Raw genomic sequence first — 71,108 nt, 5'->3', positions numbered from 1 at the left:
ACGGATGGAGGTGTCTCCATCTGGGTCACTGTAAGGGCTGCCTCTGTGCGGTGAACACAGGTGCAATGTGCTGTCCCGAGGGTCCCCAAGGCTTCTTCAGACCAGCATCGTCAGGCTGTTGAGTTGCAGATGACCGCAGAAAGGCTTCTCTGCTCCTTCTGATATTGCATAGGTGCAAGTTTCCTGCCCCTGGACAGGCTGGACATCCCAAGGCGGAGCCCTGGGCATGGGAGAGCACTTGCCCTCCCACATCCTGCCTGCTGGAGCTCTTCCCCTCTTTGGGCCTCAGCTCCTCCATCTGTAAAATGGAGCTATAAATACCGACTTCCAGACAGGATGTGTGTGAGGATTAAGGGGGACAATATGTCATAGTGTAAGAGGCATATGGGTCTTTGACGACTCCTCACGCCCACCCTCATTTAGGACAACAGCAGGGTGCATGGAGCATGATAGGGCTGAAGGGTCCCCCCTACCCCGCAACCTGACCAGGATTGCTAGGCATCTCCCACACAAATCACACACTCAGATTTCCCTGTCCTATCTTCCCTTTGTTACCATGGAGATAGGCGACCAAGAGGAACTTGAGACTTAGAGGGTCCTCGAAGGATGCTGGGCCTTGTGCAGGGAGGCCTTGGAGAAGCCCCCTCCCCTGCAAGTTCTCCCCTACAGGGGGCACTGGAGACCCCTCATTCTTTGTTTGGAAGATGCAAGTGTTTTCAGGACATGGCCATTAGCATTTCTCATCTCTCTAGGAGAACAATTGCTCAGAGGAAACTAACAGCAAATCCCCAGCTGTAACCTCGGAGCAGAGTTTAACATGACCCTTTGCATCTGCCTGTCCCTCCTATGAGCTCCTGGCTGGGCAGCTGGGGCTGCTCCTCGACCCCCACACCCCCACCTCCCATCCAGGCTCTCCCTGCCTCTGGGCCACCTCCACCTGCTCCTGCTTCATCCTCTGGACCACATCAGCCCCTGCACAGAAGCCTCTGTGGCTCCCCATTGCCACGTGAGTTAAGTCCTCAGCTCTGCTTTCAAGTGCTTTTCCAATCAAATCTTCCAGCATCTTTCTCTGGGTACCCCACCTCTGACTGGGGTGGGTCTTCCATGTGCCTGGGGCTCTCCCAGCCCTGGGCCTTTGCCCAAGCTGCCCCTCTCGCCTGGGAAATCTTCACACATCTCTTCCCACCCCCTCAAAGCTCACCCCAAATGCCATCACCTTCAGGAGGTACCACCCCTCATTCCACCCCCAACACGATCTCTCCTGCCACTCGTTCTTGGCACTGACTCCGCCGGTCTTGTCTGCATCCTCTGGAAACCATCAGCGGAGGCCAGAGCCGGGTCGCACCAGCTCAGGTTCGGTAAAGTAACGTGGACAGTTTGAAATCCACCATGGGGGGAGGATTCACGCCAGGAAAAATCAGCAAACACAACAAATCTGTCCAGCAGTATTTACTCACTTTCCACATTTTAGATGCTGTGCTGGAGGTTTTACTTGCTTTATCCCAGTCAACCTTCACATCACCTCTGCAGGACAAGTTATCAAGGAGGCAGCTGAGACTAGAAAGGTTGAGAAAATAGCCTAAGGTCACACCAGTAGTGGCTGAGCCCTCTCAGCAAGTGGAGGGGGGTGCCCTGTGCTTTAGAGCAGACACCCAGCTTTCTTTTGGCACCAGGGACCAGCTTTGCGGAAGACAGTTTCCCACGCACTGGGCAGGAGGTGTGGTTTGGGGATGATTCAAGCATGTTACATTTACTGTGCACTTCATTTCTACTTTGATGTCACCACCGATCTGACAGGAGGTATCGGTCTGTGGCCTGGAGTCTGGGGACCCCTGCTTTAGAAGGTTCTGCTCTCTCCTTGGGGTAAGGAGGCTGGGTGCTGGGGGACACGCCTACCTAGAGCCTGTGAGACCATCTGGACCGAGCCCGATATACCTGATTCCCTGGATCTCCTGCCCCGATGGCTGGAGGCTTCCTCCCAGGGCCTGTGTGGGTCTCCTCCCTGACCTTAAACCCAACCCCAAAGGAAACCCTCGTAGCTCAGTTGGTAAAGTAGCTCACTCTTTCTGCAGTGCAGGAGAGCCAGGTTCAATCCCTGGGTCAGGAAGATCCCCCTGGAGAAGGAAATGGCAACCCGCTCCAGTATCCTTGCCTGGAAAATCCCATGGACAGAGGAGCCTGGAGGGCTGCAGTCCATGCGGTTGCAAAGAGTTGGGCACAACTGAGCGACTAACACTCTCTTTCAAAGGAAACCCAGGACTGGAGTGGGTGGAGGAGAAGCCAAGAGGCAGCTTTTTGTGAAAGCTCTTTAGTCGCAGGGCTGGGAAGTCGTGTGTGTATGTATAGGAGGCTTTGGTGGTAACAGATGGAGTGGTTCGGGGCAGGCCAGGGGCCAGGCCTTCACCTGGTCCACACTCCCCCCGTGGCCACATCCTGGAGTGGGTCTCCATGGAGCCCTAGAATTCTCAAACCTAGCCTCCCAGGTCTTTTGAAAGAGTACAGTCAAGGTGGGGACATGGAGTATATTTTACTCATTAGCTTGATTTATCACACTTAGATATTCAGACACGTGGTATGGGCTTCTGTTTGGCCCCGTGGCTCAGGCCGGTGAGTGAAAGGAGAACACGGCTAGCACAGTTCACGTGGCTGAGCCAGGGCCGGGGCCCAGGGCTGGCTGAAGCCAGGATGGCCACACAGCATTGCTCCGCGCTAATTGCCCAGAGAAGAGTGCGGATGGGGGCGGATGTGCTAAGAGAGAAGCAGAATGGTCAGGCTTTTAGGAGTGCGGGTAATAGCCGGGAACCATCTCAACTCATTATCAGCTTGGACTAAATGCAGGTGGTGCAGAGCTGGGCAAACTGCGAGGATGCTGGATTAGGGACTCCAGTTGCTTGAGGACCATGTTGGGGGATGTTCTCTGGGGAGAAGGGGAGGAAGTCTTTTCCCTTAAGGGAAAAGGCGGGGCCCTGACCCCCTTAACCAGAGCTAACAATGAGGCTGAGATAGTGGACAGCCAGCCCTGTCCATGGGTGCAGCCCTGGCTTCCTCCAGCCAAGAGCCCCTCCCCTTGCTGCCAGCTTCAGCTTCAACTCCACACTTAGGGGGTCTGTTTGCCCCATTGCCTACTGACAAGGGGCCTGGACATCTGGGCTGGGATGCCGGTCAGAGGGACGGGCAGGGCTGCATGCTTGTTAGGAGGCCTGTATCTCTTGGCCAAAGGAAAAATTCAAGACATCTTTGGTCATGATTTAAAGAAAGAATCAAAGGAAAAGAGGAGCTCCGAACATAGGAAATTCTTACCCAAAGTCAGCGCAGGGGCTGGGGAAAGGAGGATGACGTTGGAGCCCCAGCCGGTCCCAGCCTTCTGGGGGACACGTGGCAGTGAGGCTGTCCTCTCTGTGGCCAGAGGTAGACTCCTGGAGGACATTCTGAGGGCATGAGATAAAGCATGTGGAGCCGGGTGTGGACGGGGTTACTGGAGCACCACCCCGCGAGGGTCATCCTGGGAGGAGCCTCTGTCTTTGCTATCATGGCCTCCTCCTCAGAATGTGTGTGTGTGGGGGTGCATTCCTGAGACATTTCCTTCGAATTCTTCTTGATTTTCTGGTCATTGTGACGTGAGGGCTGGGGCCCCTCCTAAGGCGGAGGGTCGGGGGCAGAGACTAGACTGGATGGGGGGAGCCAGCGGTTGGCAGCACAGAAGAATAGCTGCAGGTAATCTCCCCCTTCCCGTGTCTCAGACTGGAGAGAAGTCTTTATGGGACCTGAACCAGTGAAGGCAGGGCCAGGCGTCCAGGGAGGGGCAAGCCCTGTTTTCTGTGGAAGGGGAGCTGGGGTGTCCCTGGCAGAAGGCACTTGGCTTCCGTTCGGGTTGGGTGGGCCAACAGAGCCAGCCCTTCACCTTGCTGCCATGTGCAGGGACTCTGAGGGGTCCACCACTCCTTTTCCTTTGGGGGCTTTGGAGCCCATCCAGGGAACATGGCCTAGGAAGTCCAGCCCTGGCCTCTAGGGGGTGGGGGGGGGGTTTCTTCCAACCGGCTCTCCATAAGCTGTCAGATGCCTCGAGGAGGCCAGAATAAGTGTTTCTAATAAGAGACACCCCCTCGTCAAGTCTGGGGAGGTGGCCTAGGTCTGAGAAGCCAGACTGAGGTCAAATCTTTTTCTGTACCACTGGCCACCCTCAAAGGCACCTTCCTTATCCCTGTATTTCTCCACCAACATTTATGGAGGATGTATCAGCTTCCTGGGGCTGCTATAGCAAATTGCTAGGAAACTACAGATACACACACACACGTACACACACATAATTTTCATTGTAGTAAAAAAATACATATAGCATAAAGTTTACCATTTTCCCATCTTCTACCCATTTGTCATGGCATTTCATGGCATTTCATTTGTACGTGACATGTCATGTCAAGTATACTTGTTGTCGTGCAGCCATCCAAGAGGGACCAGGAAGGCTCATTCCCAGGCTCCCGGACCTTAGGGCATCATTCCTGGTGGAGTAGGAGGTGCCTTCCCTCACGGTCCTCCACCCTGCTTCCTTGTGGAGCTCCAAGGAGCAGGACCCCAGACAGGGCTGAGAATGGGGCCAAGCCACAGCAGTAGCACAGGCCTGGTGTATCCCAGTGACTTTGAAGCAGATGACCACCCAGCATGTCCCCATTCCCCTGCTGCACACTGTCCCCCTTCATGTCGCCATGCCAGCCACACCATCCACCCAGAGCTCCTTCTCCCTCTAGGCTGATGATTCTCAAAGTCTGGGCCCTGGACCAGCAGGACTTGGCAGAAATGCCGATCCTCGGCCTTTACCTTAGATCCAGTGGGACAGAGACAAGAGGTGAACCCGATAACGTTGGAGCAAGCCCTCTAGGTGACTCTGATCCACACTCTGATCTCATGTGTATGAAGCTGCTCTGGGTATGCAGAGGAATCCTGTTTGGAAAGAACTCACTACGTCCTCTGCAAAGCTACCATTTTTACTACCGAAAGCTCCATGAGTAAGTAAAACAAGGAAGCTGAGAGATCCGGCAAGATCCTGTGAGTCAGGCATTGCAAATGAGCTGCCTGAGGGTGCTTCTCTGCTTGGATTTGTTTGGCCTGCACGTATTTTAAAAAATTTAATTAGTTGCCGGCATTAAAGAAACAGAAAATTTCACATAGAAATTCAGATTTCAATGTTTCTTGAAAAAGAATAAAATTGGTGTGTCTGGCAGTCTGGCTACAGCATGTCCCCATGCGACAGTTGACTGGGGCAAAGCCCAGGCCACCCGGTCTCAACGAGGCCTGGGCTCCCCAGTTAGCCACGGTCCCCACTCTTCCCTAAGGTCAGGAGGAAGACCCACCTGACGGGTTCCCTCATTATTCACTGAATTGACTTTAGCAGGGGATTTGAGTTTTCAAACCTTCTGCATGAATGGAAGCCACTAATTTTAGCCCACTGTGACGGTTAATTTTTAAAAAATATGTATTTGTTTGGCTGTGCTGGGTCTTCACTGTAGCCTATGGGGTCTTTTAGCTGTGGCATGTAGGATCTAGTTCCCCAACCAGGGATTGAACTCAGGCCCCTGCATTGGGAGTGCAGAGTCTTAGCCACTGGACCACCAGGGAAGTCCGTATGATGACTAATTTATGTGTCAATTTGACTAGGCCATGGAGGCTGCAAAGCAAATGAGCAATCTTATAATATTACTAATTAATAAATAATAAAAATCGACAATGATGTTATTAACAATAACAGTATTTGCTGGCTGTTTATTATATGCCAGACACCATGCTAAGGGCTTTCTTCTAAGTAAATCTCATTCAATGTTTGGAATAGCCTTATGGGACAGGTACCACCAGCATCACTTTGACTGATGGAACAGCCCCAGTGAAAAGTACCTCATACAAGGTCACCTAGCTCAGGAGTGTCAAGAAAAAGATTCGAACCAAGATTTGGATTTCAAAGTTTATGAGCATAAGCACTGTACCATACTGCCGTGCCGGAGCATGGGCTTCAGTCTGAGTTTCCAAATGAGATTATGCAGTAGAATCTGCTGGGGTAAAGAAAACAGAGGCCCTAGATTGTGATTCTGGTAGTCCTTGAATCACAGCTTGCCATGTCCAGCTGCGCAGGTCATGCACTGTACAACTGTGCTCAATGGACCAACCCCAATGGTGCTGTAGGCAATGGAGAGGGAGATGCTGATGTCTCCCACCTCTCCTAGAGGTAGAGGGAATGGTGTTACGTTCACAGAGTGAACACTTCACAGCAATGCAAGGGAATAAATAATACCTGCCAAAATATGGTTGAATCTCAAAATCTTGATATTGTATTGACAAAAAAAAAAAAAAAAAGCCAGACACCAAAGAGTCTGTCTTTAACAATTTCATTCATAGTGGAGAAACATGGTAGACATAGGGTTAGCTGAGTGATCAGTGTTAATATCACCAATATTAAGACATACTGACATCATAAACCTTTGACATGATGATGCACGTCATTTTAATGAGAATTCTTGCCAAAAAATGCATAACCTCACTCCGGCTATGAGACAACATTGAACAAACCCAAGTTGAAGGACATTCTACAAAATAACTGACCAGTACTCTGTAGGGTCGGGGTCCTTGGAGACCAGGAAAGATCAAGGAATTTCCCCTAGACCCCAGGAGACTAAGAAGAAACAGTTAATGAATGAAATGTGGGACCAGGGATAAAATTCAGTCCCAGAAGGACAGTGCTGGAAGAAAGGTGAAATCTGACCACTGTCTGCAGCTCAGTTACTGAATGTTAACCTGAATCTACCAATGCTAATTTTCTGTCCTTTACTACCAGGCCGGGTGATGTGAGATGCTAATACGGCAGAATGAGGAGCACACAGAAACTCTCTGTATTATTTTTTGCAACTTTCCTCTAAGTCTAAAATTAGTTCAAAATTCAAAGCTGAAAACCAAGAGAGTCCAATAATCTAGGCAGTGAGCTGTCCGTACCACTGACCCAGCTCCTCCCGCAGGCCACGCAGATGGTCTGGCAGTGTCCATCGGGAATCAGACACAACAGTGTAGCTCTACAGCAAGAGGAAATGTTTGCTCCACTGAGTGCTTTTGCAGAAGCGCGGAGACGTAGCCGGTGAGGACGGTCGTATTTTTTTTAATTAATTATATATTTTATTATTTTTGGCTGCACTGGGTCTTTGTGGCTGTGACTGGGCTTTCTCTAGTTGCAGCAAGCAGGACTACTCTCTGTGGTTGCAGTGCACGGGCTTCTCATTGCGGTGGCTTCTCTGTTGTAGAGCACGGACTCTAGAGAGTTTGGGCTTCAGTAGTTGTGTGGCAGCATGTGGAGTGATCCCAGAAGCAGGGATCAAACCTATGTCCTCTGCACTGGCAGGTGGATTCTTAACCACAGGACCACCAGGGAAGTCCCCGTTGTGTTTTGTTTTATATTATTAAAAATGTTTTTTTATTAGAGTTTAGTTGATTGACAATGCTGTGCTTGTTTCAGGTGAACAGCAAAGTGAATCAGGTATATGTATACATACATCCACTCTTTTTCAGACTCTTTTCCCTTGGATGTCATGATGGAGCATTGAGTAGAGTTCCCTGTGCTATTCAGGAGGTCCTTATTAGTTATCTATTTTATACACAGAGGACAGTTTTAGGCTCTCACATCTCGGCCAGGTGACGGCTGCTCTGGAGCCATGGGTGTGCCTGGTATGTGGGCCTTTTTGCCATTGCTGTGCCATGGGCGTGCAGGAAGTGGGGGTGTTCTGACCCTGACCAGCAAGTCGGCATCACTGTGGAGAGGAGACAAGGTGAGAGAGGCCTGCTGGCCCCCCTCTGCCCAGGGCCCCGGACAGAATGTGGCCTGCTCCCTTCTCGTGACTCCACCGACCCTGGGACCACACTGTTCCATGTCAGCCCCTTCTGGTTTCCGGGTAGCACTGTGCCTGCGGGTCTCCCTTAATGTGGCTGACCAGACCTGGCTGCGTGGACTGGGTTTCTGCTGTGGATCTGGGCCCCTCAGCGGGGAGGGTGTCTAAACTGGTCCTTCAAGGCAAACACACGGGTCCCTTCTTCCTTTCCACTCCTCAGGTTGTCCAGAAGGAGGTATTTGAATCTCAGGGATCCTTTTGAGCCCTGGGGATCCCAGATGATGGGCTCCTTTGCTGACAAATGGCTCAAAACTTCTCTGTGAATTTTAAAGGATGCCTCCCCCTTTCATCTCAATAACACACTTTTCTCTTGATTCTAGAACTTTCTGGTGCTGCTCTTGAACTGTCTGGGATTTGGTCTCTGTCTTAGGTTGCCATGGTGTCCAAAGCCAAGGTCACAGTTGCGAGGCCTTGCACCAAGGCCACAGATGAGGAGTCCAGAAACAAGATCAACCTCCAGAATGGACTGAGCCCCTTGTAACCATTACCAAAAGCCCTGGATCATCATCACCAGCCCACTTCCTGGCCCATCAATCAGTTCAGTTCAGCCAGTCAGTCATGTCCAACTCTTTGCAACCCCATGGACTGCAGCATGCCAGACTTCCCTGTCTGTCACCAACTCCCAGAGCTTGCTCAAACTCATGTCCATCGAGTTGTTGATTCCATCCAACCATCTCATCCCCTGTTGTCCTCCTGGCCCATATTAGGCAAAAATACCCACCCTGGTCCTCACTCTAAAGTGCTCTAACCAATCACCTAATGCCATCCTCCCAGCAGGAATTTTCTTTGGCTTAAGACTATAAAAATTGGCTACTCACCCACGGAAAGCATCAGCTGTCCCTTGAGCTGGCCCCGTGTTCTAACCATATCCCCCACCGGCTCTCCCTGGCCAGTCAGGAGGTGGCCCACTGTGCTCGCAGCGCCTACATTATCTCTGCCCTTTGTCCTTAATCAACTACCTCCCTTCTGAAATACCCTGTGTCTGAAAATGCTTTTCCAACCTGCGTTTGGACTGCCACAACTGTTGTGTTCTCTGGGAGCAATCCTTGATCAAACGTCTTGAGGGCAGACCATTTGTTTGGGATCCCAGGACAGAGCCGGTAGAGGTGTGGGGAGGGAGAGAGAGAGGGGAGGGAGGTGACAAAGGAGGGTGCGGTTGGTCAGCTGACCACGGTGGGCAACTGATGCCCAGCTGTACTGGGGCCTCTGGGACAGATCCACGGAGTTAACCCCACCCACTCCCCTGGCCCAAGGGCTGAGGTCGTTGCACTATTTTACACTGTACAACAACATTTGTACACTTCTGACGACTGCACCCGAGTGTGAGTGAAGCGGGCCTAGCCTGCAACCTCACTCAGCACCACGGGGCTTGGCTGCAGCTCCCAGGGGGGTCAGAGCCTGCGGACACGGACAGCCACTCCACGTCCTGAGAGAGGGACAGAGCACATCTGAGGTTGGAATTAGAAGCGAAGATTCCTCAGGGCCCTGAAGAGAAGGTTGGGGAAGCAGACTTGGGTCCATCCTGCCACCCAGGGGAGCCCCAGTGCGTCTGGGTGCCGCTGAGAACCTGGGGCCCCTGGGAGGATCTGGGGTGTCCAGAGACCGCCTTGGCCCTTGAGCTGTCTGCGGCTCAGCATCCTCACTGCTTGAAGCCGTCCTTTCTCTATACTGTGAATATCACCCAGCCGTTCTGAATTCAGATTCTTTATTCTTGTTAAAAAAGAAAATAAAAGCACCACCTCTTTTTTTAATAATTAAATTTACTTATTTTTAATTGGAGGATAATTGCTTCACAGTATTGTATTGGTTTCTGCTAAACATCAACATGAACCAGACATAGGCATGTATATGTCCCTTCCCTCTTGAACCTCTCTCCCACCTCCCTCCCCATCACCCTTCTAGATTGTTACAGAGCCCTGGTTTGAGTTCCCTGAGTCACACAGCACATTCCCATTGGCTATCTGTTTTCCATATGGTAATGTACTCTCTCTGTATATCCCACCCTCTCCTTCCTCCCCACTCCCTATGACCACAAGTCTGTTCTCTGTGTCTGCATCTCCATTGCTGCCCTGCAAAGAGGTTCATACGTACCATCTTTCTAGATTCCATATATATGCATTAATATATGATATTTGTTTTTCTCTTTCTGACTTACTTCACTATAGTAGCCTCCAGGTTCATCCACCTCATTAGAACGGACTCAAATGCATTCCTTTTATGACTAATATTCCATTGCATGTATGTACCACAGCTTTTTTATCCATTCATCTGTAGATGGGCATCTATGTTGCTTCCAAATCCTAGCTATTGTAAATAGTGCAGCAATGAACATTGGGGTACATTTGTCTTTTTCAATTTTGGTTTCCTCAGGGTACGTGCCTAGGAGTGGGATTGCTGCGTCTTTTGGTGGTTTTATTCCTAGTCTTCAGAGAAGGCAATGGCACCCCACTCCAGTACTTTTGCCTAGAAAATCCCATGGACGGAGGAGCCTGGTAGGCTGCAGTCCATGGGGTCGCTAAGAGTCGGACACGACTGAGTGACTTCACTTTCACCTTTCACTTTCATCCATTGGAGAGGGAAATGGCAACCCACTCCAGTGTTCTTGCCTGGAGAATCCCAGGGACGGGAAGCCTGGTGGGCTGCCGTCTATGGGGTCGCACAGAGTCGGACACGACTGAAGCGACTTAGCAGCAGCAGCAGCAGCAGCAGCAGCATTCCTAGTCTTTAAAGGAATCTCCAGACTGTCTTCCATAGTGGCTATATAAAAGCACCATCTCTTTATTGGTCGTTTTTTTTTAAGGGCAGTCAACCAGTGAGCAAAAGCCTCTTTTGGCTTCAGGGCATGAGGCTTGCAGGGGCCACCAGACCTCATCTACCCAGGGGTGTTCTTGCTCATCCCCTAAATATGCCAGACCCAGGATGGCACCTTAGTAGATTCTTGTTTTCAAATAGAGAAGGAGTTATTGCTGAAATGAGAGGCCAAGAGGCCACCAGAGTCCATTGCTGTCTAGGCAGTCCTCTGGGGTCCCACTGAGCCTCCAGGACAGCCCTGTATGATGGAACCTTCTGGGATGGTGTCAGGGTGGTGTCTGTCCCATCCACGACAGCAGCCACGTGTGGCTACTGAGCATCTGACATGTGGTCGGTGCAACCGAGGAACTGAATTTTTAAATTTCACTTAAATCAAATTAATTTACATTTAAATGGGCCCCATGTGGTTACTAAATTGGACTGGAAAGATCTTGAGCAAAGGGAATCCTAAGCTAGTTTCCCCAGCCGGGGCTGAGTGTGGGGCCGGGGGAGAGTCAAAGGTGTGCGCTCAGGTGCAGGACTGGAACCCAGAAAGAAAGCGTCTGCTTCCCAGCTCACATCTTCTGGAAGAGCCCGTCCAAATCCAAGAAGTTATTATGTTCTGCCCTTTGCCTGGGCTACTGAACTTGACCTCCACCATCAGAGCAAATGGGAAAAACTGGCATCTCAGAGGCCACCTGGGTCAGGTGCGCTTGCGTGTGCTGTCTGCCTTGGTCACCGTGTCACCTGGTTGGGGAGCTGGGGTCATACCATGTACCCCCACTGTCCTGGAGGGGAAAGCTGAGACTCCGGGAGCCCCGCTGCTCAGCCTGAGATTCACAGTGAGCAAGTGGCCACATCAGGGTTTGAATGCTCGTGATCCCTGCACACTTGGGGTTTTCCCCGGAAGGAGGTGTTTTGTTCTGAACTGTCTCCCACACTCTTTCTCGGAGCTCATGACTGACACTCACCGGGAAGGGTCCAGCGGATGCCCCAGTGCAGGAAGCTCTCTGTTCCCTCGGTCCTCGTGGTGGTAGACTCCTGACCGCTGGCAGCATCTCTGCCCTGACCTACCCCTGCCCCTCACCCATGAGACTCCTGTTAAAAATAACAAAGAATAACAAGAAACAGAGCCCCGCAGTCATGGGGACAGCACGTGTTTTCCATTTTCTTCGTCTCTTCCCCGATTCTCTAGATGTGGATTAAATTATAACAAAGAACTTCCTCTTCTCAATACTCTGGAATGACCTAGATGGTAAAAGGATCTCAGAAAGAGCGGATGTGTGTATATGTATAACTGACTCACTTCACTCTACACCTGAAACTAACACAAGTCTATAGATCAGCTATACACCAATAAAAATGGAAAAAAAAAAAAAGAAAGAAGAACTTACTGACTGTAAGGCTGGGAGACAGCAGGAAGGGTTGTCTGGCAGAGGAATTTATCTCCAGAGAATTTTTGTAAAACCATTCCTTATTTAAAAAGAACCCAGTCCCACATGCTGAAGCTGAAGCTCCAATACTTTGGCCACCTGATGCGAAGAGCCGACTCATTTGAAAAGACCCTGATGCTGGGAAAGATTGAGGGCAGGAGGAGAAGGGGACAGCAGAGGATGAGACGGTTGGATGGCATCACCGACTCAATGGACATGAGTTTGAGCAAACTCCGGGAGATAGTGAAGGACAGGGAAGCCTGGCTTGCTGCAGTCCATGGGGTCATAAAGAGTCAGACACGATTGAGCAACTGAACACCACCACCAAGTCCCCAAAACTTTCGATTATAAAATTCACACATGTTCCTTACAGAAAATTTGGAAAACAGACAAATACAATGAAATGGTATGTATGGTCACTCTCCTCCAAAAATCTTCACTACCCGTTTGTCATATTCCTTTCCAGCTCTTTCTCTCCTGGCATGATTTGTTTTGTTTGTTGTAGCTGTGACTGCAGATTTTAGGGAGAATTAGAGATTGTGGTTGGGTAAAGATTAGGAGGATTTGGATCCCATGTGAAGTCAAAGGAATACCATAAATCACTGTTTTTCAAAACTTCTGGGATGGAGGCCCAGTTGTTAAACATTCCAACCCATCACCCACCTTCGACCACGTGTGGTCCTCCGTCTCAGGACGGAAGCAGCACAAGTCCCATGGGGCTTACCAGCGCATTCACCATCACCCCATCAGCCAAGTGGAGCCTCCACACCCGTGCCTGGATGCTGTAGCAAAACTCTCAACATCTGCTCTTGATTCCTCACAGTAGCTCTGGTCTAGAGCCGGGATCTGTGAACTAGACCCTCGGGCCAAGTCCTGTCCCCACTGCACTTGAGCTCAGGGTGATTTTGACTTTTTAAGTGGTTAGGGAAATTTTTTTTTTAATCTCATGGCATCTAAAAATTTTATGATTTCAGGGGCCATAAATAAAGTTTCACAGAAACACAGCCTGTGCCCTCCATTTCTGCATCATCTATGGCTGCTTTGGTGGGACTACCCTGCAGAACTGAGTAGTTAAGTCAGAGACCCACTGGCCTGCAGGACCTAAAATATTCACAGCCTGGCTTTTTACAGAAGAAGTTTGGTGAGCCTTGCTCTAGATCACTGATTCCTGAGTTTGCTGCCTTGCAGAATCTCCGGGGATTTTTTTTTTTTTTTTCTAAGTCCACAGCTTGCCAGGCCACCCCCTGCTCTTTGGACTCGGGATCCTCAGGGAGGGGCGGGTCCCTGAGACTCTGCTTTTCAAATATGCCCAACCCCCATCCCTGACCCCTGGGAGTTCTGATGATTCAGGGATCTAGATATCAGGCCAGGTGTCCCAGGGAGACGTGCTTGTCAAGCCCCCAGGCTGAGTAGCCAGGATGTCCCAGAGCTTGACTCAGAGTCTCTTCAGCGACAAAACCTCTCCTGTCCTGAACTGTCTGCTATGTGGGCTCTGCAACCGCACTCCTGGCAGGTCCAGCCCTTTCCAGGACACAGCTCAATTCATGGGTCCTGGCGGGGCCCTGGCCCAGAGCCCCTCCTGCCACAGTGCAGCCTCTGCTCTGAGACCCTTGGCCACCCTTAGACTGTCCCCTTGGGCTCTTGTGGCCTCGGGAGGCTAGAATTCTTAGCCTGCCTTGGGGGTGGTGGGAGAGGAGTGCCAGGGCCCAGGGTCCTGTGTGCTGTGCGCCTTCTCTGGACACCCCGCCCCCCCACCAACCCCCTGCTTTCCTCACTCTCTGGTTTATGTTTCTGGCTCCAGAACTGGAGGCCTGAGCCAACTGCACATATGGCCGGAGTCAGTTCTACAGGGCAGCTGAGAGGTGAGAGCTGGGAGGGAGATGACCATGAAACAGGTTTGTTTCCTGCTGGTCTCCTCTCTCCCTGAGGGTCCTCATCAACATCTTTATACAGTTGTTCCTTGATGTGGGAGCATCCCTCGTGGCTTAATGGTAAAGAATCTGCCTGCAATACGGGCGATGCCAGTTTGATCCCTGGGTCAGGAATATTCCCTGGAGAAGGGACTGGGAACCCACTCCAGTATTCTGGCCTGGGACAGAGGAGCCTGGCAGGCCACAGTCTAGTCTGTAGGGTTGCAAAGAGTCCGGCATGGCTTAGCAATTAACCTACTACCATCACTACCCCACTTGATATCTAAGAAAGATTGGTTATAGGACCCCCTGTAACAGATATCTAAATACATGGATGCTCGAGTGCCTTATATAAGATGGCACAGGACAGCCAGCCTCCACATCTGTGGGTTCCAGATCTGCAAACTCGGATTCCGCTGTTGGGTGAACCACAGCTGCAGAACCCGGGAATGCAGAGACCTAACTGTATTTGCAGCTCCTTTCTGGTTCCCTGATAGCTCAGTTGGTAAATAATCTGCCTGCAATGCTGGAGACCCCAGTTCAATTCCTGGGTTGGGAAGATCCCCTGGAGAAGGGATAGGCTACCCAGTCCAGTATTCTTGGGTTTCCTTTGTGGCTCAGCTGGTAAAGAATCTGCCTGCATTGCGAGAGACCTGGGTTTGATCCCTGGCTTGGGACGAATCCCTGGAGAAAGGAAAGGCTACCCACTCCAGTATTCTGGCCTGGAGAATTCCATGGACTGTATAGTTCATGGGATCACAAAGAGTAGGACACGACTGAGCAACTTTCACTTTCACTTTTCTGGTTGTAACCTCAGCTCTGCCCTCTCCCCCTCTCCTTCTCACCTCTCCCCATCTCCTTCTCACCTCTCCCCATCTCCTTCTCACCTCTCCCCTTCTCTATATGTCTTTCCCTCTTTCCCCTAACTCTGCTTTTTCTCACCCTCTGGTTCTTCCTCTCCTGCTTTAGTTTTTTGGCCAGACCCACTGCTTCCAGGCAGAGCTGAGCCACCGCCTTGGAGGGCTGGCCCCTCCTCCAGAACCAGATCATGTGGGGTGGCTCCTTTGGGGACAGTGGCTCAGGCCTTTGGGCTGGACCTGTTCACAGAGTTTACTATGGGGAAATGTATTCAGGCCCTGCCCTCAGAAAGCTCACAGTTTGGGGCAAGCGGGACAGACACAGGCAATTTTAACAGTGCCTTAAAGGGTGATCTTGGCTTCCCAAGAGGCTCAGTGGTAAAGAATCTACCTGGCAATGCAGGAGATGTGGGTTCGATCTCTGGGTTTGGAAGATCCCCTGGAGAAAGGAATGGCAACCCACTTCAGTATTCTTGCCTGGAAAATCCCACGAACAGAGGAGGCTGGCAGGCTACAGTCCATGGGATCGCAAAGAGCTGGACAAGACTTGGTGACTAAACAGCAGCAGCAGTAACAGAGATCTAAAAAATAGTGACTTAAATCCCCAAGTCCTTGTTCTTTTACTAAATAAGAACTTTAGAAGTAGACAACCCAGGGCAGAACCCAAGCTTGTTGCATATTTCTGCTCCCTTGTCTGTAGTAAGTAACTTCTGCCTTCACAGTATCCTCATGATCTAATATGGCTGCTGGAGCTCCAGCCATTGTATGAACCGCAGGATGGAAGAAGGAGAAAAGGCAAAAAAGGCATTTATCTCAGTTGACACAGATGCCTTTGAAGGAGGTTTCCTGGAAGCCCCACCAACACCCAGGCTTATGTCTCATGTAGTTATGCCTTCACACCTAGCTACAAGAGAGACAGGGAAATGTGAGTTTGGCTGGGTACATTCCTTCCTAAATACAATCATGATTTTGTTGTTTACCCAGAAAGGGAGAACAGATATTGAATGGCAACCAGCACTTTCCATCACACCCTCAAGATGGTTTTTATGTTTGTTTTTTCCAAAACAAAGAAGCAGTGCAGCATAGCAGAAAAAAGCTCTGGCTTGGACTCAAGTCCAATGCCTCTACCAATCCCAGCTGTGCCATCTGGGCCAAGTCACATGCCCTCTCTGAGCCTTTGGCTCTCTCGTCTGCAAAAGGGACTGCTGATGGTATTTCCCTTCCAGAAGGATCAGGAGGGACCCAGTGGAAATCTATGAATTATGTGCTGTGCTAGCCTGTGCTTAGTCACTCAGTCCTGTCTGACTCTTTGCCATGGACTGAAGCCCACCAGGCTCCTCTGTCCATGAGATTCTTCAGACAGAGTACTGAAGTGTTGCCTTGCACCCCTCCAGGGCATCTTCCCAGCCCAGGGATCAAACCCAGGTCTCCCACATTGTAGGAACATTCTTTACTGTCTGAGCCACCGGGGAAGCCCAAGAATACTAGAGTGGGTAGCCTATCCCTTCTCCAGGGGATCTTCCCAACCCAGGAATCAAACTGGAATCTCCTGCATTGCAGGCATATTCTTTACCAGCTGAACTGCCAGGGAAACCTCTATGAATTATAGCACACTATATAAAAATGAATAATATTTCATAGTAAAATTAAAAACAGGCTGACTCCTTCTTTGGACCAGAAGGGAACAACTGGTGGTTCACTTCTCCCTGGATGGAAGTGGTGCCCCTCTGTTCTCTTTGCTGCCCCGTGCCAGCAGGCTGTGGGAGCAGGTGAGACTCAGTGTGGACAGAGTTGGGGCCGTGCAGGTACAGACAGTGTCCTCATGCCCTGGGCACAGTGGGTATCTTAGGAGAATGTCTACCTGTGGATGACATGCTTCCCGGTGGTTCCAGCTGATCATTGCTGTATGGTGGACGACAACCCCAAACCTATTGGCTTCAAATGGCAATTCATTCCTTCTCCAGTATCTGTAGATGGACTAGGCTCAGCAGGGCATGCTCACTTTCGTGTCGTCCTTCTAGGGGTTTCAGTCAATGTCAACAGGGACTGCAGGCATCTGAAGGTTTGACTGGGCTGGTCCCCCCAAGAGAGTTGCCCTACATTTGTTGTTGTTCAGTCACTCAGTTGTGTCCGACTCTGCAACACCAAGGACTGCAGCAAGCCAGGTTTCCCTGTCCTTCACCAACTCCCGGAGCTTGCTCAAACTCATGTCCATAGAGTCAGTGATGCCATCCAACCATCTCATCCTCTGTCATCCCCTTCTCCTCCTGCCTTCCATCTTTCCCACCATTAGGGTCTTTTCCAATGAGTCATCTCTTTGCATCAGGTAGCCAAAGTATTGGAGTTTCAGCTTAAGCATCAGTCCTTCCAGTGAATATTCAGGGTTGATTTCCTTTAGGATTGACTGGTTGGATCTCCTTGCAGTCTAAGGGACTCTCAAGAGTCTTCTCCAACACCACAGTTCAAAAGCATCAATTTTTCAGCGCTCAGCCTTCTTTAAAGTCCAACTCTCACATCCATATATGACTGTTGGAGAAACCATAGCTTTGACTAGATGGACCTTTGTCAGCAAAGTAATGTCTCTGTTTTTTAATACTCTGTCTAGGTGCTCTACATGATTGGCAGCTAATGATGAGCTATCTCCTGGACCCACCCACCCCTACTCATCTGCCACATGGTTTCTCCATGTGGCTCAGGCATCTCACAGCATGGCAGCTGGTTCTGAGTGGGAACCATCCAAGAGAAAATATTTCAGGAGGAAGAAAGCAGAGACTGCCACTTCCCTGGAGGCTAGACCGGAAGTGGGATGCATTGCTCTGGCCTGGTTCAGGTGCTGGAGGAACACATTGCCTCTCCCCACGGGGCAGTCACGTGTATGTCAGGAAGGGTGGGGACTGGGGGCAGCGTCTCAGAGACCAGCCACCAAGGCAACCTGGGCTGTTGCCAAGGTGAAACTGCTCAGGTGGTAAAGCGCTGTGCCCGGAGCGCAGCCCCAGAGACTGCTGGGGCAGGGCGTCCACGGTGTGGGTATAGTGATACTGAAAAGCTCCCGAGATGATTTTAATGTGCAGTCAAGTATGAGAACCCTTGGCTTAATCCAACCCTGGAGAAAACCCGAAAGACCCAGGGAGGAAAAGACCTCAAGGCTTGATCCTGGAGGTCTGGCAGTTTCCTAATTAGACTTTAGGAGGCTCTGCTCCCTGCACTGGTTTGGTTCCCACAAGACGTTCTAAGCAAGTAGCACAATTAGCTCATATGACAGGGGATAGAGGAGCAGCAGGGAAGCCAGGGTGAAGAGAGTTGTTATTAAGTGGGGAGGGACGTGAGGTGGGCCTATAAAACGACCTGCAAGTCTCTTTGATCCAGACTTTTGATCTGAAATCAGTCGTTTGGCCAGTTTTTTCCATTGCCTTCACCAGGAATTAACTTGTGTCAGAAAGCAGTGCAACTTCTAAAGAAATTGTCCGAAATCCTGTTTTTAGAGCATTTTTGGTCCATCAGCCTACCAATACTTAATATACCTTTCCTCTAAATGGGCGGTACCTAAATGATGGTTTCCAACACCTTCATTGCAGGATGGAGGGGCAGGGAGATGGTTCATGAATATTCAAAGTTTTGCCCACTGGCCACACACATTAGAACATACTGTTTATTCCCGAGACTCATGAGCTATTAAATGTCTTCTGTGAGGGAGAAAGAGGTTTTATTTTTCTGCATAGTTTATTTTGGTGCCTGTCCAAGTTTTGGAATGGATCTTTCTTTTAAGACCCTGGGCATGTTTCAAGAGCAGAGTGGAGTTTTAAAAATGCCCTGCACACAGAGAGGCCATACGCCTATCGGTAACATTGGTGAAGTCAGGGCTGGGAGGCAAGGAGGAAGTCGGATGAGGAGCTGACTGTGAGCCCAGTCACCAGGGAGATGGCTGTCTAACAGAAGCCACATAATCAACTTCTCCCCTCAAAATGAATAAAACCATGTAGTGAAGACAGCTGTGGAAATGTGAATGTGGACAATACATAACTGGAATTCTTTTGCAATGGAGGGACCTGATAAGACATCTTGTCCAATGACCTGTGGGATGTTGGAACCCCCATTACTCTACTGCTGAAGCCACGCCAAAGTAGGGACGGGGGATTGTCCTTTCTCTCTCTCTCTCTTTGGCCAGTTCTGCTGCTACATAGACCTCCCTGACACCCACCCACCCATCCTCTCTTCTCCTTCCACCCTGCTCTGTGAATCACCTTACGCTCCACATCAAAGGGGCTGGAATTCCGCAAGTGGCATTTGCCAGGCTGTCTTGCTGGCAGGCTTCTGCTGAGGTTCCTCCAATGGGAGGCACCAGAGAGATATTGAAAACATCAGAAGAGGAAGCTCATCCTGTTCTTTCTGTTGCAGATGGAGCCTCCAGCAGAAGCAGCAATAAGTGGGAAATTCCACGGACAGAGAAGTTCCATGGGGTCGCAGAGTCAGACATGACTGAGCGACTGAGTACCTGAGCCCATACACATACATACACACACACACACACACACACACGAAAAGGCTAAAGTGGAAGGAGACTGGAGGAACTTGAATACCATCGGCTGCACTGTCCCTCCCATGCTTGTGTCCCTCCCATGCTTATGATGTCTGGAGCTACAGCAGCCATCTTATGACCATAAGGTGATAATGAACTCTCTGAGGTTGGTGGTGCAGGAATGCTGGGAAAATCTATGATCTTTCTTGATGTCGTTGGGCTGCTATACCAAAACTATCACATCCATAGTTTTCTTTTTTATTAAATAATTGTGTCTGTATTTCTTAAGCCACTATTACTTGTGTGTTCTGTTATTTACAAAAAAAAAAAAAAAATCCACTGAGACAACACCATGAAATGAATGGATTTCATTTCATTTCAGAGAGGTTTAACAGCAGAGCTGGCTGGAGCGAGTCACCAGAAACCACGCCCTTGCATTTGAATCCTTGTCTCAGGGTTTGCTTTGAGAGGACACAAAATAAACCCCTCTCCAAATAAGACCATTAAATGTTTGTTAATAAACAGATGAATGGGTGACTGAATGGACACATGAATGGGCATAACTTCAGTCTCTTCATGTTAAGCAATTGATGACTTTTCTACAGTTTTTGGCTGATATCTATTTTGGGTTTTCTTGGACTCTTTTTTTTGACCTCTGACTGCACATTAGAAAGTCACTTGACACTAATTATTGACTTCTCAGACCTTCTGCCTGCTGTTCTGCAATTGTTTAAACATACTAATAAAGTATTGGCCAATTTATTTACTAGATAGTTTTAAATAATAATCTATTATTAATATATATTCTATTATTTATTAATCTATAATAGGTAGTATAATCTATTATCTATAATAATCTATTATTAGATTATTTATTTAATAATATATTTATTAGTTTTTAATAAAAACTAGATAGTTAATAAATTTCAATTTAGCTCTATGCAATGCTGGAAATTAAAGAACATTGTTTTCCTCCGGTGCCTATTAGTAGAAAGCTGGGGCAAGGGGCTATAGGAGTCATGCAAAACAGCTTGGCTTTTGTCAGGAAAAGAAATCCTTCCCAGTGAGTCTGTGGCTAGTGAGTAAATCCATATCACCTGCCTTCACTATTCAAGGTCGTTTTAAAACCTACACGTCCTCCAAACAGCACGGACCCCAAGCAACATGTTTGCCCAAGTTGTTTTTCTTAGAAACTTGGGGTCAGCTGTGTCTAATTCTAGTTGCACCAGTTAAGAGTGGAGAGGATCACCATGCTCCAACCATGCACGCATGAGTGTCCAGTTCAGTGAACTTTTGGCATTGGAGAGCCGAAAACTCCACCCTAGGAAAGTACAAAGGCCTGCCACTTAGTCACGCCTGCTAAGAAGGAGGAAATGACAACCCACTCTAGTGTTCTTGCCAGGAGAATCCCATGGACAGAAGAGCCTGGCTGCTATAGTCGAGGGGGTTGCAAAGAGTTGGACACAACTAAAGCAACTGAGCATGCATTCCCAATAGACTATGGCCTGGGAAACCTAAAATATTTCCCATCAGATCCTTTGCAAAAATAGTTCACCCCTTCTGATTTAAATCCACCTCCTTCCTTTCAGTCTTCTAAATCATGAATGAAATTCTTCTCTGTCCCTGAGGGTCCTGTGTGGCTGAGTGATGCTCTGAGTGTCTGTGGCTTTGACATCCCTGAGTCAGAAGGAGAGAATCAGTGGGAAGATGCAGGAGGGGGGTTGGATGGACGTGGGTGGGCAATTGGGATTATTGAAAGAAGATAAAGGGCATCCAGACAAGTGAGCGCTTAGGCGCTCAGTCATGTCCAACTCTTTGCAACTCCATGGACTGTAGCCCACCAGGTCCTCTGTCCATGGGGATTCTCCAGGCAAGAATACTGGAGTGGGTTGCCACGCCCTTCTCCAGGGGATCTTCCAAACCCAGGGATCGAACCAAGGTTTCCTGCATTACAGGCAGATTCCTTACGATCTGAGCCACCAGGGAAGCCCAAGAGCCTCCCTTTTGTGCTGTCACTGAAGAGCCACCCTTGTCAGCTTGGCCAGGCATCCAAGCAGAGCCACCTTATGTGGCTCTGGGCTCTGGGAACCCTGGAGTGGCTGGCACCCACTGGCTTCCATAAGTCATCTGGCACCAGAAGTGTAACTCGGGGCTGTGTATTGTTTCCTGGAGGAAGCAACCACCTTTCCTGGTCTGCGGACACCGTGTCACCTGCCTGGACATTGGCGGCAGTGTTAATGGCACCCCTGATGGCTGCTCAGGAGCAGGGACTTGGTGGAGCTCCTACGGTGACATAGGACAGGCTACCAGGGCCATTTTCAGTCCTTGGAGTCCTAGTCCATGGCCACGGCAATAAGTCTTATGTGATTTGTGGGGATGAAATAGTCTCTTCTCTCTTCACCCTCCCTGACCATTGGGGTCATTTTTCCAGCATTTGTGTGCTTTGCAGACACCTGCGGCTTCAGGCACCTGCCCTCAGTGCTACAGCCACCCCCACCCCTTAGAGCCTGGAGTGCCTAGGGGTCTGGGGGTCCATCTCCCTGCAGGGCAGCCAGTGACTGACCAATGCCCAGCTCTCCCTGCCTCCAGGTTGAATTTCTGCCCCAGCTCCCTGTGGGTCTGCTCAGGATGGGCCTTGGTCAGGTTCCCATGCAAACAGGAGGGGCCTGCACCTTGTCTTCGGGTGGAGCCCACAGGGGTTTTAGGCTGTAGCCACTCACATCTCTGGACGGTCAGGAGGTGGAGTTCAGGGCAGTCCATTGGTCTGAGTCATGTGTATCTGGACAAATGTGAGTAAACAGAATTCTGGAGCAGGAAGAGTGCAGGCCCGAGGACAAGTGTCTTCTGGCCCTTTTCAGATGCAAGAATTGACTCGCTGTATCAATAACACCTGATATGCTCAGTGCAGTCATCACCCACACTCTGCACCTATCAGTGCTGCCCAGATCAAGGAGGGCACCGGCAGCAGCGAGTGAGACGGTGGGGTGGGCTCCATCGCCGTTTCTCAGCCCTGAGCTTCCCACTGTCCTCACCTCTCACCTGGCTGCCCCCGGCTCTTCTGGGTGGAAAGAAGTCCAGAGAGGAGAGTTGAGGGCCAGGGAAGGGCCGCACCCCAACAGGACCTGAAACTGCTCAGGTCCCGGCCTCTCTCACCCTTGTCCGGTGCCCGACAGGTGTGCAGGCATCCTGGCCCCGCCATCGCCACCCCTGGGGGTCTGGCTGGTTCCAGCGCAACCCCCACACCCCACCTGCTCCTCGGGCCACAGGCCATGGCCTCCTGCCTTCACATTCCTAGGGTGAGGTGAGGCGGCTGCCTCCCCACTGGTTCCCAGGAGGGTGGGCCTCCCAGCCTCCAGCCACTTTCCTCAGAGGACTCTCTGCCCCTCTGGCCTCTCAGATTCAGCCCTGCCTAACCCCGAGGCAGTCAGAAGACAGGATCATCACCTGGTTTCTGTGCGTCTGAGCCAAGCATCTTGATGTATAGGCCTCTTACCACCTATTTTGTCGGCTTTGGTCTTTGGGCCTCTGTCAGAATGAGAAGGAAAGAATCCCTTTCTTAAAATCCTCTTACATTGTCCTGTTTCAGTGCCTATCAGTTCTCTGGGGCTGCTGTGACAAATGACCACAGACTGGTGACTTCAAACATTGGAAGTTTAAAAACAGAGATGCCATTTGACCCAGAAATCCCACTCCTGGGCACATAGCCAGAGAAAACTCAGGTGAAAAGGTACATGCATCCAATGTTCATAGCAGCCCTCTTCTCAACAGCCAAGACACGGAAGCAACGTACGTGTCTACTGACAGATGAACGGATAAAGAAGACGTGGTACATATAGATAATGGAATATTCAGTTCAGTTCAGTTCAGTTCAGTCGCTCAGTCGTGTCCAACTCTTTGCGACCCCATGAATCACAGCACGCCAGGCCTCCCTGTCCATCACCAACTCCCGGAGTTCACTCAGACTCACGCCCATCAAGTCGGTGATGCCATCCAGCCATCTCATCCTCTGTCGTCCCCTTCTCCTCCTGCCCCCAATCTCTTCCAGCATCAGGGTCTTTTCCAATGAGTCATCTCTTCACATGAGGTGGCCAAAGTATTGGAGATTCAGCTTCAGCATCAGTCCTTCCAATGAATATTCAGGACTGATCTCCTTTAGGATGGACTGGCTGGATCTCCTTGCAGTCCAAGGGACTCTCAAGAGTCTTCTCCAACACAACAGTTCAAAAGCATCAATTCTTCAGCACTCAGCCTTCTTCACAGTCCAACTCTCACATCCATACATTACCACTGGAAAAACCATAGCCTTGACTAGACAGACCTTTGTTGGCAAAGTAATGTCTCTGCTTTTTAATAAGCTATCTAGATTGGTCATAACTTTCCTTCCAAGGAGTAAGGGTCTTTTAATTTCATGGCTGCAATCACCATCTGCAGTGATTTTGGAGCCCCCCAAAATAAAGTCTGACACTGTTTCCACTGTTTCCCCATCTATTTCCCATGAAGTGATGGGACCAGATGCCATGATCTTCATTTTCTGAATGTTGAACTTTAAGCCAACTTTTTCACTCTCCTCTTTCACTTTCATCAAGAGACTTTTTAGTTCCTCTTCATTTTCTGCTGTAAAGATGGTGTCATCTGCATATCTGAGGTAATTGATAATTCTCCCGGCAATCTTGATTCCAGCTTGTGCTTCTTCCAGTCCAGCATTTCTCATGATGTACTCTGCATAGAAGTTAAATAAGCAGGGTGACAATATACAGCCTTGACATACTCCTTTTCCTATTTGGAACCAGTCTGTTGTTCCATGTCCAGTTCTAACTGTTGCTTCCTGCATATAGTTTTCTTAAGAGGCAGGTCAGGTGGTCTGGTATTCCCATCCCTTTCAGAATTTTCCACAGTTTATTGTGATCCACACAGTCAAAGGCTTTGGCATAGTCAATAAAGCAGAAATAGATTTTTTTCTGGAACTCTCTTGTTTTTTCGATGATCCAGTGGATGTTGGCAATTTGATCTCTGGTTTCTCTGCCTTTTCTAAAACCAGCTTGAACATCTGGAAGTTCACGGTTCACGTATTGCTGAAGCCTAACTTGGAGAATTTTGAGCATTACTTTCCTAGCGTGTGAGATGAGTGCAATTGTGTGGTAGTTCGAGCATTCTTTGGCATTGCCTTTCTTTGGGATTGGAATGAAAACTGACCTTTTCCAGTCCTGTGGCCACTGGAGTTTTCCAAATTTGCTGGCATATTGAGTGCAACACTTTCACAGCATCATCTTTCAGGATTTGAAATAGCTCAACTAGAATTCCATCACCTCCACTAGCTTTGTTCATAGTGATGCTTTCTAAGGCCCACTTGACTTCACATTCCAGGATGTCTGGCTCTAGCTGAGTGATCACACCATCGTGATTGTCTGGGTTGTGAAGCTCTTTTTTGTACAGTTCTTCTGTGTATTCTTGCCATCTCTTCTTAACATCTTCTGCTTCTGTTAGGTCCATACCATTTCTGTCCTTTTTTGAGCCCATCTTTGCATGAAATGTTCCCTTGGTATCTCTAATTTTCTTGAAGAGATCTCTAGTCTTTCCCATTCTGTTGTTTTCCTCTATTTCTTTGCATTGATCACTGAGGAAGGCTTTCTTATCTCTCCTTGCTATTCTTTGGAATTCTACATTCAAATGGGAATATCTTTCCTTTTCTCCTTTGCTTTTCATTTCTCTTCTTTTCACAGCTATTTGTAAGGCCTCCTCAGATAGCCATTTTGCTTTTTTGCGTTTGTTTTCCATGGGGATGGTCTTGATCCCGGTCTCCTGTACAATGTCACGAACCTCCGTCCGTAGTTCATCAGGCACTCTGTCTATCAGATCTAGTACCTTAAATCTATTTCTCACTTCCACTGTATACTACTCAGCCATGAAAAGAATGAAACAAAGCCATTTGCAGCAAGCAATATGGATGGATTTAGAGATTGTCATACTAAGTGAAGCAAATCAGACAGAAGAAGACAAGTACCATACGATATCACTTATACATGGAGTCTAAAAATGACACAAATGAACTGACTTGCAGAACAGACCCACAGACATAGAGTCCGTGAGAACAGACTTGTGATTGCCCAGGGGGAGAGGAGTGCAGAAGGGATGGAGTGGGAGTGGGCGTCAGCAGATGCAAACTAGGGTATAGAAGATGGATAAATAGCAATGTCCTACTGTGTAGCGCAGCAAACTATACTCGGTCTCCTGTAATAAACCATAATGGAAAAGAATATGCCAAAGAAAGCATATATGTGTATGACTGACTCATTTTGCTGTATAGTAGAAATTAACACAATTGTAAATCCACTATACCTCCATAAAATAAAAAACATTTTTTAAATCAGAAGTTTATCATCCCACAGATCCTCAGACTAGAAGGCCAAAACCGAGGTGTTGCCAGGCCCCACTCCTTCTATAGGCTCTAGGTGAGGATCCTGCCTGGTTTGTCCTGCTATGGGCAGCTCCGGGCGCCCCTTGGCTGGTGGCTACATAACCCTATCCTCGCTGCCTTTCCTCTTCTGTCTGATCACCCTCTGTCTCACTCTTATGAGCTCACCTGCTGTTGGATTTAGGGCCCACCAGTTAATCCCAGATGATGTCATCTTAGGATCCTTAAGTTAATTTCTTCTGCAAAGATTTTAATTTTTTGCCAAATAAGGTCACGTTCACAGGTTCCTGGAGTTAGTCATGCTGATGGAGCCACCATCCAACATAGAATTTTTTATTTATTTTATTTTATCCCCTCTCCCCTCTTCTTATATTCCTTCTCCACCACAGGCCATGGGAGACCACAAACTCTTGGGCACTCCTCCCTTGGAGGGGTGGAGTCTATGTCCCTCTCCCTGAATCTGGGTGGGCTCATGTCTACTTCCACCAGTGGGGCATGCAGTTGCTCTGTGACTTCCAGTGGCCTCGTCCTAGATGGCAGGACTTCTGAGCCTCCGTATCCCCCTGTCTGAGACCACCATGCTGGAGAGGCACCCTATGGACGCTCTGGTTGGCGGGCCCAGCTGAATCCCGTCAAAGTGCCAAACGTGTCAGCAAGCACCACGAGCCGTAGACCAGCCCAGCTCCCCGCAGATGCCGTCCGGTGACCTCCCTGGGCACCGCGTGGAGCTGCTCCAGCTGTGTGCCCAGCTCTGTGGTAGGTGACAGGCCACCTGTCTCTGCTTTTTAGAAGCTTCTTGGGGGAGGAAGAAGCGCAAACAGAAGAGTGTTCTCACAATGGGCTTAGTGCAGTGCAGGAGACAAGCCAAAGGCTTTGGGTGGAAGGGCAGGGGTGAGGGGTCTGCGGGAAGCAGGGTGGGTGAGGAGCTTTGCGCGGGGCAGGGCTCAGAGGCCCTGGAAACAGGTGGAGAGACGTGTCCTGGGGAAGGAGGCGGGCCACAGGGGAGCTGTTGGGGAAGTCAAGTCCAGGGGACATCCTGGCATCCCCCACCTCATCCCTCCATCCACCGCTGACCATGGCTGCAACGAAGACACTTCCTGTGCATGCAGGTGCGTTCCCAGCATGAACACCTACCACGGTGGCTCTCACTGCCTCGGGGGGCTCATGCCCCTGGGAAGTAACCGTGGGGCACAGCTCAAGCCCCAGCTTTGGTCCTCTGAAGAGATAACCCTCGGGCACGTCCTGTACATTCCTGGTGGGGGGCCAAGGAGGGAGCAAACCCCAGGTGCCAGAACAGGAGCTCTGTCCCGGCCTCCCTCCCCTGACCTTACTCCTGCCTCCTGGGCCTCCTCCCGAGTGAACTCTCTGCACCCAAGTCATGGGCTCTGCTCTGCTGAGCCCCAGCTAAGACCCCCATAGAGAAGAATGTTTAAGTGAAGGTGGTCAAAGGTTGTCCAAATATCACAATATGGGTGGTGGGCTGCATTCTGGGGAGTGGCCGTTGGATCCACAATGAAGAGGTGGCATCTTTGGGGGCCAGTTTGATGGAGTGATGGGGGAGGCAGTCCTGAGGGTGGGAGGTGGAAACGGCACGAAGCTCAGAGGAGGGGGGAGGACAGGGCCCCTTTACTGTGTAACGGTTCCCAGCCATCCCCCCATCACACTCTGCTCCCTTCCACAGGTCTCAGGTCCCCTTTGGGGCATGGCATTGCTTTGGAATGTTCTGGAATTTTCCGTGATGGACATTCTTACACCCTAGGGGCTGGCATCCATGCAGAGGGGTCTCAGCCCCTCTCTCAGTGATATGGACCCTCAGCCCACGTGCCCAGCTCTGTGTGTGGAACTATTGTCTGTTTTTCGAGGCCGCCACGGAGAATCCTCCCCGTCCCAGCCACCCCCAACAGTGAGGTTAGCGGCAGCCAATGGTGGAAAAAAGAGGGACAGACAAAACACAAGTGTCTGTCCAAGGTCAGCCAGGAAGCCCACGGCATCCGCAAGTCTGGGCCGGAGAACAGATCTCCTGGCCCAGCCGCGGCGTGAAGGGCTAAGCTCACACGCTTCCAGAGAGGCAGGAGGAGGAAAGGGAAGTCCTGCTCCTTTCTGTCTACAGAGACACACCCCGTGGGTGCTGGCAACGTTTGTGGGGCCCTCTGGAAGGAGCCAGGAGGCTGCTTGATCTCAAGAAGTGGGAGCAGTCTACTGGCCGGGCCTGGGTGCCACTGTCCTGGGCATTCTGCCTGCTTCTGTCCTGAGCCCCGGGGCACCCATGCATTCATCAGTGGGCCAACGGGGCTGGCTTCCTCGCCCACGCACCAGGGCCCAAGTCCAAGTCCAGGGCCTGGGGTTTGGAAGGAACAGAGATAAGGGAGGGAGAGAGGATGGAGGGGGAGGCCTTACACCTGGAGGGACTGAATGATGCCGGCCTTGAGCACAGGGGACACCCAGGCAGGAAGAACAGATGTGTGTGTGTGTGATGTTAACAAACCCACAGCACTAACAACAGGCATGTCCCTGAAGTCAGGAAAGTACAATTTTTTTATTTTGCAATATGTGAGGAAGCAAGACGCAGAGCTCCCTTAAGGCACAGAATGTAAAACTGAATTTTAAAATGACAGTAAAAGTGAAAGTCGCTCGGTTGTGTCCGACTCTTTGTGACCCCATGGACCATACAGACCATGGAACTCTCCAGGCCAGAATACTGGAGTGGATAGCCTTTCCCTTCTCCAGGAGATCTTTCCAACCCAGGGCTCGAACTCAGGTCTCCCGCATTGCAGGCAGATTCTTTACCAGCTGCAAGGGAAGCCACAAGGGAAGCCCAGAAATGACAGTAGGAGGTTTTAAAGAGAGTTCTCCTGAGATGCTGAGTTCCCTGGCCTCTGGGATAGGGACAAGCTCTCGTCTACACTTGGGAGACTTTAGCAAGTGCTGGGGAGTATTGTCTAGGCCAGTGTGCTGGTAAATATTTAGGAACTAGCTCTCAAAAAAAAAAAAAAAATCTGATTTGCAGCGTTTGCCGATGTCCATGGTATAAACAGTCTCTTGATGGCCCATCTCATCCCACCTGTGTGATGTCACTGACCGTGGAGCCGGAAAGAGATCCACACAGTCTGTTCTCAGACGTGGTGTGCATGGTGCTAGCAACACCTCCCCCTCGCCTCCAGATGCTAGCAATCTCCCTCATTTTGCAGCAAGAAGGAAGGAAGCCCAGAGAGAATGACCCTCAGGGCCACACGGGGAGTTAGCGGCAAAGCTGAACCCCTAACCACATGCCTTACCCTTTATTCCATGACATCACTTATTATTTGCTTTACTCTGGCATAAGCAAGGCCTGTTCTAACCTCAGCCTTCTTTCTCTAGTTTTAAATTGTGCGCGTGTGTGTGTGTGTGGTGTGTGTTGGCCACGCCGTCTGTTGGGGACATAGCTCCTCACCTGCCCAAAGCTTGCACCTTCACATTCTTTGGGTATCAGCTCAGAGCAGCTTCCCAAGCCCCACACCACATCCACTTCCCGCCATCAGGCTACAGCCCTGTCCATTTGCTTCAGAGCACTTAGTATTGAACATCACCTTATGGTAAACTCCTCCCTAAAGGGCAGATTCCATGTGTTCACTGTTAGGTCAGCTCCTAGACTGGACCTGGGATCTCTTCCTCTATTTGCCATATACTCATTGAGCAGCTACTATGTGCCAGGTGTGGCTCTGGCATCTGGCTTTCAGAGAGGAGCCGGGTCCCTCTGCTGCAGCAGGTGGCATGTGTAGAGGTCCCTTCCTGACTGTGTCTGGAGCTTGGCACCCACCTGCCTGACCCCAGAACCACAGAGAACAGAGGCGGCAGATCTGGGCTGTAGGGAGGGTCCACATCGTCCAGACTCCTGGCTGCCCTTCCTGGTGGCCACCGCTTCACGTGTGGAGTCCGTGTCTGTCCTTGTCAGCCACATGTGCTATCCCCCTACCCAAGGCCAGAAGCCATCTTTAATTTGGGATCCTGAACGTGCAAGTTCAAGACCCACAAGAGACCTTAGTCCTCCCCCTCAAATCTGTGCCTTGGCCCCCAGGCTGTCAGAGGTGTGGATTCTTCAGTAGGAAACCTGGGAATGTTCATTCAGGGCCCACTTTACCCCTCAGGTGGTCCTGCAGGTAGACCTGAGCTCCGGCCTCACCCAGCCTGCCGTATGTCGCTTCATGGTTGATCATGGGCTGCCTGGGCCTCCCTCCCAGGGCTGGATGGGACATGGTCATGGGCTTCAGCCTCCCTCCCTGAGCACCGCGGCCCTGCTCACGGCAGGACTGGGGGGAGCCCACCCCCCTACCTCCACCCCAGGCATCCTGTTGTGCTGCCCTGTGGAAGGCCTTTTGCCTCCATCCTGCTCTCTGCCCCGGGGGCCTTGTGTTTTCCTCTACGCCTGGAATCCTGGCTGCTTCTGTCAGCTTGGCAGTCGTAGCCCCCTTTTCTGAATCCTCACTGGCCTCTGTCCTTTCCTGTGTCCACCCATGTATGCTCTGCAGAGGGGCCAGCGAAGGTCCAGGGCCTGGCCTCCGCAGCCCCAGTTTAGCTTCGTGCACCATCAGATGGTGTACATATAAGAAGTGCTGCCGTTGGACCTTAAGGCAAGGATTCACGGGCAAGTCGTTTATTTGGGAGGGGGCCAGAGATGTTGATAAGGATTGGGTGCGGGTCAGAAGGGAAAGGGAGGAGCTGGTACTGGTGTGTCATGGAGCCGGGTACCTGTGTGGGGATGCTCTGCGAGGCTGCAGTGCCCACTCCTCAGGATGATGCCCCACCACCCCAAGAGAAGAGAGTGGGTTTGTGCCCATGGGTCATTGGCTGAGGCACTGGAGCTAATTCCCAGGGCCCTTCCATCCTGACCTGTTCACGGGCAAAGCATCCTCCAGAGGCTTCAGCTACTGCCTTTGAGCAAAGAGAGGCAGATACTGCAAAGGGAGGTGGTAACAGCCAGTGAGTCTGGGTGGGTCTGGACTGCTACAGCCCCTTCCAAATAGATCCATCCACCTATCCGTTCATCTACCCATCCATTCATTCAACCATCTGTTCATCCATCCACCCACCTGTTCATCTACCCGCCTGTTCATCCATCCACCCATTTCTCCATCCACATACCTGCTCATCCATCTACCCATCCCTCCATCCACCCATCTGTTCATCCACCTAACTGTTCATCCATCCACCCACCTGTTCATCCATCCACCCATCTTTCCATCCACCCATCTGTTCATCCATCCAGCCATCCATTTATCCACCCATCTGTTTATCCATCCATCATGCGTTGTTGGGTGTATGCTTGAGCTGGACCAGGTGTTGGTGGCTGGGGCTGCCTCTTGGGCTTCTTGTGGCAGGAGATGGAGACACTTCAACCCCAGGAGAGTCTGAAAGGAGGATGTGAGAGCTTGGGGATGGGGGGCAGGGTGAGGGCGCAGTCACAGAGTGTGGAAGGTACCCTTGGAGGCACTGTTCCCAGGGGTGAGAGGGAGCCAGGGGCCCTGCTTGGGGAATCCCAGGTGGGCTCTGTGGGGAAGAGAGAGGAGGGGAAGAGGGAGAGGGCCATGGTGAGAGGCAAGGCCACATGGTCAGGCCTGGAAGGCCATGGAAACCATGGCAAGGAGACGAAGCCAAGACATTGAAGAGAGTCACCCCCAGGAATGGCTGCCCAGATTCATGTTCAGGAAAGACAACCCATCACCCTTGTACCCTGCCCTCTCCCCTGTCTCATGGGACCTGAAATGGGTTCTACAGGGGAGAGGGCAGGAAAGTTATGACCAACCTAGATAGCATATTGAAAAGCAGAGACATTACTTTGCCAACAAAGGTCCGTCTAGTCAAGGCTATGGTTTTTCCTGTGGTCATGTATGGATGTGAGAGTTGGACTGTGAAGAAGGCTGAGCGCCGAAGAATTGATGCTTTTGAACTGTGGTGTTGGAGAAGACTCTTGAGAGTCCCTTGGACTGCAAGGAGATCCAACCAGTCCATTCTGAAGGACATCAGGCCTGGGATTTCTTTGGAGGGAATGATGCTAAAGCTGAAACTCCAGTACTTTGGCCACCTCATGAGAAGAGTTGACTCATTGGAAAAGACTCTGATGCTGGGAGGGATTGGGGGCAGGAGGAAAAGGGGACAGCAGAGGATGAGATGGCTGGATGGCATCACTGACTCGATGGACGTGAGTCTGAGTGAACTCCTGGAATTGGTGATGGACAGGGAGGCCTGGCGTGCTGCGATTCATGGGGTCGCAAAGAGTCGGACATGACTGAGCGACTGAACTGAACTGAACTGAAGTAAGTCATAAATGTGTGTGTGTGTGTATTTTTTATAGTGTATACATTATAAAATATACAAAGTGAAGTTTCTTGCTCACCTTGACCCTCCACATTCAACCTCTCCCCATCAGGAGCCCCTGATTTCAGTGTTTTATCTTTCTAGAGGTGTTTCACACAGCTATGAGCAATATTTCCTTTTCTCACAAGTGGTCTTTGGCCTGCTCCTCTTCCACTTAACAATACAGCATCGTGGAGGTACTTCCAGCTCAGAGCATCACACTCGCCTTATGAAAGGCCTTGAATATTCCATTAGGTGTGAGAGCATAGAAATTAACTCTCCGACATCCAGGACGCACGGTCAGTTCCAGTTGTTCCTTGCTACCGACAACGACACCCTCTGTGTGTGGACTTTGTTCTGAAAGAGAGGGAGAGAAAACCACCCAGATGGCTTCAGAATTTCTGTCTAACAAATATTTATTGGTGCATATTTTAAGTGCCAGGCCTGTTGTCAAGCTCTACGAAGCCCCTGCCCTCAGAGCCAGCCTCATGATGATTCCCACTGCCCTGATGTTTCTCCCCAGGAGGGTGGGTGTCCACAGAGCAGGCGAAGTGCTTTGAACCACAGTCTCGGCACTTGGCTGGGTCCTACAAAGCTGCTTGACCACAGGCTCAAGGGCGACTGACAAACATGCATCCGGGCAGCAGAGAGTTGTGAGTGTGTCAAGATATATTTAGAAGGAGCCCCTCAGTGCTCCAGGCTGGAAAGCAAATAGCCGCTTGCACAGCTTTTACAGAGAGCATAGAAAAGGCTGGAACTGCAGAACTCCAGGAAGGCTGTGCTGGAGGTTTCTCTGAAATGACAGGCTCTTGGGCGCAGTCTATCTCCAAATGCAGAGGCCTCTGGGAGGTCCGTGGCTCTTGCATCAGGACTGAGTCTCAGCCAGCTCCAGAGGAATCCACCCAGCAGGGCAGAGGGCTTCACTGGGAGGAGTGGGCTGAGGGTTGGATTGAAATGCAGAGGCAGACAGGACTTGTTGCCAGCAGAGGATTGGGAGGTGACTCCTGGAAGCACAAATGGGGGGTGCGGGTGGTTAGGGGAGAAGGAGGATGGGAAGATGCTGGTCAGAGTGTAAACCAGGGTGCTGAGGCCCAGGGAGCTGACGTGGAGCATGGAGCATCCTTTAGAGTCGCCACTGAGGGCAAGGATTCTGGGGATTTATTCTGCCAGCATCCTTGTCACTGGTCAATGTCTCCTAGGGAGGGAGCGGGGTTGAGTTCCAGCCTGCGCTGCTGGAGGCTGCAGAGAGAAGCTGCTGGGTTGGCCTCCAGGGGATTTTTATTCAAAACCTCCTAATTGATGTGTCGGCAAAAGAAACTAGAGCCAAACAAAACAAGCTGAGCCCCTGGGATGCAGAGTGCAGACCTCCAGATTGCTGGATGGAGGGCAAGACCCTACTGCTCTCCTTCCAGGTGGTGAGACCTCCCAGCGCCTGGGATCTGCAGAACCAGAGAACCCTGAGCAGTGAGTGGTTCCTTCTGCTCCACCCACACTTAAAAATTCTGAATGGATTCATCTGACCTGGATCAATATACTTAAAACTTAGGGACTGGAATAAAACTGGAGCACCAGGAGCCTGCTATTCCTGAAGCCAACCCCCAAGACTTCTCAGGTACATAAACCAATGAATTTGCTATACTGCTGTTTAACCCAATTGGAACTAGATTTCTGTCCCTATCTCAAATAGTCCTGGGGATACCCTGCCTTGACACCCCCAGAGACCCCAACAGTCCTCACTCCCACCAGGTAAGTAATAAAAGTGACTCAGTTCCAATTAGTTTTGCTGAACAGATGATCTGCCGATTTTAACTGGTCTCTACGGGAAGCACACATGTGGCTGGGTTTCCAGATTTTTTTAGGTGTAGGGGAGGCTTGCCGTGTCCCACACTCCATACTGGGAGGCATGGATCCAGTGACCATCAGTGGTTGCCCAAAAGTGCCAGGTAGCTGAGCCCAGGTAGCCTATGCCTCTAGGCTGGTGGCTTTCACGCAAACTCTTGTCTGGAGCTGGTAGATATTAGGGGTGAGTCTGCTGTCCACTTTCCTGTTGAATTGATTGCCTTGTTTATTTTCGCATTTGATCTTCATCTGTCAGTGAGCCACAGACAGGGGTGGACTGCCAGCACCCAGCAGAGCGTCTGGCCAATAAGAGGCTCTCAAGACACACGTGATGACTGTATCACGTGAGCTGCCCCCTGACCTGCCAGCCTCTGGAGGGGCTGTGTATTCACGGGGGGCTGAGTTGACTCAGCTGAAGGATACCATTGTCCTTGTCACAGCCCTGCAGGCAGGTGACAGCGATCCTGTCTCAGCTCTGCTTCAGAGGGCTTAGGCTCTCCTCCTTGGAGAAGTGGGCCCACCTCCCTGGCCCTGGCATCCACTGGACTGGACTGGAGTCCTGGGGGCAAGAAGGGAGTCCCAATCCAGGTGACCGGCCCTGCTGAGCCACTCTGGGATGGGGCAGATGGGGGCAGCTCTGAGGGCTCTCCCCTCTCCTGGGGGGTGTTCAGGAGCCTAGCTGCACCTCTCTACTCCCATGCCACCTCACTGCTCATCAGATTCAAGAGGGCAGTTGGGAGGGGAGACAGCTGCCTGTTGCTCCTGACTCATTTAAATGTAACAGATACATAGAAACGTGCACAGGTGTTTAAATGTACAGGTTGATGCATTTTCACAGAGCAGCCCAGCTCAAGAGCCACGACCACACCTGCCCCAGAGCCCTGCACCGCCTGCAGCCTGTCCCCGCGAGGCAGCCCCTACTGGCGGATGGCAGTGCCCCATGGGCACGGAATCACCCAGCACATGCTCCGTGCCTGGCTTCTTTTGTTCAGCGTAACGTTCTGTGTATATAGTCACAGTTGTTCATTCTCACTGCTGTAGGATATTCCACTGGATGGCATTTATTCATCCATTTATTTACTTGGCTGGAGAATCCGATGGACAGAGGAGCCTGGCCAGCTACAGTCCATGGAGTTGAAAAGAGTCGGACACTACTGAGCTGTTACTTCTTTTTATTTGTTACGGTTATTATTGATGATTATTTATTTTTGCCTTTAAAAAAAAACCATTTTACCTGGAGAAGGAAATGGCAACCCACTCCAGTATATCTTGACTGGAGAATCCCATGGACAGAGGAGCCTGGTGGGCTACAGTCCATGGGGTTGTAAAGAGCTGAACGCGACGAGCAACAAAACATACCATTTTGCCACTGATGGACATCTGAGTGGTTTCCAGTGTGGGGGCTGTGATTCATGCTTTCCCCTTCAGCATGCATCTGGGAGGGGACTGTGGGGCCATGGGGTGAGGGGTGAAGGAGTAGGTCAGCTTCCACGAATTCATAGAACAGGGCTTGTTTACTTAGGGGAGCAGCAGTATACAGTTTTCTGAGGCATTTGGTCTTTGTCAGGGTGCAAGCTGTCTTACTAGGCTGGGAAATAGTCTCATTTTCATTTTAAAGAAAGCTGTTGTCTCCCTTGACGCCTTGACCTCCACAGAAACTGCCAGAGCCCCTCCCAACTGAGCCCTGGGCAGCAGCACCTGCAGGGGTTGGGTGGGGAGAGACAGAGAAAAGCAGCTGTAGAGCAAAAAGGAATGAAACCTGGAACCTGGGGACAGTGAAGTGAAACCGAACAGCTCTGGGGAAAAATCTATAGCTTCAAATGGGTGACGATTGTGTTTTCTCCCAAACTGTTGTGAAACGTGCCTTCAATTTGGAAGATTCACAGGACTCAGCTCAGAATTACTCCAGGAAAGTGAGATGAATCCGGTCCCCAGGCGGATTTCAAAGGTGGCAGGAGGCTTGGCGGGAGGAGGAGGAGGGCAGCCTCGGGGAGGGTTGGGAGGGTGAGCTGGGAACTTCCAGCCTCCTGCCCAGGGCCATGCTTCTTCAACAGCGCCTCCCAGCCCGGCAGGCCTCAGGGAGTGGGGGAGAGGGAAGGGACTGTGGAGTTCTCTGGGCCACAATGATGGGACCCCTCCTCTCCTCTCACTCAGCCTCACTTCGTGGGGGACACCACCCCAAGGCCAGGCTGTTTGCTAAGAGGGACCTTGACAAGAAGACAAGGCCAGGGCTGTGGCCGCTGAGAAGCAGGGAGGCACTTGCCTTGAGCTCCACTTTGAAGGGGCACCTAGAACCTCAGGAGTCTGGATAAATAACATTTTAACATGATTTTTTAAAAATTCGAAAGTGACACAAAAAATCCATGATGAGTAAAGAGCTAAAACTTTAAATGAAGACTTCCCTGGATGGGTGCTCTGAAATCTTGGCATTTAGGGAGAGATAGGGAGTTTGAAAGTATTTGTAGGGACCCTGAAATGCCAGCATGAGAGGTACATTGTGCCCATCCCAAGGTCCCAGTCTCTCAAGAAATGTTTATGTTACTGTGTCTCACAATGAAATGTTTTGCAGTGTCTGGGAAAGCTAAAAACACATATGCCCTGTGAGCCAGCAATTCCGCTCTGGGTATATGCCCAAGACAAATGAGAATACATCCATCAAAAGACAGGTACAAGAATGTTCTCTGCAGCACTGTTTGTCAATAAACAAGCTAGTCCAGTTGTGCAACAGAATAGTATACAGTCACGAAACAGAAAGAGTTGTGCCTTCACTAGCATGCATGAATCCTGCAAACAAGCATGGAAAGAGCCAGGCACAGAGGTGTACACATTGCAGGCTCCCATTGCATCAAGTTCAAGAGCAAGCTAAACTGTCTCTACTGCTAGAAGTCAGGATAGCCTGTGGAAGGTAGACCTGTCTGAAGGGGCTTGAAGGGCCTCCTGGCTGCCGGTAGAAACCTGTTCTCCACCTGGGCTGCATTCCATTCCCTAAAACTCACCAAGCTGCCTATTTATAATTTGTGTGTCTTTCTGTGTGTACATTACACACTTAAATGGGGAATTCTAAACAATCGTGTTCCACAACTCAATCACTCATCCTATTCACCAGACTCTGCTCTAAATAACTTTATTTTCCCCCAAATTCAAATGGACCTTCAGAAGATGCAGAGTTGATCCACTGGGAATGTTTAAGAGTATATCTTGAGGGTTAATAGTCATTCTGAAGGTCGAATTCCAGAAATGTTCCCAGTAAGGACCAAGCGGCCCCCTCCACAGTGGCTGGGTACTGGGGCTGGGCAGCAGGGTCTGGGTGGGCAGTGAATTTATGGGGCAGATCAGGAGGGAAGCCCTTTGGCCCTCCTGGTGGGCCATCCTGCTGGCAGGGGTGAGCTGGGGGCACCTGTGGGGTTGGGGCCATTTCTGAATGTGCTTCCTTGGCTCAGGACCAACCCCGAGTCCATAAATGATGCAGCGTCAGGCGTTCACTGACTCGTGGGTCCTTTAAAAACATCACCGTGCGGATTTGGGGATTTTGATCCTCTGGCTGCCCTGGAAGCCCCTGGGAGCCTGGCCGGAAGTGGCCCACAATGGGAGGCCCCTGAGGAATGCCCTGCTGCCTTGCCAGTCTGGCCGAGAGGGGAGTCCCAGCTAACTACGGGGGCTTCCTCTCCCCGCCCTTAACATGCTGTGTGCACCAGGAAGCCACCTGCTCTGCAGAGACTGGGAGCTCCCTTCTGTGTCTGGGTTGGAGCTGCTCTCTGGAGGCTGGTGAGGACACCAGGCCCTGATAGGCGGCTCCAAGGCCAGGGGGCTGTGTGGTCACTGGTGCTCTCTGTTCTGTGTGGGCCCCAGGAAGGTTTGGGCTCCTGCCAGTAACACGCCTTAGTGCTCTCCAGTCCCTGGAGCATGTCTGTCAGGGGCCGCCTCCTCCAGGTTTCACTACAGGACAGAATCCACAGTCCTGAAGGCAGTGGCCGGGCCAGTTGGCTCCAGAGCTGAGTCAAGAAAGAACATTGACTAGGACTTGGTGGAAGACAGAGCCTCCAGGGGAAGAGGCACCTGATTTAATAGGAAGAGCCCTCCATGCTGGCCGCCAACTCAATTTCACACTTATTTATTGAACGCCTCCCCATGCCAGACACTGGGCCAGGCCCAAATTGTTCATTTTAGGGGGTTGAAACAATAAACAAAATAAGCACATTATGCAGTATATTAGATGGTGGTAAGTGCTATGGAGAAAAAGAAAATTAAGCTGGGGAAGGAGACAAGGGCTGCTGGGGGTGACGTTTTGAACAGGAGGAACTTGCACAGAAGTGTCTCTTAAGCAGAGCCTTGAAGGGTAGCAATGAGCCTTGAGGGCCTGGGGAAGGGCTCCAGGCACAGGTGACAGATATGCAGAGGCCACCAGCCCCACTGCCAGCAAGTGGGTGTGACCAAAAGGGAGGCCAACCTGGCTGGGGCGGGGGCTGGGGGCAGACACAGAAGGGATTAGGCAGGGGACAGGCCAGACTGCAGGGCCTCCTGGGCCACGATAAGGAATTCAGTTTTACTCATGGAGTGAGATGGAGAAGGCAATGGCACCCCACTCCAGTACTCTTGCCTGGAGAATCTCATGGACGGAGGAGCCTGGTAGGCTACAGTCCATGGGGTCGCTAAGAGTTGGACACGACTGAGCGACTTCACTTTCATTTTTCACTTTCATGCATTGGAGAAGGAATTGGCAGCCCACTCCAGTGTTCTTGCCTGGAGAATCCCAGAGACAGGGGAGCCTGGTGGGCTGCATAGTCCAGTCTATGGGGTCGCATAGAGTCGGACACGACTGACGTGACTTAGCAGCAGTAGCAGCATGGAGTGAGATGTGGTCAGACGAACTCAAAGCCTTGTTCGGTGGATTGGGTCGAACTTTCTAGAAAAGCAGTTGCAGTAAGAATGAAAAATTTTATAATGTTTGTTTTTCTACTGTAGATCTTTTTCTCAGCATCTTGCTAAAGGAGAAATAGGAAATGCTGCAAAGATTCATGTTTAAGCGTCCATTCATTCATCCATTCATTCATGCATTCATCCAATAAATCATTCACCCATTCAATAAAACACGATTACCTGCTCATAGAAACCCCAGAAGTCCAAAACTAGGAACAATTCAATACATTATTGCATATAGATCTGATGAATTGTTATGTAACTGCTAAAGAGTATTTTTCAAAGATTAATAATGAGGAAAAAAAATTTAAACGTATAAATGAAGGAAGTAAGATGTCTCCTGATGTTTGATGAGATCTCCATTATTGTTTAAATGGACACCCTCACTTACTGTACCATGATGAGCCTTGAATACCTTATGTTCACTGAAAGAAGCCAGTCACAAAAGCCTGCAGAATGTACGATACTATTTTTATGAAATGTCCAGAATAGGCAAATCTATAGAGACAGAAAGTAGATTAGTGGTTGCCAGGGGCTGGCCGGAGGGCAGGGAGGGGTGATGGCTAATGGAACTGCTAATGGGAGATCCTTTTGGGGGTGATGAATATATTCTGAAATTGAATAGCAGTGGTGGCTGCACAACTCTGGGAATACACCAAAGGCCACTGAATTGTACACTTTGAAAGAGTGAATTTGATGATGTGTGAAATATATTTCAATAAACCTGTTATTAACAAATGGACACCTATTCAAGTGAAGAAAGAGTAGAAAGAAATACAATAAAACACTGGATGGTAGTTTTGCGGGGAGAGTTACAAATTTGGGGAGAATAACTCCCAAGGGGGCTGGGAGTTACTCTTCCTCTAATAGGGAGGCTGCAAGATCACATAATGGGGGTAGAAATACCGAGATAAGTGAAGAACTGAAGCCAGTAATTTTACCTACAAGGAAGACAAAACTGAACGGAAGGAATCGAATGGTTGATGCAGAGCATCCCTGGTGTTCATGGGGAAGATCTGAGGGGACAGGGTTCATCCAGATGTCCCACCAATGATACCACACAGGGAACAGCTACTCGAGTCTACTGGGCTAGGTCCTTCTGCAGAGTCTCCTCTGGCCTGGGGCTCATCTCCTCTAGGCTTCTCAGCTCCCAACCTTCCTACAGGATCCTGGACACCAACCTGGTGAAAGGGATGAATTTCATCAGTGTCAGAGGAGAGTGGGAGGGAGTGAGAGGTAAGCTACTTCCCTCTTCCTTCCCTGGAGCCAACCAGCTCCCATCCTGGGCAGGGAGGTGACTTCTAAACACCGTGACTATTTCAGCAGAGACTTGATCTCAGGGTGGGCTGTGTAGGCGGCAACAGGGACAGACTCTGGGCAGTCAGAACCTGAGCTCCCAGGAGATACAGCTGTTTGTCTTTGGACCAACCCGTTGGCTTACTTGGAATCCTCCTTGGCCTCTCCTTGAGGACAACTAGAGAAGCAGAGTTAGAAGGAGTTACTCAGACCGCAATAGAAAGACCCCAATCATGTTACGAATTTAGGAAACATAACACTCGGGAGGCATCCAGAGAAACAATAATGAGCTTCATTGAATGAGAGTGATCTTGGTTGTTACTGTCACCAAATAGTTCTGCTTCTTCTGAATGCAGAAGAATTCTGGCCCCTTGGAGTTAGGGATGATGTTACTTGCTTTGACCAATGAAATGTGAGCATCCGTGGAATGTACCACTTTGGGCAGAGACTTTGAAATACAGGGAGTGATTCACCAGATCTCCATTCCATGGCCATGGTCCTCACAGGAGCAGGCATTGAAAGGGAGTTCCCACGTACCTGAGTACCACAATCAGAGCTCTCCTGACGCTAGTCCTGTCCAACTTTGTGACGCTATGGACTGTAGCCCTCCAGGCTCCTCTGTCCATGGAATTCTTCAGGCAAGAATATTGGAGTGGGTTGCCATGCCCTCTTCTAGGGGATCTTCCCAACCCAGGGATCGAACCCATGTCTCTTATGTCTCTTGCATTGGCAGGCAAGTTCTTTACCATTAGCGCCACCTACAAAGCCCACAGCGTACTGTGACCTTTTCCAATTGAGGTGGATTGATTCTGTCCACCTCAACCAACAAAAAAATGTATCAAAATAAAGAATTTGAGAATGACAAGGCTATGATTTTTAAAATGATGATACTAACAAAGATTGATGATAAGCTCTTAAATATAAAACTAAGACTAAATAATTATAGGAGTTATGCTTATGGGAAGGACATATATACATTCTAAACCTTGAGAAATTAAAAGGACCCAGAGACTGTCATAGAGAGTGAAGTCAGAAAGAGAAAAACAAATATCTTATATTAACACATAAATGTGAAACCTAGAAAATGGTACAGATGAACCTATTTGCAAAGCAGAAATAGACATAGACACAGAGAACAAACACAGACACCAAGGGGAGAAAGGGAGGTGCGATGAATTGGGAGACTGGGATTGACACAAATATACAGCAATGCATAAAACAGAATGAGAGCCTGCTGTACAACACAGGGAACTCTGCTCAGTGCTCTGTGGTGACCTAATGGAAAGGACATTCAGAAAAAGGAGGATATATGTAAACACATAGCTGTTCTACTTTGCTATACAATAGAAACTAACACCGGAGAAGGCAATGGCACCCCACTCCAGCACTCTTGCCTCGAAACTCCCATGGATGGAGGAGCCTGGTGGGCTGCAGTCCATGGGGTCGCAAAGAGTCAGACACAACTGAGCGACTTCACTTTCACTTTTCACTTTCACACACTGGAGAAGGAAATGGCAACCCACTCCAGTGTTCTTGCCTGGAAAATCCCAGAGACGGGGAGCCTGGTGGGCTGCCGTCTACAGGGTCGCACAGAGTCGGACATGCTAAGTCGGAAGCGACTTAGCAGCAGCAGAAACTAACACGTTGTAAAATAACTATACCACAATTAAAAAAATTTTTTTAAAGCAACAATAAAACCAATTCAAAAATGAAAGGGAAGAAGTGAGAGTGTTGATTTCCTTTTCCCTCCCACCCAGTGGAAGTTTATACTGTCTAATATTGAAAAACAGAGTTTAAAATAAACCTAAGGATGCTAACCTCTCTCTAACTGTTTGCCTCACATTATTCTTTAACTCAGAAGAAATGAACTTAGAAATGACTATATCTAGTGATGAAGAAAAAATTCAGTAAAGTTCAGCAATTCTTTCAGCTCTGTTCCACCTTTTTTCTTCTGTTAAAATTAAGTCTTAACACGGTTGTCTTAGTTTGGGTTCTTCTGGAAGCAGACTCTAAATTTGAGTATTTCAGTGTGTGTGTGTGTGTGTGTGTGTGTGTGTGTGTGTGTCGGGCTGGAGGGGGAGTTACAGGAAGCCTGGGCAAGGGGATTGGAAACGCAGGATGTAGGGGGGAGGAAGTGGGGCTAGGTGTCAAAGAGAGGGGACCGCTCTTTGTGGGGAACCTGGCTCAGCCCACTGGGGAACTGGGGGAACCTCCTCAGAACTGCCCCACCCATGGGGAGAGGACCTGGGGCGTTCGACCTTCAACTTCCATCAAGACTGAGGGCTCCCCTGGTGTTACCTTCCTGGCATTTCTTCTCTTCCCTGTGCATGGGGTGACCCTCTCCTGCAGCCAGAGGCGCCCTCTGGCCGAGGAGATTTCGGTGATTTTGAGGGAAGTTCGGGACTCCCCGAGGACAGTGATTGTCCACAGGATATAGCTGGACACCAACAGCAGCTGCTGAGTTTCTTAAATTGAAGAAACCTGTATCATGGATCCACCCCCGCTGAATTATGCCAAGTGAAAGACGCCAATCTCAGAAAGCTACATATTGTGCAATTCCATTTACATGGTTTTCTGGAAAGGTCAAAACTCTGAGGACAGAAAACAGATCCTTGGTTGCCAAGGGCTGGGGAGGGGTGAGGGGTGATTAAAGGGAACTCTCTGGGGGTGGATGAAGATGTGGTGGTCCAGGACAGCACATTTGTCAGCATTCATAGGACTACACACCTGAGAAGGACAAGTTAAACCATATGTAAATTGTATCTCAAAAATCTGTCTGTGATGCTCTTAAAAATGTTTGCATACTAGACATCCGGTCCCATCACTTCATGGCAAATAGATGGGGAAATAGTGGAAACAGTGGATGGCTTTATTTTGGGGGGGCTCCGAAATCACTGCAGATGGTGACTGCAGCCATGAAATTAAAAGACACTTACTCCTTGGAAGGAAAGTTATGACCAACCTAGACAGCATATTAAAAAGCAGAGACATTACTTTGCCAACAAAGGTCCATCTAGTCAAGGCCACGGTTTTTCCAGTAGTCATGGATGGATGTGAGAGTTGGACTATAAAGAAAGCTAAGCGCCGAAGAATTGATGCTTTTGAACTGTGGTATTGGAGAAGACTCTTGAGAGTCCCTTGGACTGCAAGGAGATCCAACCAGTCCATCCTAAAGGAGATCAGTCCTGGGTGTTCATTGAAAGGACTGATGTTGAAGCCGAAACTCCAATACTTTGGCCACCTCATGCGAAGACCTGACTCATTTGAAAAGACCCTGGTGCTGAGAAACATTGAGGACAGGAGGAGAAGGGGACGACAGAGGATGAGATGGCTGGATGGCATCACCGACTCAATGGACATGGGTTTGGGTGGACTCCGGGAGTTCTGGGAGGCCTGGCTTGCTGCAGTTCATGGGGTCGCAGAGAATCAGACACGACTGAGTGACTGAACTGAACTATTTGCTATTTCAAGAAAAGTTTAATTCTCCCTTGAGGATGTAGGGACTTGGTTCTAAAAACAAATCAAGGCAGAAGTGAGGTTGTGTGAGAGTTGAGGTCATGAAAGACGGTGGCCTCCTGCCCTCTTATTCCTTCCTGGGTCACCTGTTCTGGGCGACCCTAGAAGCCAGGTCATCAAAGCCTGAGAGAGGCCCCACCTCAGAGAGCAGCCGAGGTCTCAGGCCACCAGCTACATGAGAAACCATGTGGGTTCTCCAGCCCAGGCCAATCTGCTCCCTGGCCCACAGTCTATAATCTCACAGGGGCCCTGAGATAGACCCACCCAGCCATGCAACTCTCAGTTCCCGACCCTCAGAAACTGAGTGAGATAAAATGATTATTCCTGTTAAGCGGCTGCATTTTGGGTTCCTTTGTTCTGCAGCAGTTGATAACTACTACACTGACTTAAAATTGAATTCCCATTTTAAAATAAAATTATCCATTCCTGGAGATGAGCGTATGCTAAGAGACAGCTGGCATGATATCGGCATAAGGCGAATGTTTCTGGGCGGAATCCGGAGGTCACCGTGCTTGTGTTTGTCCTCTTTTATTCTCTTGAGCTGCTTTTTATAACAAACCTGTGTCAATAAAGTGGAAAAGAGAAATAACGACTTGGAGCCCGGGGTCGATGCAGTGGCATTGTTTTCCGGGAGGCGGCTCAGGGCCAGGCTGGGTCTACAGGAAGCAGGAGCACCATTCCTTCAGACAGTTGGAACACTCCCGGGCCTCAAACTCGGTGGCTCCGCAGCAACAGATCAGCCACTTCTGAAACTCGGCTTCCCTCTTGTGCATCAGGAGGAACTGTCCCAACAGGACGTAAGCCTGTGGGGAGGACACAGGAAAGTACTCAGCTATGGGGGTAGTGCGAGGACACCGGAGAAAACCAAGGAGTGGACACAGGTCAGATCCAAGGGGCAGTGGCGGTCCCTGAAATCCTGAACTAGGCCATGGGGACTCAATCCTGACCAGAGGCTGGCCCTGGGTGAGAGGTGCCTGCATGCGTGCTCAGTTGTGTTCGACTCTGTGCGACCCTCTGGACTGTAGCCCGCCAGGCTTCTCTGTCCAAGGGACTCTCCAGGCAAGAACACTGGAGTGGGTTGCCATTTCCTCCTCCAGAGGATCTTTTGGACCCAGGGATAGACCCACGTCTCTTCTGTCTCCTGCATTGGCAGGCGGGTTCTTTACCACTAGAGCCACCTGGGAAGCCCCAGTGAGACCAATGGAGAAATGCAAACTCCTTTTCGATCATGGGAGGAACATACAAGGAATGGAGCACGCTGAGCCTTGCCCCTCTTCCCACCCTGAGGAGTCTCTGTGGATGGATGAAAAATGCACTAGACAAAGTTCTAGGGTGTTCTCTGTTTTTCTGAGTCCTGGTCCCACAGCTTCTCATTCCTCTCACTCTGTTTCATCACTGTTCCTACTGAGGGGAGAGGACCACATGGAGAAAGAGACATCTGAGATCCACAGACTGGCCGAGCCACTGAACAGGGAAGGCCGGAGATTTAAGGCCACATCCAGTGCCCAGCTTTCCAGCCTGGAGTGAATGGGAACCAGTGTCCAGGCCGTAAGTCCTGGGCCCTCTCCAGGAAAACCTGCTGGTGTCTGGGTATTTCACTTACATAAAACCAAGCAAACTTCATTTGGACTATTAAAGGGATGAATTTTTTAAAAGACATTAAATAAAAGCTGAATTCCAGTCGTAAACTATACCCAAGCATTGGAGTTTGGTTTTTTTTTTTTTTTTTTTTTAGCCTAGATCCAGTTTCTCACAAGAAACAAAGGCCAGCATTTCATGGTCATTTTATCTGGTACTTTAATCATCTTTTGTAAAAAGTAGTGTTATTGCTTAGAATCACCTCATTTTATTTTATCAGTATCCTCATCTTTTCAAGGGTGATTTTACTGAGTTTTTTTTTTAATTCAACTTTTTAAAAAAATGAACATTTACTGAATATTGATTGAGCCCGTTGCTTCAATGAGTGTGGGCGGTGCAAGACTGGGAAACACAGAGCTTTGCCCCAGGAAAGAGAACTCGATGATAATAGTAAGAGGCCCTTTTGAACTTCATCATCAACAGGCTCCTGACATGGTTTCCTGCATCTCATCCATCCTCTGAATGGACTCACTTAGAACCCAGAAGGTTAGGACTCCTGTCCTCGGCCCCATTCCAGCACAACGCGACTGTCTGCCGCCTGGCCTGGCGCCTCTGCCATCTGCTGGCATCCATTGCTGCTCTGGTCCTCAGAGTCTCCAGGTCCCTCCGTGTTCGGCAGCCAGGATGCCAGGGAGTGTGTGGCTCTCAGGACCAGAGGCGAACTTTCCAGAAAGCCTGCAGGCAGGAGGGCCTTTGGAGCTGGGGAAGTCAGCGTGCTTCTCTCTGCTCCCAAAGGAAGCTGGAGTCGTGGGCCCTCATCATGGCCCTAATAGAAACCAAGCCTTCTTGGTTTCTCTCCGGGCTCCAGAGGGTGAATTCCTACCCAGGGAGCCGCCCTCTGCCTCCTTGGGAGCACAGGAAACTGACTGCAGGGAAAGGGATGCGGGCACCCTGATTTCCCACCATCTCTCCCACGCCAGCCTTTGCCCACATGGCGGGATGGTGGCTCCAGGGAAGATGTCCCCTCAATGCCTCATCCCAACCGTGAGCAGGTCTGGACCAGGCTCTAGCTTGCATGCCCATTCCTTGCTCAACAGCAGTGATATTTGAGTCTGGGGTCCCTGCAGGTGACCCTCGTTGGCACACAGGTCCTGTACTCCGAGGCCCCACTTGCTTTCCTGTTGTGCTGGCGCCATCTTGAAATTCCTAATGAACTTGCAGCAGGGCCCTCCCATCCTCACCCTGCACTGGGCCCGGCAAATTAGCAGCTGGTCCTGGTCAACGTTCATTCAATGTTTCAGTCTCCACAAGAACACCCAGACTTCTCAAGTACAGACATGCAGTCTCAGCCTCTGTCTGCCTGACTCCCCTGCCAGCTCCCAGCTCCTCAGCGCCTGTGGTGAATGCATTTCACAGCACCAGGCACTGTGTGTAACCAAAAACTTTTTCTCTAACTAAATGCTACATTTATGCTGTTGCTGTTAAGTCACTGTCACGTCCGACTCTTTGCGGCTACATGGACTGCAGCACGCCAGGCTCCCCTGTCCTTCACCATCTCCCAGAGTTAGCACAAATTCATGTCCATTGAGTCAGTGATGTTATCTAATCATTTCATCTTCTGTCTCCCCCTTCTCCTCCTGCCTTCAATCCTTCCCACCCTCAGGGTCTTTTCCAATAATTCGACTCTTTGCATCAAGTGGCCAAAGTATTGGAGCTTCTGTTTCAGCATCAGTCTTTCCAATGAATATTCAGGGTTGATTTCCTTTAGGACTGACTGGTTGGATCTCCTTGCAGTCCAAGGGACTTAAGAGTCTTCTCCAGCACCAGTTTGAAAGCATAAATTCTTCGGTGCTCAGCCTCCTTTATGGCCCAACTCTCACACAGGACATGGCTGAGGAAGCTGCCACGAGCAGAGGTAGAAATTGAGAGGGTTTCTGTTCACAGCCAAGGAACCTTGGGGATCCCCAGCTTGGGGAAGGGGCTGCCATGCCCAGGCCTCCTGTGGGCAGGACACAGAAACCCAGGAGCTCAGAGGATTGTGGGGCAGAAGAATGACTCTGTGGGACATCACCATGGTAGATACTAGCCTTCCCCAATGGCTTAGATGGTAAAGAATCCACAGGCAATGCTGGTGACCTGGGTTCGACTCCTGGGTCCAGAAGATCCCCTGGAGAAGGGACTGGCAACACTCTTCAGTATTCCTGTCTGGAGAATGCCATGGACAGAGGAGCCTGGCAGACTACAGTCCCTAGGCTCACAAAGAGTCGGACATGACTGAGCAACTCTTTCATTTCATGGTAGATACAGGTCATCACACGTGTGTCCAAACCCATAGAATGCATGACACAGAGCGAGCCCTGCTGTGAACTGTGCGCCTGGGAGGGTTCATGTCCATCTAGGTTCTCCTGTAACAAAGCTACCACTCTGAAGGGGATGCTGATGATGGGGGAGGCTGGATGGGCACAGGGGTATTTGGAACCACTCTGAACTTTCTGCTCTATTTCGCTGTGAACCTAAAACTGCTCTAAAAAGATAAAGCCTGTGGAAAGCACTGCAGGAGTCTGACTTTCTGCTGCTGCATCTGAGCTGGCTGCCCACAGCCCCCTCCCCTCTACAGACCTGTGGCCCCACCCACAGACCTGGCCTCCCCCCCCGAAGCACCTGCTCATCTTGTAGATGCTACATTGGGGTCACCTCCTGGATCCTCTTAGAGGCTCAGCCAGGCTCAAGGAGGTGATACAGGGTCTCACCACCAAATCCCAGCATAAGTACCCTCCCTGTTGGGATAACTTCCTGGCAGCAATCTTCTTGTGTGATTTTTTATGAAATAACACATGGCCGTTCTGTCCTCACTCAGGACCTTGATCAAGGCACTCAGTCTCCAGGGCCTCTGTCTCCTCCTGTAAAGTGAAGATAGCAACCTCTCATCTCATTCATGGCTGGCTGAGGGGCTCAAAACTAAGGCAGAAGGTGAAACCCCTGGCGTTAGTGCCTGGAATCAGTGGCCCTTGCAGTGAGTAGATGTGGAGAGCCGGTCACAGCAAGCCAGGAGGTCGGGGACACAGAGGAGCAGGTCTCCAGAGACCTAGCCAGTTCCGTCTCCCCTGTAGCCCTAACTCTGTGTATCAAGCTCTCAGATACCTGGAAAATTCCCATTATTCATTCATTCCTTTGTCTTTAATATGCCTGTCATCCTATCTATCTCAATTGAAACAAGTTGGAAAAGGCAAAACGATAGGGACAGACAACAAATCTGTAGTTGCCAGGGACTGAGGGTGAGAAATGTGAAAGGTAAGGGGAAATACTTTAACGCGGTGGGATTGCTGCAGATCTTGATTTTGGTCATAGCTACACAACTGTGAGCATTTGTCAAAAATTGCAGAACTGGGTACTAAAAAGGGTGAAATTTACCACATGTAAATTTAAATATTTTTTGAACCGAGTATGGCTGAACAAGAACAAAACCTCACAATTATGGAGACATTAAGCCAATGGTGGTAGAAGCCGGAATAGCAGTTATTTGTGGGAGTGGGGAGGTGGCGTTGACCTGGAAGACACGGGGGGCAACTGTCTGGAATTGTGGAGGAGCCTGATCACTGGATGAGGGTGGTGGGGCTGTGCAGGTGTGTTATTGTGGAAACTCACTCAGCTGAACCATCACATCAGTGTGGATGTGATACCCCACAATAGAAAAGTCAAAGGGATAATAATTTCTTCTAAAAAATAACTTATAATTTCAAATGTCTCCCCTAGTCAGACTTGCCTGCTTTTATTCCTGCTCCCAAATGCCCTTCCCACCTTTATCAGGAAGGAAAGAAGCAAATTCACCTCTCTCCACCTTCCTGACAATCCCATCTAAAAGACATTAAATTGTGGCAGACTGGGGTGGCATTCAGAGTGTTTAACGAATGGCTCAGGGCCGCGTGTCAATTAGAAAACTACAGTACCAGCTGTCCCACTGTCCCTGGACACAGCCATGCACTGGGCCGGTGCAAACCAGACTGTTAGTCACACACACAGTGGTGCCAGTGTCCCTGGGTGTCTCTGCAGCCTCTTCCTGCCCTGGCCGTGGACCGACTTTCAGAGCTAAAGGGAATGATCAGCTGTGGCCCTGCTGGTGGGGCCTCTGTTGACCGAGAGCCTGTGGATTCCCGCCTGCCCACTTTCTCTGGGAAGAGCTCCCTGTCCTTCCTAAGGCTCACACAGCCTTGTAACAGCATCAGAGAAACAATTATTCGTACATAGACCTTTCTGATTCCATCGGCCACCCTCGAGGCCGTACCTGGACAGCTAGTGACATCTTACAACAACTCATTTCCTCTTACTCGGGTGTAGATGCCAGGCTGCTATTACTCCACCTGCCAAGGCCTAATAGGAGGCGAGGGACCCGCTTCCCCAATCCGAATTTCTTCAAGGTGGGTGGGGAGATCACCCAGGTCACCCATCCTGACATCTTGGCCCCAGACTCTGTGGCTGGCTCGCCTCTGTCGACCCCGGGTGTGTGAATGCCACGTGAACCTTGCACAGCCCAGCTGCTCCGAGTCACAGTGATTCAGTTTGCGCATTTTCTGTGGACCCTGGTGGCTGCCTAAGCACGCGGGTCAGTGACGCTGAAGCCTGTGGCACCTGGCCAAGTGGCAGCTCTGCTCTCTGATGGCCGCTGGCAGGGACGTGTGGCAGCCGCTGCCACCTGGCAGGTTGGGGGAGATGGGTTGGGAGGAGAAGGTGGAGAAACTGGAAAAGAGGGATTACCTTGTTGAAACCTTTGGTGACCAAGTTGATTGCCAGCTCATGGCTGATCCCGTCCACCCAGGCAACATCCTTTTCTCCGATGGGTTCAGACAGGAAAGCTCTCAGCCTGGGAGACATGTGGTCCATGTCCTCCTGTAACAGCAGTGGAGGCAGGGGCATTAGGAGGCTGGGGAACACCCTCAGACTTCCGAGGGCGGGGGACTGGGGCCAGTGATGGTGGGTGTCCTCCCACCATCCAGTGTTTACTGGAAATTTTTAGATGCCAGGAGCAATGCCCTGTTCACAAGCCTTTCCATACCCATCCCCACCTGCGTGGACTAAGAGAGGGGTAGCAGTGGCCTCAGATGAGCCCAGTAACTCCCCATGAAAAGGGTGGGCTGGATGCTAAGCAGGGGTCCCCAACCTGTTTGGCACCAGGGACCAGTTTCATGGAAGACAATTTTTTCACAGACTGGGGGAGGAAAGGGGATGTTTTCGGGATGATTCAAGGGCATTACATTTATTGTGTACTTTATTTCTATTATTATTACATCTGTTCCACCTCAGATCATTGGGCATTAGATCCCGGCGGTCGGGGACCCCTGATGCTAAGAACTCTGCTGGGTTCCTTTCCAACCTTCCCACCCTAAATGCTTGAAGAAACAGCTTGCTTCTCTGAGCTAATTAATCTATGTTCTCCAACATTTTTTTCATATTTTTATTTTAGCCTTTACCACACTCTATAATAGCTGGTTGTTTGGTTGCAAGGAACAGAAAACTCTAACTGGGTCAAATATTAAAAGAGACATTATATAAGGCAGAAGCCCAAGAGTGAGATTGGGTCTGGTACAATCAAGATTGTGGATCCATTTCTCTGAGTTTTTCAATTTGGTTTCAGTTGGAGTTGGTTCCCCTCATGGTGGTGAAATGGCTTCTCCAGCACTCAGATTTTCACCATCCCCACCAACATCTCTGCTCTAAAAGAAGTTTCAAAAGAGAGGGGACGTGTTTCTTAGCAGTTCCGAGCAAGCTTCATCCAGCTGAACTCCCCGTCCTAGATCTGGGGGTGGAGTCAGCTTTCCCTAAGCTGTATGAGCTGTGAGTTCAAGTATAGCTACCTGTACAAAATCAGGATTATTACGGATAGAGGGGCAGGTGGTGTGAAGGCTGTAGCCATAATGTCCCATATGATCCACCCCTTTGATAAACTAATGTTGGTACCCTCACTTTCCCTTACATAAGCATCAGAAATACCCACACTTGGGTATTTAAATAGACTTACCCCCTCCCCCAAAGGGTGAAACTCCTGATTCATTCAGTTACTGCATTCAGATTCGAGTTCATATTTTCTGGGAGGTGCATCAGACTCCCCATCATGTCTGGAAGTATCTACTCACAGGATGGTAACCTATGAACTAAGTTCTGAAGTTCACAGTCATCAACATAGTCAGCAGTGTTGGGGAAAACCAAGCTATCTGCACCAAAGATTTCTGGGGAGAATTCTCCCTTTGGAGAAGGAGAAGACGGGAGACATACTCCATTGCCACTGGTCAATAGCATCTCTGATACTGGAGGTTGCTTGCCCTGACAGTAAAGGCAGCTCCTCCATCAGACAAGAGGGCAGCCCCCAGGTTTGGATGTTGGTGGATTTCCCGCGTCCACTGCCTGGTTAACGTCCTAATGGGCTTGGGGTCGATGCTGCCCAAGGAGAGCCACTGCGGTAGCACTCTGCTTCTGTGGGCACGAGCTCAGAGACTGGCCCGAGGGACAGGCCATCTGAGGTCACGAGTTGGCCACTTCCTTTGGCATCTCAGCTCCCTTCATTAACTGGGTTTCTTCTGTCCAAAGCCATGGCTGGTGGTTGAGGTGGAGGTCTTGACAGGTCTGTATCCTCGCTCTGTGCCTTGCCTGCTATCCTGCTCCTCAGACTCGTGGCATCTGACCACATCTCTGAGGTGGGGAGGCACCCCAGATTTCCTCCTCACCCCCCTGCATCCTAGGGGGCATCTTCACAGGAAGGCAAGTGGCCCATTTATCAAGCGTGACCTCCTTCAGACAAGATTTCTCAGGAGAGACTTGGGAACGGGGGGCAATGTTCTTCTGGTCTCCCCCATCCTTTCTCTTGCTGAGTCACCTGACTTGTCCCTCGTGTTCTAACTTTAGTCGGTTACATCACCTTTCCCAACCCAACAGGACGTGCTCAGGTCACAGGTAGAAAGGCCCTCTCCTAACAAAACTGCGTTTTCATCTCTCTGCATTTTCCAATGGGCCACCTTCCCCTGAATGTGAGCCTCCAGGGTCTCAGTGAGGATGCAGAGGTAGCCAGCATCCTGAGTACCCCGTTAGATCTCCAGGGGTCAGGTCTTCATACAGGGTGAAGCGGGCCCACCAGAACCTGCTGCTTTGCTCCACGAGGGTCGCTGTTCTTCTCATCTGAGGGCAGAGAGACACAGAATTTCCGAGCAGGAGGAGGAGCCCAAGAGTGCAGGCCGGGTCAGCCACTTTGCCCAGGGAAAATTCCACTCACTGTCTGCACTGGCCATCTGTTAAGTTAAACATCTCTGCCTATTTAAAGAATACACGGAAAGTACAACATTGTTATCAGAGCCCCAGCGGCATGAAAGAGCCAGTGAGGAGCAGTACCTGTGTGTTTGCTTTTCTCGCACACCTGATTCCACTTTGATCCTCAAGACACTGGTGCATAGGTGGTGGTTTTTACCCTCCCCAGGCTCTCTGAGCGGAGAAGGCAATGGCACCCCACTCCAGTACTCTTGCCTGGAAAATCCATGGACAGAGGAGCCTGGTAGGCTGCAGTCCATGGGGTCGCTAAGAGTCGGAAACGACTGAGCGACTTCACTTTCACTTTTCGCTTTTATGTATTGGAGAAGGAAATGGCAACCCACTCCAGTGTTCTTGCCTGGAGAATCCCAGGGACGGGGGAGCCTGGTGGGCTGCCGTCTCTGGGGTTGCACAGAGTCGGACACGACTGAAGCGACTTAGCAGCAGCAGCAGCAGCAGCAGGCTCACTGAGAAAACGTCCTTTCATTTGTTAGGGAGGCTTTGTCTGCAACAGGGGTTCTCAACTGGGGGTGAATTGTCTCCTCGCCCAACACTTGGCAATGTGTCTGGAGACACTGTCACAGCTGAGGGGGGAAGAGCCACTGGAGTCTGACGGTAAAGGTCAGCATCTGACGGTAGAGGTCAAGGTTGCTGCCACACACCCTGTAATGCTTGCAGAGCCTGTCCACAACAAAGGATCATCCAGCCCCAAACGTCCACAGCATCGCGGCTGAGGAACCCTGGGCTACAAGGAGCAGAGAACCCTGACTTGAACGGTCTTAAACAATAAGTACATTTCTAATCTCATAACCAAGAAACCCACGGTGAGGTGGACCCAGGCTCTGTTTCTCAAGAACTAGGTTAGCTTGGCCCCAAGGTCCCAGGATGCCTACAGAACTTGCTTGGGACCCATCCTGACATGAGAGAATCCAAAGGAAAGAGGGTCCATGTCTGCTTGGATGTCCGTAGCACCTCTGCAGCAGAACTTCCCTTCCTGTTGTTGGCCAGAACCAGACCACATGCCAGCCCTGAACCAGTCACTGGCCAGGGGAGGGGGACCCCAAGAGGGGGATGAGGTCAGCCTCCCGAGCATGTGGCCCCTTGGAGAACGCTGTGTTCTCCAGGAAGTAGAAAGGGAAGAGGTGGGACCCAGGTAAACGAATGACCTTGTTGGCTCCATATTCTAAACCCTGGACTAATAGTCACACCAACTAAGGTACACGCCAGTCACGTGGGGGGTCTTGTTGAGAATTGCAGGTTTGGATTCGGCAGGTCTGGGGTGGATATGAGATGCTGTATCTCTAACTGGTTCCTGGAAGATGTTGATACAGGGGCCCACACGTCACACTGAGCAGCAAGGCATGATGTGATGCCACTTATCCTTTTCATGTTATTTGATGTTTAATCGTGGCAAAATACACAAAGCATAAAATTTACCATCTCAACCATTTTTAAGGGTTCAGTAGGGTTAAATACGTTTATGTTTTTGTGTGGCCGATTTCCAGAAGTCTCTTATCTTGCAAAACTGAAATTCTTTTTTGGGGGGGAGTCTGTTCAAGTTTTATTTCATGTGCAAGTAGGGTGTGCCCACTGATGGGCACTTGGGTTGTTTCTGCCTTTTGGTATTGTGAACAACACTGCTATGAATACAGGTATACAAGCGTCTCAAGACCCTGCTTTAGTTCTTTTGGGTATGTCCCCAGAAGTGGGAGTTTTGGATTCCATGGTGATTTTATGTCTAATATTTTGAAGAACCATCATCCTGTCTCCCATATTGGCTATACCAATGGCATTTATTCTTAAACTTGGCAGCACATTAGATCACATTGGGAAATTGACACATTACTGATGCTTGGGCCCCTCCTTCCACATTTGAATTAATTAGCATGAAGTGTACCCTGAATGTTGGAATTTTTAAAAACTCCGCAGGTGATTTCAGTATGCTGCAAAGTTTGAGAATTACTTCTGCCTTGTCATTGGCTTCTTTCTCAAAAATTATAAGCAGGTTTTCTAGGAGGATGGGGTTCCAGCTAAGAGGCTTTTCCAAGGTCTCTGAATCATCTGTGTTGCTAGATGGCCTAAGAGCGATGACACAATGGCAGTGTCTACACCCTGCCCCGATCACCAGACATCATATCCTCATTAGCCATCAACAGGAAGATTTAACTGTGACCCTGACAGCTTTGAAGGGCTTCCCCAGTGGCTCAAATGATACAGAATCACTTGCAATGCAGGAGACCTGGATTCGATCCCTGGGTCAGGACAGGGGATCCTTGGAGACAGGGGATGGCTACCCATTCCAGCATTCTTGCCTGGAGAATTCCATGGACAGAGGAGCCTGGCTGGCTACAGTCCATGGGATCACAAAGAGTTGGACATGACTGAGTAACTTTCACTGACGGCTTTGATGTCAGAGAATTCCAGAGCAAGCAGATCTCAATAATGACCTATACCCCCTTTTTCAAACTTAAAAAAAGGGGAGATCTTTACTTGAAAGGAAATTTTATCTGGAATCCTTTTTATATAAAATAGATCAAGGCAGAATTACTCTGTTGACTTGGGAACAGCCGAGAACACCAACACCTGCCCCAAACACGGATCCATGGCCTGGTCCCCTGGTACTGCCCCCGGTCCCTCTCTTGTCCAGCCTAAACCCCTCATCTCACTCATGAGAATATGCTGCTGCCGAGTCGCTTCAGTTGTGTCCGACTCTGTGCGACCCCATGGACTGCAGCCTACCAGGCTTCTCTGTCCATGGGATTCTCCAGGCAACAACACTGGAGTGGGTTGCCATTTCCTTCTCCAATTCATGAGAACATAGAGGCCCCAAAATGCATGCAGCCAGCTCAAGACCACGCACCCAGCAGAGCATGGCTGGCTCTGGTCTCCAGAAGAGCATCCCCTTCTAGTCAGTGGTATTTCTGGGCAGTGGGGAGGGGTGGAGGGGGAGGTCAGGAGTGGAGGCTCCAGTAGGGTCTGATTAAGAGCTAGACGATCATGTGACAAAACCACTGCAAATGCCTTAACAAAACCCCGTCCCATCAAAGACTCCTGTGTTACAGGGTGTTCTTTCCAGTGACTTCATTCTGAATCTCCAAGTGCTTGGGGAGGACACAAGGCAGGAATGGGCTTCCCTGGTGGCTCAGTGGTAAAGAACCTGCGTGCCAAGAAGGAGACGCACGTTCAACCCCTGGATCGGGAATTTCCCCCGGAGAAGGAAATGGCAACCCTCTCCAGTGTTCTTGCCTGGAGAATCCCAGGGACGGGGAGCCTGGTAGGCTGCCGTCTCTGGGGTCGCACAAAGTCGGACACGACTGAAGCGACTTAGCAGCAGCAGCAGGGGCTTCCCTGGTGGTTCAGATGGTAAGAAATCCGCCTGCAATGCAGGAGACCTGGGTTCCATTCCCGGAGACCGGAATGGCTACCCACTCCAGTTATTCTTGTCTGAAGAATTCCACAGACAGAGGAGCCTGGCAGGCGATAGACTATGGGATTGCAAAAGAGTTGGATATGACTAAGCGACTGGCACTTTCACTTTTTCACTTTACTATGTGCTATGTACTACTATAATGAAAGCATCTTCATTCTGCCCAGTCTTAGGGCAGAATCAGTCCCATGACTTAGGCATCAGGGATGGAAAGATCATTTTCAATGACCATTAATGTTCATCATTCAAAAATAATGGTGAGGAGCTTCCCTGGTTGTTCAGTGGTTAAGACTTCACCTTCCAATGCAGGGGGTGTGGGTTCAATCCCTGGTTGGGGAGCTAAGATCCCGCATGCTTTGCGGCCAAAAAACAAAAAACAAAACAAACAGCAGAAGCAATATTGTAACAGAAGCAATGTTGTAACAGATTCAATAAAGACTTTAAAAAGGGTCCAGGTCAAAAACAGATCTTAAAAAAAAAAAGTTTAAAAGCCTCGCCCTTAGCTCTAATTCTACAATAGCAAACATCTTTGGTGGCTGTCTTACACATGACCTTTTAATTATAGCTCTTTCTCTGGATGGGTCTACCCCTGATGCATACCCAAATAACTTCAGTGATTTCACAGGTCTTTACTGAGCACCATGTGTATGCAAGGCTCTGTGAGTTGTCTATGAACCTGTAGGACAAGTCCTCCTGTAGGTACCTTGCCCAGAGGAAACTTGACTGGCCCATTGGGAGGTGTAACAAGGTGAATTTAGCAATAAGAGAGGCTGTTCCCCGAGGTAAGAGGGCCCCTCTTAAAGGAACTAGAGAGGAGGAGGAGGGTTGGCTCCATGGATTGCAGACCCCACTCCAAAGGCAATCTGGGTCCGAAGACCATGGCTAGCCCCCTGCTGGGCACCCTGGTTGGGTGTCAGAGACTTACTTGAGTCTCAGCCCAGCTCTGCCCATGAGCAGCAGTGTGAGCCTGAGCAAGAAACTTTCATTTCGTATTTATAAAATCAGAATGTTGGGTTCACTGAAACACACCATTCTGGTCCCTTCCAGCATGGTGTGTCTTTGTTAATTTACAGTCTGCGGATGGTACGGAATTCACACAGGTTTCCAATCCCTATTCTGCCATTTTCAAATCCCAAATCCAAAAGGCTCTGGAAACTAGATTTTTTTTTTTTTTTTAATTTCTTGGCAGCAAAACCTAGTCTGAACTGACATGAGGCTATTTATAGTCTTTATTATGCCACTTAGTGTGAATATTTATACATTTTGCCACAGGCATATTAATGGCTTTGTTTACAGTGTACTGAGCCAGACTCCACTGAGAACGGTCTCGGACGCACAGAATAGGCACTGTATTGCTTTTCTAAAATCCAAAAAAAAAAAAATCTGAATCCCCCAAAACTTCCACCTGCAGTGGTTCTGAGAAAGGCTTTACAGACCCTGAGCTAAGATCACTGCCTGCAGCCCAGACCACCTGCAATAGTCCCCTGGCGAAGACACTTATCTCCCCGGCCCACCCAGACATCACCTCTCTTGTCCATGACTCTCAGCCTCCTAACCCCCTTTCCCTAAAAATACTTGCCCCTTTGTCTGAAATCCTGTCTGCCACACAACCTTTGTCTGGGGGTGGTTCTAGCTGGGACTGTTCCTGGCTACACTTTTCTTTCATGAAAATATTTCCTCTTCTTTGGGGGCCTGTTCTCTGCAAAGGATCCCGGGATAATCTAATAAAAAAAAATCACCTAATGAATAGATGAGTATATTAGTTACCCTCCATGGACAAGACATCTGCTTTGGCTACAGATGCCTTTTTTCCTTCACTTTTAATTTTTAATTATGGTTAAAAAAAAAAAAAAGTAAAATTTACCATCCTAGCCAATTTTCAAGTGTACAATTCTGTGGTGTTAAGTCTATTCACATTGTTGTGTGACCCATTCTCAAATCTTTTTCGTATCCATTAAACAACAGCTCCTGGGCCCTGGCAACCACCGTGTTAGTTTCTGTCTCTAAGAATGTGACTACTCTAGGGACCTCACAGAAGTGGAATCGAACAGTATTTGTGGCTGCCTTAATTCACTTAGCATAATGTCCTTACTGCCCACAAAGGTCCGTCTAGTCAAAGCTATGGCTTTTCCAGTAGTCATGTATGGATGTGAGAGCTGGACTATAAAGAAAGCTGAGCATCGAAGAATTGATGCTTTTGAACTGTGGTGTTGGAAAAGACTGCAAGGAGATCAAACCAGTCAATCCTAAAGGAAATCAGTCCTGAATATTCATTGGAAGGACTGATGCTGAAGCTGGAGCTCCAATACTTTGGCCACCTGATGCGAAGAGCTAACTCATTTGAAAAGACCCTGATGCTGGGAAAGATTGAAGGCAGGAGAAGAAGGGGATGGCAGAGCATGAGATGGTTGGATGGCATCACCAACTCTATGGGCATGAGTTTGAGCAAGCTCTAGGAATTGGTAACGGATAGGGAGGCCTGGCATGCTGCAGTCCCTGGGGTCAAAAAGAGTCGGACACTTAGTGACTGAACTCAACTCAACTAATGTCCTTAAGTTCATCTATTTGGGTTTCCCAAATAGTTGGCTCTAGTGGTAAAGAACCCACCTGCCAATGGAGACATAACAGACTCGATACTTGGTGAGAAAGATCCCCTGGAAGAGAGCCTGGCAACCCACTCCAGTATTCTTGCCTGGAGAATCCCATGGACAGAGGAGCCTGGTGGCCTACAGTCCATGGGGTTGCAGAGTTGGACACGACTAAGTAAGTGACTTAGCACGCATGCACACATGCTGTATTATGTGTTAGAATTTAACGTTGAATCACAATATTTCATTGTGTGCATGGACCACACTTTAGAATCATTCACCTGTTGATGGACTTCTGGGTTGATTCCGCCTTCAAGCCATTGTGGATAATTCTGCTATGAACATGGGTGTCCTGTAATAGACACATTGTTTTAACTTCTTAATTTATACCCCCTTATGGATAGAGCTTTCAGATTCCTCCTCTCACTGCCACTATAAATAACCCCAGAGAGGAGGGGGCAGCAATGCTTTCTGGGGAGGAGCTTCCCCAGGTGGAAGAAGATTTTAGAAAGAGGAAAAAGAGAGCTCACCCCATTATTCACCAGAGGAAATGGGATGTTTGAGAAACAGGTAATAAGGGACAAAATTCTCAAAGTGGGCAGACACACTGGATTCCAGAGGGAAAGTTCTGGCTCACTGGCCGGGCCATGGTGATACTGCATGAGACCCAGTGGCCTGCTTCCCTGGGCTTCCCAGCAGATGACGAGAACAGGCCACTCCCAAGGGTCAGGGCAGGGGTGCAGCAGCCAAGAGCAAGGGCTGGGTAGGTGAGCCTGAGCACCAGGCAGAAGATCCCATAAGAGCTGATGGGTGAGCCAAAGCCTGGCGTCAGGATGAAGCATTCCCAGGATCAGGGACCTAACAACTAGGGCAAATGGCCAAGCTATAGACTACAGCACTGGGTGCCAAAATATCCCTAGAAGACCAGAAGGGGCTGGTCACCCCTGCAGACCTCAGGGGTCAGGCCATCATCCTGCAGATACCACGAGGACTCAGAGCTCCCTGCCCCCGCAACCACTGCCATCAAGACCTGTAAGTGTCATCCCAGCCCCACAGCCCGGAACTCCTTAGGGAGGCTGGAGAGGTGGAGAGCAGTCGTAAGAAGACTGTCTCCGAAAAGAGACCCTTTAAATTGGCCTGGACAGTGGACTGCCCACACTGAAGGGACACAGCCTGAATTTGAACAGAGAATGTGCCTTAGGTGCAGTTGGCGCCAGGCCCAGATCCCCTGGACCGGCCCAGCTGCTAAAAGTGCTGTCTCCAACACTCAGCAGAGGCTCTCCCGGGGTTATCTGCCTGCAGAGGATGTACCACACCCAGAGACGCCTGGGAGGCTGAGGGCAGCAGGGAGGCTGAGGGCAGCAGCGACCCTGACACTGAGTACAAAGCCCGGTGCCCTCGTCTTGGGGCGGGGCCGGCTCACTGGCATGGCTCCCACTCCAGGGCTCTTGCGAGGTCAGCCTCCCAGCCCTGCTCACTCCTCCCCCTCCTCCTCCCCTGGGCCAGGTGCACCTGCATCCTGGTCTCAGGTCGGCTTCCCGGAACTGACCTCTAGCCTGTTTGCCTGGATCCCAGTGTGGAAGAACAAAGTGCATTTTCTCTGAACATCTAGTGCAGTGGAGTGCGTTTGTGACCGACAGTTCAGTTCAGTCGCTCAGTAGTGTCCAACTCTTTGTGCCCCATGGACTGCAGCACACCAGGCACACGACAATACGGTCACGGTGACCCGGTTGAGGGGTTCATAGGCCCTGGGTGAGGCCCCTGGAGACAGAGACGCTCTCAGGCGGCCGATGACCCTTCTCCACCTGCCTCAGACTACAGGGCTAACTGGATGGTTGCTGGGCTGATCTCAAACTCAAACCATCGGTGAGGGTTTGTGCCCCCCTGACGAGGGTGGCCAGGTTTAGGAAACAAAGACACAGGTGCCTAGTTTAATTTAAACTCCAAATAAACAAATAACTTGTTAGTATAAGCCTGATCCAAGAATTTCACAAGGTATACTTACTCTAAAGAACTTATGTGTAGTTTATCTGAAAGTCAGATTCTACCGGTGCCTCCCACATGTCTCTGAGCCACCCTCTCCCCACCTCTGACTCCATGGAAACCCCTCCATCTGCCTACACTCTGACCCCTGAGCTGCCCAGTGAGCTGCAGAGTCAGGAATTCTTCCGGCTGGGATTTCGCTCCTGGCTTGGCCTCCCTTGGGCCAGCATTCTGCCTCTCTCTCTGCATCTGAAAGCCATAGACCACGGAGCTGGAGGGGAAGCCAGCTGATAATACATGGCTGGGGAGATAATTGCAGTTGAGCACACAGATGACCCATCACTTAGAAGTCGCCTCGGAGGCAAACACGAGTCTGGATTTAGCTTGTCCTGCTCATCTGGAGAGACGATCAGTGCCAGCCCAGCTCCCCCTGGGGCGGGAACAGAGTGTCCGCGGTGGGCAAGTGAGGGACACAGAACCCAGGGACTCATGTTTGCTGGGCACCTGCTGCCTCTTCACGGTCACGGTCACACTTAATCCTCAGAATTAACCTGGCAGCACTAGAGAACTCTTCCCCTTCTGAGCGATGGGGAAACTGCGGCCCAGAGAGGCAAAGAGGGTCACGAAGCCAGTGAAGGGCTGGGAGGGGATGTGAGCTGAGGTCTGCTGCTCCAGGATCAGAATTCGAGGAATCAGAACCATGAAGGCAATTTTCTCAGAAGCAGTCCCTGCCCCACCCACATCCCCTGGGGCTCGAAGCTTCCACAGCAGGGACCTGCAGGTAGATAAACACCCAATTCCCCACCCCCCCACCCCCCCAACCCCCGCAGGTGGACAGCCCCAGGCAGCCACCTGCTCTGAACGCAGCTCCGCCTTCTGTGGGCTTCCCAGGTGGCACTAGCAGTAAAGAATCCATCTGCCAAAGTAGGAGACGTGTGTTCAATCCCTAGGTCAAGAAGATCCCCTAGAGTAGGAAATGGCCACTCACTCCAGTATTCTTGCCTGAAAAATTCCATGGACAGAGGAGCCTGGCGGGCTACAGTCCATGGGGCCGCAGAGAGTCGCACATGACTGAGCAAGCATACAAGCCTCCTACCCTCCCTTCCCGGGTGCCTCTGCCCTCACTCCTCATCCCCGCATCCCCTCCCAAATGGCTTATGGCATTTAAATCAGATTCAGTGACTGCTAACTAACAGCTGGCTTCCAGTGTTTGAAACTCTTCTCCTATATCATCTCACTTAATCTCCTTGTCAGGGTGTGGAGGTAGGGTCTACAATGATCCCCTTTTATAGATAAGAATGCATGAACTGGCCCTGGGCACCGAGAGGCCTCAAAGCCACGTGTGCTCAAGCTAACATCTGGTTCCCAAACACTGAGTCATCAAGAAAGGCTTCTGCTGCATTCTTGGACAGTCACTCTCTACCCCCCAGCTCTGGACTGAATTCCTCTGCTTGGGTGCAGATACATACCAGTGAGGTCTGCAGCAGTCAGCCATGGTACAGGAGGGAAGCAGTGATGTGCTGCGTTGGGGGCCGTATAGTCAGTCCATTCTAAGACACGCAAAGCGCGCGTGTATGCGTCTTCCACTTGCCCTTTGGCAAGATTCCTAGATTCTAGTCCAGGTTCTGGTCCAAGACTCCTCTTTATCTCTTGGCTCACATGTGTGCTCCTGCCCATGTCTGGTCCTCAGCACTGCAGGTCCAGCCCCTTCCAAGGGCTGTGAGCCTGGGTGAAATTAGCTGTGAGGGGTCTATGCTCCTGTGAGTCTCAGTGTGAAATTAGCTGTGAGTGACTCGCTCCATCTTCCCAAATGCAAAGTCCTGCTTAAGACTCAGGGCTTCCCAGGTGGCGTTACTGATAAAGAACTTGCAGGAGACTTATGAGACTCGGGTTCAATCCCTGGGTTGGGAAGATCCGCTGGAGAAGGGCGTGGCAACCCACTTCAGTATTCTTGCCTGGAGAATCCCATGGACAGAGGAGCCTGGTGGGCTATAAGTCCATAGGGTCGCAAAGAGTCAGACACAACTGAAGAAGTGACAGCATGCATGCTCAAGACTCAGAGTCTTGTTAACTCTGGCTTCAGAAAGCTGCTCTCAGCCAGAGAGTTCTGTTCGCTTTCCGATCTGTCCCCTTTCAAAAGTTATAAAGAAAGGATTGCCCAAAAGTTACCATTGGTTTCACTCACTGCTTGATTATCTGAGTAGAACATGAACTACCTATCTTGTAAATAGAACCCTTGCAGAGACTAGTTTCAGGAATTTCTGGACACCTTTGGGTGTTTCGTAGGCATCCCGAGATAAGCCTGCCCGTTTGTAAACACACATTCCTTAAAGAGAAGAGATTCTGAATGCCCCGGCAGGGCTGTAATTTGCCCCTACTAAGCGTCAGTCTTCATCCTGGATCATCAGGGAAGAGTTTCGGCTGGAAGCGATCTCAGTTGAAACTGAGATCTGTTTGAAAACAGACACCATGTGGAGCCTCTATTCCAAGTTCATACTGAGGTTACAAATGCAAAAGCCAGAGGATCCAAGCAAGTGAACATAATAAACCCGCGAGAAAAAGCAAGGTGAGGGTGACGTAAGTGTGGGCTGATGCTTGGGGTTGATTGGGGAGGCCACAGAAGGTGCAGATGCCCCACCAGGGACCCCACCCCCACCTCAACCAGGGAGCCCCTCTCAGGGGTGTGGGTCCCAGGTGGCCAGAGCTTGGGAGTTATTTCGAGAGACACCAAAATTTTTATTTTTATGTATAGGTTCCTAATTTTTAAGTGTTGGACCTGAATTCACATCACTGAAACACAGTGAGGACCCAACAAGGCTGAGCCGTGCCACCAGCTTGCCTCTCCTGCTATAGACTTTCCTTCCATCCAGAAAAATGCCCCACTTGCACATAGAAAGAAAACTTGATGTCCATTTTCAGGGTTTGGGAACCAGTGTCCCAGACTGGGCACCTCTGCTGCCATGTCTCAGATCTTACGAGAATGGCATTCATCTTCAACTTTGGACGTGGCTTTCCGGGGACATGTCTGACCTTCCCCAAGCAGTGTATCCTCAAGCAGGTAACCACCGTGCCTGCCTCTACTCCCTTCTCCACTCAATGGCTAGATGCTCCCAGCACCTCCCCTTCAACCCCACTGCGACTTTCACCCGAAAGCATCCACCAGCGAAGCCTTGACTTCCTGGGCTTGCAAACCAGGCCTGAAATGCTAAGGCATGGCCCTCTGGGCAGCCTTGAGTGCTGATGGCCAAAGCCCATTAAGCCATGCTTGGCGCTTGGCTCTGCTCTAAGAGGTCAGATACAAACTCCCTACTCTGTTCACGGCATCTGCTTCTCTGCCTGGCCTTTGGACCAGATCACTTCGAAGTGACCAGAGACACATATTCCACCCCCCGCACCCCGCCCCGTATACAGAAAAAGACTCAGATCAGCCCTTTGTCCTTTCTGGGCTCCAAGCCATTGCCATCTTCTCGTGAATGCTGCTCCTCTCTGAGTAGCCATGCCAGGGCAGGAGGGAGCCACACCAAGGCTTTGGCTGGACGTGGTCTGATCTTAGCTTTGCCCCTTAGCACCTGGGAAGCTGGCCCTGATCCCACCTCTCTGTTCCCGCCATCCCTTCAGGAGCCCTTGCTGTGGATGGACCAGGAGCGTTCCTGTTTCACAGGCGTAATCTTACTAAGGGCTTCCCCTGTAGTTCAGCGGTAAAGAAATCTGCCTGCAATGCAGGAGCCTCGGGAAATGCAGGTTCTGTCCCTGGGTCAGGAAGATCCACCTGGAGGAGGGCATGGCAACCCATTCCAGTATTCTTGCCTGGAGACTCTCATGGGCAAAGGATCTCGGTGGGCTACAATCCAAATGGTTGTAAAAAGTGTGACTACAACTGAAGTGACTTAGCATGCCCGAAATCTTATTGAATCCTCCCAAAAAAACTGGGAGGCAGGAATGCATTTCAGCTCCATTTAACAGATGAAGAAACTGAGGCTTAGAGAGCCTAATAACACAGCCAAGATGGTATGCTCAGCAGGGAGAAAAGCATGGCTCCTTCTTGTGTGGCTAATATTTGCGAGCCCCACCAACTAACCAACAGCTGTGTTCTCTTCTTGATAAACATGAGTCTTGGAGAAGGGCCGGGACCAGGTCCTCAACAACGACGTCGTTGTAGCTGTCACGCATGTCAGCGCTCCTCGGCCGTGACGCACAGCCACTTCTGGATTTAGAGTGCATGCTTGTTTCCGGAGCGTGACCTTCCCTCAGGGCCCTCCTGCCTGGCTCACTTGGTTGGCACTGCTGGTGGTGGCCAACTCTTCTACATCTGCCCAGGCATCAAGCCTCTTCAGCCTCACAATGTGGGCGTCTTGCTGGTCAGGTGGCCACGGGCTTCCTGCAGTTTATGCAGTCGTCCAGGTCTGCAATGCTAGGGTCGGTCCCAGGCACAGGAGGTCCTCTGGGCACCTGCCGCCCCTCAAAGCACCTTTGTGCAGGGATGTCTGGGAGGAAAAAGAACACTCTCCAGTGGAAGGAAAAACCCCAGGGCTGGAGACAGGGCCCCCCAAGGTACAAGGTGATGCTTCTATACAGCGTCACTTAGGTCACTGAGACAGCAGCTGGGACTCAGCCTGAAATTAAACAGCGATGTGACCTTGTCCAAGTCACTTCCCTTCCTCAGCTGCTTCGTCCATCAGGTGAGAGGGTTGGAGTTAGGTTAATTTTCCAAAGTGCGCTTAACAGGACTATGGCATCTAATCTTCCCCCAACCCTTAGAGATTCTCAGTGTCCGCCAGCTTATTCAAGGCCCTGACAAGTCCTGCACAGAGAGGGAACAGCTGACGTGGCCTAACCCACTGTCTCCTGACTCTCCTGGACCACTCGGCCTTTGAAATAATGTCAGTTAGCATCCCTGTTAACTGTTAGGTTATGAGGAAACTGCCATGGCTATTTTTCAAGTCTCTTCTGGAGTTTAAGTTCTTTAAATCTGCAGCCCCTCTGAGTCCATGCTGGGAGACAGGAGGCCTGGGTAGTTCTCCAGAACTGATAGGGGGCCTGCCCTCTGCTTCCCCAGCCATCACAGAACACCTGTCTCTTGCCAACCATGCTAATGTCTTGGCTTCCTAGCAGTGTTCCCTCCTTTCTAGTTTTCCACGAAGAATCTCCCCTTTCCTGCCCTCACCCCACGTAGCTCAAGGGGACTGGGCCTCACCGCCTGGCTCCAAGGGCCAACATGGAACCCAGGCCTGGTTGCGAGGTGTCACAGCCTCCTGGCCATGATTATGGGGACCCCATGAGGTCAACCAGAAAGAACTCTGGAACATTAGCCAGAAAGATCAGGGAAGAAGTGGGGCCTCCTCTCTGCTGTAGGGGCAAAGCAAGGCGAGGGGAGGGGGGCATCTCTCCCTTACTTTGGAGTCTGCCAGTGAGATCTCAGGAGAGGCAGATCTGAAGATGTGGACAATTTTCTGGCATCTCTGAGGGCCTGGATCCAGCCATTCCTGAAGCCCTTGCCTGTACCCTGCTGGGCTGTACTCAAAGAGAGTTTTGCTACTCCACATGTGGGTGTGGACCTGCACAGACTTGGCACCTCCTGGGAGTTTGTAGAGGAATGTAGAGTTTCAGGACACTCCCTAGACTCACTGGATCAGGATCTGCGTTTTAACAAGACCCCATGTGGTCTGGGTACAGATTCCAGCCTACAAGGGCCACATGGATTATGGCAATGTGGCCTCCTCTCTTTTATTCAGGCTGCATCCTGACTTGCTTGGGCCAACAGGATGTGCTGAACGTGGCGCTGCTGGGCTATGCTTGGCTCTCCAGTGGTCTGGTGGCTTTGCTTCCTCCGGCAGAAGCCAGCTGCAGTGTGGATGGTGGCTGAGAGGTGGCCACCTTTGCACAGTGCCACAGTCGCCACACACACACACACACACACAAATCCCACATGGAGTGGAGCCTTGCCCAAATAGCTGACCCACAGAATCAGGTGAAATAGCTAATTATTGCTGTTGTAAGCCACCAGTCAATCCTAAAGAAAACCAACCCTGAATATTCATTGGAAGAACTGATGCTAAAACTGAAGCTCCAATACTTTGGCCATCTGATGCAAAGAGTTGACTCATTGGAAAAAACTCTAATGCTGGGTAAGTTTGACGGCAGGAGAAGAAGGCGGTGACAGAGGATGAGAGGGTTCGATGGCATCACTGACTCAGTGGACATGTGTTTGAGCAAACTCTGGGAGATAGTGAAGGACACGGAAACCTGGAGTGCTGCAGTCCATGGGGTCAAAAAGAGTCAGACATGACTGAGCAACTGAACAACAACAGCAAGCCACTAAGTTAGGGGTTATTTTGTTATTTAGCTGAGGAATGGCTGCCCGGCCTTCTGCAGGGTTTCTCTTGCCCTAGACACTGTGCTGAGCACTTCCTGTTTGCCAGGTGCCATTCCAGATGTAGGGAGGAGAGGTGAGCGCAGATAGCACCCTGCTCTGGCAGGACTGACATTCTTGTCCAGGAACAGCAATAGACAGGAGAACACACAAACCCAATGTAGGGTATCTGGTTTGTGTCACCTCCAAATTCACTGGTTGAAATCCTAACCCCATGTGATGGTGTTAGGATGTGGGGCCTCTGGGAGGTGATTAGGGTGTTTAGTTCAGTCACTCAGTGGTGTCCGACTCTTTGCGATCCCAGGAACCACAGCATTCCAGGCTTCCCTATCCTTCACCATCTCCTGGAGTTTGCTCAAGCTCATACTGGGTGTTCTGGGGCTTGGTATCTCATTATCTCCTGTGAGGTTCTGGGTTTCAATGGGTTTCAATGAGGTTCCTCCAGCCCTATGACCCCCAGCAAGAGCCAAGCCCATGGATAGCGGAGCCGGGGTGTCGCCTGGAGAGCACATTCTAGGCTTTATCCCAGGTAACTGGCAGCAAAGAGGCTGTTTAGTAGCCTTCTTTGCAAGCTCATTGAAGCTGCCAGTTTGGGGCTCCCTGATGTGAAAAAAAAAACAAACAAAAAAACAAAACAGAGTGTGGCTACTATTTCAGGGCAACTAGCAGAAGGGCAATTGCTACAATTAGTTGGAGCTGTTTTCGATTAGCCATATTTTCTTCCTCAGCACAAAACATCTGCTGGGTTCCCATCAGAGCCAGACGCACAGGCAGTGAACCAGGCGGGTCCATGGGGGGCCCAATGTCAGCCAGCTCAGAGTTGGAGGCCGGGGCTAAGATAGCCCTGGAGGAACCGGGCAAGTTGGGGGCAGTTTGTTATTTGGAAGGGTAGGAAGAACCGTGCTTCCTTGCCCAACCTGGGGGGCAGCAGGTGGAGATGCAGGCGGAGATGCAAGAGGAGAGCAGGCCTTCCGTCGAGTTAGAGGACTGCACGGCCCTTAGCGTCTGTGACGTCTCCGCAGGGTCACCCCACTCTGGGCAGGCACCCAACCGTCCTCCTCTGAGAAAGGGTGGGGACACCCACCTGATGGGCTAGGGAGGACTGCATGAAATAATGTCTGTGCACACACTTGATATCCAGGAGGTGCTCAGTGAGTGTCGGCCGAATCATGATTTGACAGGCAAGAGTCTTGGGAGAGGAGAGTCGGGCTGCGGGATGTTTGATTCATGTGCAGCTGGTTCCAACCTGGCGCTGTCACTCCTTCATTCATTCAACAAGCATTCATTCTGCAGACTGTCTGCGACCTCTCCCCTTAACCAGCCTGGGGCCCCAGTTTCCTACCTGGGGCCCAGCGGAGTTGATCCCTCAGGTTCCTTCAAGCTCTCCCCGCTAACCATGTTTGCAGCCGCCCTGGGAGGCCTGACCCAGTTGGACTGAAACATGGAAGGTTAGCCAGGTGCTGAGACCCAGATCCTGAATCCAAGATACAGATCGGCCTTTCAAGATCTTTTTGGTCCAGCTCCCGATTGATCAGAAGGGTCCCACCCCAGCCCTGCTGGCGGAAGGCACCCAGCTTGTCTAGACGCTTCCAATGGCTGCTTTGCAAAGCAGCTCATTCTATTTTCAGAGCTCTCTCATGCTGGACAGCTTGCCTGTACATGGAGTATATATAAAATCTAGGTTAAAACCCCTCTTAAAACATCGTTCCTGGTTTCCGTGTCTACAAGCTTTACCTTCCTGGTGGTAGGATTTAAAGCAAGGACATGGGGCGGCAGGTCTCATACACAATGGGTGCCTCATACGTGTTCCCGCCCTCCTCTCCAACTGGGAGTTGGGGATACAGGTGGCCCCCGGGGCCCTCTGGCCTCTAGACTATACTTCCCGTTCGGTGGGCCTCGGGTGGAGATAGCGTTCTCAGCAGACTGTTGACAACTGACACCTGGGACCCAAGTGTGAGACGTGAACATCAAGATCTGGGTCAGCCATCCCAGGAAGAGGAAGGCGGGATGGCAAAGCCTCAAGGTCAAAGGTCTCTCCATCAACTCTCCTCGCTTACTGCCTGACACACTCAGGTAAAGCCAGAAGCCACTGAAAACCACGGTCCCCAGAACAACCGGCCCACGGGCACCCGTCAGAGAAGGCGAGGGGCCGTCTTGATGCCTGAAACTGATGGATTGGGGGCAGAGTGAAAGCGTGGGGTGGCACGGCGAGGCTGGCCCTGCGCTCTGGGGTCCCTGCATGGAGTCTGGCTCTTGGCTGCAGACCATCCTCAGCCAAGGGCTGGTGACCCAGCTGGAAGAGCCAGGGTCCCCTTGGAGAGGTGGCTCCAGTCCCCATCACCTTCCTCTGATTTGCTTGCTCTCCTGGTGTGCTGAGCCATCCACCCTCTTCCGACCATTGTCTCACATCTCCTTCATTGTCCTGGAAGGGGAGGAGGAGACCTGACACAGCCGAGGGCTGTGGCGAGTTGGATTTAAAGCCTGCAGAGGGCTTCCCTGGTGGTCCAGTGGTTAAGAATCTGCCTGCTAATGCAGCGGACCCGGGATCCATCCCTGGTCTGGGAGGAATCCACGTGCCGTGGGGCCACTGAGCCTGTGCACCGCAACTGCTAAGCCTGTGTCTAGAGCCCACACTCCGAAACAAGAGAACAAGAGAAGCCACCCCAGTGAGAAGTGTGCATCACAGCTCTCCTCAACTACAGAAAAGTCCTTGAGCACCAAGGAAGACCCAGTGCAGCCAAGAATAATAAATTAATTAATTAAAAAAAATTCAGAGACTCAGAGTGTTCAGAGAGGAAGGGCCTTGGTGCGTGTTTCTGGCGGGGCAGTGGTTTTGGCATCCGGTGCACACCCAAGGCTCCATCTGCTCAGCGCCCATGAGGTATGTCCTTGACCGAAGATGGCCTATGACCTCCGTTCACCAGAACCGGGAGGTCAAGGGGTGCTGCCATCCAATGGTGGACCTGCCATCTGACAGCCTGCCTCCCTGCCCCTGGCGTCTATCAAGACACGGCTGGCCTTTGCCCAGGGAGCTGGGGCAGGTGGCAGAGCGGCCTGGAGGTGATTAGAATTATCACTTCCTGCAGCTGGTAACCCCGCAGGCAGAGGCTGGAAAGGGGGTGAGGGGTTGGGCAAGCAGTTTCCCAGGAAGGGTCCCCAGGGTGGATGATGCTGTTGTGACCCTGCGAGACTCCCCCAGTGCCTGGCCCACCCTGCCCACCCGGTACTCACCAAGGGTGCCTGGAACTCGGCGCTGAAGGTCAGTGTATCTGGGTGGCCTGGCCTGTAAGTGTGGGCCAGCCCTGGGCAGGGTCAGCTTATACCCCAGCCCAGGGGCAAGTCAACCCCCAGACCCTGAATGGACTACATTGTGATGTCACACCCTGGGGCAGCCTCCACCCGACCTGCTGTCCCCACTGGTATCAGAAGATTCTCCTCAACCCCACCTAGAACTGAACCCCATCTGGGTGCCGTCCTAGGCCAGCTCTGCTGAGAAGCAGTGAGGTGTCTGCCCCTCAAGCTTGGGAGCAGCTTTAAACCTTCCGACACCACGTGTTCTCCGGGCCAGGGTCAACAAAGTTAGACCAATTTCCCAACACGGTTAGACCAAGTTCTTCCTTTATACATAAAATTTCCCACATAAACTGACTGCAGGGGGTACTTCCCACCTTTACCTCTTCACTTTTCGTGTCCTGTCTGATTGATTTAAATATACAGAGCCAACTCCTGGTTTTTTCCCCCAACTGCCCACCTGGTGTGTTCAGAGGACAAGCAGAGGAATTTAAATATTAGCTCAGGAAAACAAACAGAAGCAGAGGCATCCCCCACCCTCTCTGTCTCTCGTTAAATCCAGCACAGACCTTTGGCTTGCATAGTACATACGCCTTCACCGCTTTCCTTTCGAGGTCACTGGTAATCAGGTAAAACTTCTGTCTGATAAGCCCAAAGAGAAAAGGAAAACACACAAAAAAGGGGCCGAAGTCTCCAAGTTTTCTAGTGGTTCCATCTCCTTCTGCCTCTGCTGCTGGAGGCTGGGAGTGGGGAACAGTCTAACCAAAGGGCAAATGGCCTTGCCTTAGAGACTGTCCTCGATGTTAGAGTCTCAAATGGTAGATTTCAAAACTGGGGGGTGGGGAG

General features: G+C 50.5%; 1 protein-coding gene across 2 annotated transcripts; it reads right to left on the bottom strand.

Moving 5' to 3' along the window:
- Nucleotides 1-44,247: 44,247 nt before the first annotated feature.
- BANF2 (BANF family member 2) lies at nt 44,248-70,460 on the bottom strand. Of its 2 annotated transcripts, XM_061436310.1 has the most exons (4): nt 70,203-70,460; nt 58,900-58,970; nt 50,066-50,197; nt 44,248-44,538 (listed from the first exon to the last, which is right to left on the bottom strand). In XM_061436310.1, exons 3-4 carry the CDS (start codon nt 50,189-50,191, stop codon nt 44,392-44,394), a joined length of 273 nt encoding a protein of 90 aa, XP_061292294.1. In that variant the 5' UTR covers nt 50,192-50,197; nt 58,900-58,970; nt 70,203-70,460; the 3' UTR covers nt 44,248-44,391. The 2 variants fall into 2 exon arrangements, with proteins under 2 accessions (XP_061292294.1, XP_061292293.1); XM_061436309.1 differs by lacking the exon at nt 58,900-58,970 and having other exon boundaries at nt 70,203-70,448.
- Nucleotides 70,461-71,108: the final 648 nt, after the last annotated feature.

Source organism: Bos javanicus, chromosome 13 (genome assembly GCF_032452875.1).
Source record: "Bos javanicus breed banteng chromosome 13, ARS-OSU_banteng_1.0, whole genome shotgun sequence".
Lineage (NCBI taxonomy): Eukaryota > Metazoa > Chordata > Mammalia > Artiodactyla > Bovidae > Bos > Bos javanicus.
This window is presented reverse-complemented; position numbering and strand designations above follow the sequence as displayed.

Coding starts and splice junctions, on each gene's coding strand:
- BANF2 (XM_061436310.1), bottom strand. CDS start 50,191: ATGGACCACATGTCTCCCAGGCTGAGAGCTTTCCTGTCTGAACCCATC. Junction 44,539..50,065: donor TCACCAAAGGTTTCAACAAG/GTAATCCCTCTT, acceptor TCCTCCCCACAG/GCTTACGTCCTGTTGGGACA.